At 32.6% G+C, this 72089-nt stretch overlaps 7 protein-coding genes across 9 annotated transcripts; 5 read left to right on the forward strand and 2 right to left on the reverse strand.

The window, feature by feature from the left end:
- Nucleotides 1-4151: 4151 nt before the first annotated feature.
- LOC123908371 (tRNA (adenine(58)-N(1))-methyltransferase catalytic subunit trmt61a-like) lies at nucleotides 4152-7920 on the forward strand. Of its 2 annotated transcripts, XM_045958994.1 has the most exons (5): nucleotides 4171-4260; nucleotides 4747-4845; nucleotides 5807-6288; nucleotides 7099-7343; nucleotides 7467-7920. In XM_045958994.1, the coding sequence occupies exons 3-5, from the start codon at nucleotides 5840-5842 to the stop codon at nucleotides 7694-7696; spliced, it is 924 nt and encodes a 307-aa protein (XP_045814950.1). In that variant the 5' UTR covers nucleotides 4171-4260; nucleotides 4747-4845; nucleotides 5807-5839; the 3' UTR covers nucleotides 7697-7920. The 2 variants fall into 2 exon arrangements, with proteins under 2 accessions (XP_045814949.1, XP_045814950.1); XM_045958993.1 differs by lacking the exon at nucleotides 4747-4845 and having other exon boundaries at nucleotides 4152-4260.
- Nucleotides 7921-16073: 8153 nt separating this feature from the next.
- LOC123910836 (uncharacterized membrane protein YjcL-like) lies at nucleotides 16074-21056 on the reverse strand. Its single transcript, XM_045962110.1, has 6 exons — nucleotides 20720-21056; nucleotides 19002-19228; nucleotides 18654-18764; nucleotides 18025-18180; nucleotides 17304-17545; nucleotides 16074-16522 (listed from the first exon to the last, which is right to left on the reverse strand). The coding sequence occupies exons 1-6, from the start codon at nucleotides 21013-21015 to the stop codon at nucleotides 16199-16201; spliced, it is 1356 nt and encodes a 451-aa protein (XP_045818066.1). The 5' UTR covers nucleotides 21016-21056; the 3' UTR covers nucleotides 16074-16198.
- A 2928-nt stretch (nucleotides 21057-23984) lies between these two features.
- On the reverse strand, nucleotides 23985-26907 carry LOC123908542 (probable RNA-binding protein 18). 2 transcript variants are annotated; one of them, XM_045959214.1, is made up of 5 exons: nucleotides 26716-26907; nucleotides 25612-25675; nucleotides 25063-25136; nucleotides 24468-24594; nucleotides 23985-24392 (listed from the first exon to the last, which is right to left on the reverse strand). In XM_045959214.1, the coding sequence occupies exons 2-5, from the start codon at nucleotides 25612-25614 to the stop codon at nucleotides 24123-24125; spliced, it is 474 nt and encodes a 157-aa protein (XP_045815170.1). In that variant the 5' UTR covers nucleotides 25615-25675; nucleotides 26716-26907; the 3' UTR covers nucleotides 23985-24122. The 2 variants fall into 2 exon arrangements, with proteins under 2 accessions (XP_045815170.1, XP_045815171.1); XM_045959215.1 differs by lacking the exons at nucleotides 25063-25136; nucleotides 25612-25675; nucleotides 26716-26907 and having other exon boundaries at nucleotides 23985-24403; nucleotides 24468-24513.
- Nucleotides 26908-31023: 4116 nt separating this feature from the next.
- On the forward strand, nucleotides 31024-34146 carry LOC123910405 (probable receptor-like protein kinase At5g24010). Its single transcript, XM_045961500.1, has one exon. The coding sequence runs from the start codon at nucleotides 31344-31346 to the stop codon at nucleotides 33879-33881; it is 2538 nt and encodes an 845-aa protein (XP_045817456.1). The 5' UTR covers nucleotides 31024-31343; the 3' UTR covers nucleotides 33882-34146.
- A 2899-nt stretch (nucleotides 34147-37045) lies between these two features.
- Nucleotides 37046-44340, forward strand: LOC123908849. The gene is made up of 4 exons (XM_045959576.1): nucleotides 37046-37573; nucleotides 39201-39462; nucleotides 42851-42918; nucleotides 43706-44340. The coding sequence occupies exons 1-4, from the start codon at nucleotides 37439-37441 to the stop codon at nucleotides 44033-44035; spliced, it is 795 nt and encodes a 264-aa protein (XP_045815532.1). The 5' UTR covers nucleotides 37046-37438; the 3' UTR covers nucleotides 44036-44340.
- Nucleotides 44341-45340: 1000 nt separating this feature from the next.
- LOC123910868 (putative septum site-determining protein minD homolog, chloroplastic) lies at nucleotides 45341-46770 on the forward strand. The gene has a single exon (XM_045962150.1). The coding sequence runs from the start codon at nucleotides 45432-45434 to the stop codon at nucleotides 46470-46472; it is 1041 nt and encodes a 346-aa protein (XP_045818106.1). The 5' UTR covers nucleotides 45341-45431; the 3' UTR covers nucleotides 46473-46770.
- Nucleotides 46771-54202: 7432 nt separating this feature from the next.
- LOC123910101 (beta-carotene hydroxylase 2, chloroplastic-like) lies at nucleotides 54203-57788 on the forward strand. Its single transcript, XM_045961150.1, has 7 exons — nucleotides 54203-54768; nucleotides 54908-54970; nucleotides 55366-55437; nucleotides 55892-56026; nucleotides 57108-57233; nucleotides 57369-57425; nucleotides 57575-57788. Exons 1-7 carry the CDS (start codon nucleotides 54364-54366, stop codon nucleotides 57653-57655), a joined length of 939 nt encoding a protein of 312 aa, XP_045817106.1. The 5' UTR covers nucleotides 54203-54363; the 3' UTR covers nucleotides 57656-57788.
- Nucleotides 57789-72089: the final 14301 nt, after the last annotated feature.

Genomic DNA, 72089 nt, shown 5'->3' on the forward strand with positions numbered 1-72089 from the left:
CCACAAAATTTGGAGTTACAGAGAGAGATTAATTATCATTTTAGTGAAGGTCTGTCCAAATCAATTAATGTATGGAACTACTATTGGTATTTTTGTCATGTCTCTCACCTTGTAGCTCATTTTTCAATAGTATTTACATTTCAGGAAAGCTAACTAAATTACCCTTGTTGTCATTTAAATTTCGTCAAATTTGGAGTTACGATGTTTTTGGTAGACGATGTTGAATTTAAAGGTCATAAGTAGATTTCTGCAAAATTAGTAATTGGACAGACCTTCACTAAAACTGTAATTAATCTCTCATTGTAACTCCAAATTTAGTGGAGTTTGATTCTGTGGAAAGATAACTCGATTACGGTCATTTTGATATCCGTTTGGTGAATTATTGATCCAAATTGGGTTGTGTGCGGAGCTTTGAAGTTGTGACTTGAAAGCAGAATTTTAGGGGGGGCAAAATCCAAAAAATTATAAAACAGGGGGGGGGGGGGTAAAAGTCCGCGTTTTAAAACAGGAGGGGTAAAATTCCGATTTAATCAAAACAGGGGGGGGGGGGGGGCAAAACTGCATTTAAGCCAAAAAAATATTATCATTTTTAATACATTAACTTCACATATTTTTATAAAAATTTACTGTATTATTTAAGATCCTTAAAGAGATAATTAGAGACGTATGATGATGGCTCTGCAAGTGCACAAAATTACAACCAAGTAATAAAGTGATAAGTTATCGTTCTCCATAGGGATTGTGCCAAAATTACTAGTTTCGCTTAGGAATCTAGAAAGTAAAAATGTTTTGCATTTGCTTTGTTCGTTTGAAAGAGTTTGGTTCAATAAAATTAAATAACAATAAAGTAAAAGACAAGAAAGTAAAGAGCAATTAAGATAAAAAGGTGTGCGAGTAGACACAAAGGGTGATTAAGTGTTTCAAATCCCTCACTTACTCCTGCTTGGTAACTAGCGTTATACTTTTCTTCATTACTAGTTATAGTCTACCAGATTAATTTCCATTAAAATAAGTCTAGTATTACTATTTCTATTGCAACCTGACTTAGGACTAATCAATGCTTCGATAGGTTTAACCTTCGTTATCTCATATCATTACCTTTAACGGGTACAGCCTCGTAGATTACATCCTAACCTTTAGAAGTTCAGTATTTAACAAGTTCTTTACGTCAGCTTGATTAACCTATTCATTGCAGAATTTAACTACGTTAATGTCCTATAGGTTCATTCACTAATGTGATCAATATTAAGAATGAAGAATTAAAATAAGACAATTATAGAAAATAACTCAATAACAATCGAATATAAACTTTCTCGAACCATAATTACATGTCTCAAACATTCATATGGAAGTTCATCTACTCGACCTAACCTAGGAAAAATAAATTACAAAAACAATAAAAGAAAAGAATCTTATTGGCCTTAGAGTTCTTTGGCCCTCCTTGACTCCTCTTTAGAGTTCTCATAACTTTAGAGTGAATATTGAATAACTCTAAATATTTCTAAATGAATAATTGTGAAAGGAGAGGGCTCTATTTATAATTTTAAAGCTGAATTTGAGTTTTTTCTGCGCACCCATTGTATCCATCATGGCCACGATGACGTTCAATTTATCTTCATCGTGGCTACGATGGGTCATATCGTGGCACAATGAAAGATTTAATCAGGATTTTCTATTTTTCTTCACCGCCTCCATCATACCACGCTAGATCTCATCGTGGCTACGATGGTGCGTGGATTTTTTGACGTTTTTGCCATTTTTTATGCTTTTTCTTCTTTTCTTGCTTTTGGGCCAAGTAACTTCATTTTTCCAGGTATTTGCTTGCTTTTGGTGTTCAATTGCTATTAAAACTACCCTAGATTACTACTAAAAACATCATATAATTAACTGTCATCAACGTCATTAGCATTTCCATGAAAATATATTAAAAAAATACCAGAAACATTTTATTTTAAACATTCTCTTTTATATTGACTCTCTAATTTGGCGAAAGTTATGTGATATATCCACATTAATTTCAACGAATTAAAAAGCGATGACCCCGACAATAGATGTGAAGGTAAGGAGGACTCTTGGTTCATGATTTTTCATTCTAATTTTTTTAAAGACAAATGTTAACATCTATATCTATGATTAAAAAGATAATGCTAACATGTGCTTTAAAAATATACATTATAGAATTCAATCATAATTGGCTCTTAGATGGCTACCCTAGCAAGGTAACTGGGTGACAAAAAAATGGATTCATGCAATAAGTTATTGGATATGGCCGCACAGTTGCATAGTTTGTCAATGTTCGATTAATCTTTAATTTTTACTTTACACTTATTCTAGACCGGGCCAAGGCCTATGTTGGCCACTCCCACCTGGATCCAAAAATACCAAAGACAGAGCAACATAAGGGCCATTCATGAAGCCTCCACACTCAAAGCCGCAACGATCAACCTCGAATCCTTATAGATTCATAACGCTTCTGCGACAATAAATACCTTAATGCCACAATTTTAATCATTGATGGAGCGTCATTCATATTCATCTCCTAAATCAATGACCAACACCTCCTCTCTAGGGCTTGTATAAACACCAATTCAAGAAGGACTAAGGGATGTGCGCAATTCACATTATAAAATTTTTCATTTCACATTCTCATGCATATTGACTTAAACATCAAAATATTTACAAATACTTCTCACCAATTTCAACCTCAATAGTCCTCTGCTCGACGCCAACCACCCATTCTGATCACTTCGAATCAACGCCTTTTGTCACTTTAGAAGAGACTAGAGAGTATGTCGATAAAAAAGGAGCACATGCACCTATAGATGTCCATACGTGGACCAATGAAATCGTGAGTTGAGAAGAGGTGAGTTTTTTGCAACCGGCTATTCCCAGTCAATTGTAGCAGTTACCGACACGTGAATGAACCTTAAAATGTTTGTTGTTTGCCTACGTAGGCATGCCACAATATCTATCGTGGTTCTCAAACTTAGGATACTTGTTTGTTTGTTGTGCCTAACCCAAGCCAAATAAAGAAATGAATGAGAGCCAAGAAAATCTAAAGAAAAATTTGCATTCCATTTTCTCTTTGTTTCTTTACCATATGCGTTTTGTTATTATTATTGTGCAATGACGTCAATGTAAAGAGATGACAGAAATGTCAAATGAAACAAATTAACTAGTTGTAGTACTAGTAATAAATTCATATGCTCTTCGCAGTCAATGTCTTTGTTCCTTGTACACCTACTCCTCACCTTCACAAAAATTAAAAAATCAAACCGTTTTAATCCTCGAAGTTTCATAGTTACTTTATTTTAACTTTTAAATTTTATAACTGTTTTTTTTTATAAGCAAAAATTGAATTATAAGGAGTTCAAGGGTTACTCAACCCTTACAATTCTTATAGCAACCATTACATGCTAATAATGCAATTTAATGGATCCTTACACCAATATGAAAAAACACAAGAAGACTTCCTAGCTATTTTACCTATAAACCAAAACCATGAAATATAAATAATCTTGTCTTCTAAGGCTTTCTAATTAATAGCCTCTCGTCTAAAAACCACATTGTTACGCGCACGCCATATACACCAAGTGGTGGCCAACCAAATAACGTGACGAGCTTTTTCATATTTCTTATTTTTCAATAAAGCTCCAAAAGAGGAAAAATGTTTCCACCCGTCATCCAAAATTTTATAACTGTTTGATTTTGAGCCCTTAAATTTTAATCGCTCGATTTTGGCCCCTCAAATTTATCCCATTTTTTATATTTGCCAGTCCATGTTGACTTTTTTGCTAAAAAAAAAATAAATTCGACGTTGACTTTTGTTACTAACAATTACTTTTATGACATTTTACAATTTAAAAGGAAAAAAAAAACATAATTTTTTTTTAAAATAAAAAAATTAATTTAAAAATAAATGGCAATTTTTTTTCTGAACTTCCAAAAATAATGTTTCCATTGAAAATAACGTTTTACATTAAAAAAAATTCGGAAAATATTTTCCGAACTTTTTATGCATGAGTAAAATTTGAATTTCAAGAGGATAAAAAAAAAAACGCATGGGAAGAGAAAGTTTCGTTCGAAAAAATACTAAGCCCAATCCACAATCTTTATGAAACCAATCCATTAAAGCCCATATATATATTTAACACTTTCTGTTTTATTTCAGAACCGCCTACCGCTGCTGCTTTGAAATCAACTGACCGGCCGCTAATCACAGTCGGAGTTCGTCGTCGGCCGCAAGAGAAACCTTTCAAGGTTTGTTTTTTTTTTTTGTTTTCATTTTCTTTCCCACTTGTGCATCTTGAATTAACTGTAAGTTTGAAAGAATCAATGTGCTATAATTTATTAAATGCATAGTTTTTTCCTTCCACCACAGCAGTGAATAGTAGATTATTGATATTTCTTTGTATGTGGTAATTAGTACATAACTTATAACCCATTCATGTAACGGGTAAATAGATTCCAGGGACAAGCCGGTAGAATCAAGTCTCAAGAGTAGGGATTCCAATGATGTAGAATAGAATCCGGTACCAAAGAGAAGTTATGCAAAGCATAATATTGAATGAGAGAGTTTTTAGAGGAGAAGATAATTTGTTGAATATTGATTGATTCTCAAAGTGAGGCACAATGCCTTTAAATACAACCCTAGAGGATAAAAATATAAAATGACATAGAATAAATTATTTAAAATAAACTACTTAATTCCTAATACTTATTTCCTGTTACAATTCATGTATGTAGTATAAGGTTCTCATTCTCAAAAGACTCACAAAACTGCCTCGTTCTTCTTGCACCATCTCCTCCATCTGTTCCGCCTCTGTTCGTGTTCATCAATTCTTAGTAAGTAAATTTGAGCTCTCTTTTTCTTTGCCCTACTCACAAATGTGCTCAATTTTAGATCTCTTTTATTGCCCTCTTTTTTCCCCTACTTGCCCCTCGCAAATATTTTATTATATTTTTCTTGGCCATCTGATATCTTTAGATTAGGGTTTAGCCATTGTTTTGACGGAGGGAAGTTTCTAGGTCAAGGTAGATACAATACAAACATCTATCGCCGCCAATCCTTTTTTTCCTACTGATATCGTACTCATCAGTTCCCTCCATCTCTGTTTTGCTTTGCAACTCAGGTGAGGCCTACTCTACCCCCTTGATAATTTGGGGTATTTGTCCAACAACCAATTAAAATAAGCCACATAAGTAAATTTACGTGCGCTAGCCACAACTAACTTGTAACCAACTTTTATTTCACCTGTATATTGCTTGTTCTTGTTCTTATTGGTTGATGGGTAAATATTCCCAAATTATAAGGGTAAATTAGAAAAAACCTTTTGTATTTGGTTTCCTGCAAGTCCCATTCCGCATAAGATTTATGTGTTATGATTCAGTTGCTAATCACAGTTTTTTAGTTTCAAATTGGAGTACAACATGAAAGTAGTTGTGCTGCTGCAACAAGTATTGCCATGGATAGTCATATAATTTACTTGGATATGATTTAATCGGCAAATCGATTTTACATATTTTTTGGTACAGTTTTTTGGTTTCACAATTTTTGCCATGGTTGGTTTCTCTTTTTCCCTTTAGAATTGATAATAACTTGAAGCTAGAATTTCAAGCTTTTGATTCTAGAGTTGGTTTTTATCAAATTTATTGTTCAACTCACTTTTAGTCAAAAACAAGTTATAGAATCAATTCATACAAAATTAATTTGTCATCGCGTAGATCCAAGCACACTTTGGATCTTCAAAAATCAGCTTCTAGTTATTACACATGTTTGATGGTTTTCAATGTTTTTGTATTGCAGATACTTGTTCATATTGAACTGAAAGATTTGAAAATGTTGAGTATTGATACTACAAGAAAGTTATCATTTAATCGATCAATTAGTAACGGCGATTTGGTAATTGTTTATGAAAGGCATGACAACATGAAGGCTGTAACAGTATCTGAGGGATCAGTTTTGCAGAATCGGTTCGGTGTTTTTAAGCATGCAGATTGGATAGGAAAGTCATTTGGGTCCAAAGTATTCAGCAATAAGGGTGGATTTGTTTATTTGTTAGCTCCTACGCCTGAATTATGGACTTTAGTTTTAAGCCACAGGACGCAGATTCTATATATTGCGGATATTAGTTTTGTTGTTATGTACTTGGAGATTGTTCCTGGTTGCGTTGTTCTTGAATCTGGAACTGGAAGTGGGTCTTTAAGTACTTCCCTTGCTAGGGCTGTTGCTCCTACAGGACATGTTTATACATTTGATTTCCATGAGCAAAGGGCTGAATCAGCTAGGTAATACTGCACTTTCCTTTCTCTGATGATGTTTTTTTCTTTAGCCAATACCGTATTTGCTATTTACCAGTGTTGTCAAATAGCGGCGACAGTTGTGCTATAGCATAACGGATTTTAATGAATCTGCTATGAAAACTGCGATGCTACCCTAGGTTTTAGGTTTACTATTCGGGCAATAGCCTCCTCTATTTAATGCTATCTAGCTGATGTATCGACAATAGCGGAAAAAATAGAATCTTAGGTTTTTCTTTAAAGAATAAAACTGAAGAGTCTACATGTGTGGCAAACATAACCTATTCTCATAATAGAAAAATTGAAGAGTCGATGAATATTACTCTATATCTACAATAATACGGAAGCCTTTCAATATATGTGCTATGCTCTGCCTCTGTTCCCTATCTTATTTGTATACAGTGTCCTATATTTTATATTGACTTGTTTCGACTGCTATGCGGCGTTTTCTATTTGCCTCAGTTCTGTTTGTCACGGCGGATTTTCCGCAATCTGCCTTTGATGGCACTGTTAATTCCATGGCTTCGTATTGTGTTATATTTATTTTTTTTTGAAAACTTGGTATCCGGCCTTTATTGTGTTATATTTTGTTCTCTTGTTCTAGAATTTGTTAGTAATATTTTTGGGGAACTAATACCCTATTGTTCAGAGTGGCAATGCTTAAGTGCAAGTTTATTTACTTCTACCCAACTTGGTGGATACCATCTTTTTGTTTGTATGTATATGCGTGTGGCGATAAGCTTGATGTGGCAAATGTCTAGGAATAACATATATTAATACTTGTTTTCCACCATGTAGGGATGATTTTGAGAGGATTGGTCTAAGCAGCTTAGTAACTGTGGGAGTGAGGGACATTCAAGGTGAGGGTTTTCCCGAAGAATTTGCTGGCTTGGCTGATGCAGTATTTTTGGATCTACCACAGCCTTGGCTAGCTATTCCTTCAGCTGCAAAAATGTTAAGACATGATGGCACGCTTTGCTCTTTCTCCCCTTGTATTGAACAAGTACAACGATCATGTGAAACAATGCAATCCAACTTCACCGGTATTTCCCAATCTTCTTCTATATGTTTCTTATCTTTTTGCTCTGTCGTAGTGTTTATGTAACTAGTGGTAATTTAGTTAAGCACTGACAAAATTTCTTTGTAAATGTGTTCTTATGTCAAAGATATAAGGACTTTTGAGGTACTCCTAAGGACATACGAAGTTCGAGAAGGGAAAACGGAAAGCAAGGAAATTAATGGTAATGGCTCTAATGGTTCGCTTCCTTGTAAGAGGCGACAATGTTCAGATGGAGCTAATTTGCTTAGCTATCCTAATTCTTCTGTTATGGCTAGACCTTCTGGTGAAGCTAGAGGTCACACGGGTTATTTGACATTTGCAAGATGTCTCTCATGAAGAATGTTATTGTAATTTTATGATACTCAAAATCAGTGTAGCGGAATTTGGAATATGCTATTTAGAACAAAAGTATTGTCAAATAGTTGCTATAGTGGTGCAATTGGTAACATTGATTCAATTGTAACATTATACAACAGTTTTTTTGTTCTTCATTTATAACTATGTTTTCAAAGGAAAATTTAACATGCACTTGGGGTACTACAAACATGCTCTTTTGATTAGTTCTTTGAGTTAGTCTTATGTTTTTTTTTTTTTTTTTTTTTTTTTTTTTTTATTTTTTTTATTTTTATTTCCTACAACGACCGTTTGTATGTATGCCTCTTATAATAAAGTACATAAAATTCTCTAATTTTATGCATTAGTCAGACAGTCACAAACGTTTGTCTTGTGTATGGATTATGTGTCTCACATTCCTCTTTTTAGTAATCAACCCGGTAATGTGGTACTTCATGACTTCCGATGTGGGATTAAGAGTTAGATTCATGAAACTATTGATCAGTATATAGTTTGTCAAGAGAAAGATACAACAAAATATCAGTCTTATTTATTCATACAATTAAGAAAGAACTTTCTTTTCCACATAAATGTATCTTAATTGGTAGCTACCAGAAAATCTATTGAAGGGGTTGAGATTCGAATCTCAGAATTTCCACTTTACACTTAAAGTGAGTGTATGAGTCTGTGTCTAGCTGACAACTAGAGTAATCATTTTACACAAAAAATAGCAATATATTTATTCTCTACTAAATATTGCAAATATAATATAGATTATTATATTAAGATAGATACTATAGAATCTAAGTAAAAAAAATAAAAAATATAGAATCAAAATATTTAAAATATTTTTATGATAAACAAAAATTATTGAAATGTAACTTCTATCTTTACACTTTCATAAAATATTATCTACCATACTATATGTTACAATCACTATTTTAATCTAATTGTACGTCTCTTTCTATTTTGAAGAATAAAATACTAATTTAATCTTAATTTATCTTAAAAATCTAATAATAATAATAATAATAATAATTTTGTGTAGATGACATTGAATACAGGAGAAATAAGATTAGTGATAGACTGGAAATGATGAGTATGGTCGAAAAAATAAATTGGCCTAAGGGAGTAGGGAAGGGAAGAGTGAGAAAGTGAAATGCTAGGAGAAAAAATTGATCACCAAAGAGAAGAGAAAATAGGGGGGACGAAATACGGAAGAGAAAGAAGAAAATAAAGTTGTTAGAAGATATTTCAAAAAAGAGAGAGGAAATAGGAAAATGAAAAAAAATAAATTTGTTAAAAGATATTTCAAAAAAGAGAGTGAATACAAAGATAAGTTTAAAAATAAAAAGAGATAAAAAAAATAGATAGAAATATATAAATTGACTAACTTACCTTAAATTTTAATGATGTGCCAATTTTTATCACATTTAAATATATAGTTAAAGTTGAGTATTTTTTTAGCTAATAGTTAAAAGGTGATAGAGTTCTGTCCCCGTGAGCTTAACTCAGTTGGTAGGAATATCGCATTGTATGTGCAGGAGCCCAAACTCGAATCCGGGACACTCAACTTATTCACTTTTAAGGTGGATTTTTTAGCCACTAGACCACTTGACAAAAAAAAAGGTGATAGAGGTATCTAGTTCAATTCCAAACAAAGAATGACAAAATATATATTAACTAACAAACTACAGACTAAGATTGACCCGTTTGAAAAATATACTCCCTCCGGCCTTAATTATAAGCAAATTATACTTTTTAGATTCATTGGAAAACCAATGTATTTGGCCTTAAGTAAGTCTAGATACGTTGGCATTCAAATGAATCTAAAAAGTAGAATTTGCTTATAATTAAGGCCGTAAGGAGTATATAGTTTAAATTGATAGATCGATTGACAAATATATAATGGCAACTAGAGGTGTTCAAATCTAAGGGTTCGTTGTATCCAAAAATAAAAAATTAAAAAAAATCTAAGGGTTCATTTTTTGAAACGAAAAAATATTATTAATAATAACCGGTCTCTGCACAAGACGAACAGAGGTCGAGATAAACTGAATTACAAAAACAGAGGCATCGTATATAAGCGGAACACCAATGAGAAAGCTAAAAGACGGACACTACCTAGTACACACCCCACAGTCACCAAACCACCCAAAGCACACAACACAAACACTAGACCAACAAAGAGGACCATCATCCCGACCTAAAAGGATGCACTAAGACTCTAACTCCCGATCCCAAATCAAAAGTGATCGGCCCATCAGAATAAAAAAAAGCAACTTTGGGGGGCAAAAATTAACGGGGCAACGACATAATGAAAACCTGGGCAGTTAAGTCTCCAGCGCAAGTCAACACCGATGCAAGAAACCTGCAAATCTCAGCTGATTTAGAAATCCTCAGAGACTCAAAATCGAGTCCTGCAAATCTCAGCAAATTTAGAAACCCTTAGAGACTCAAAATCGAGTCCTGCAAATCTCAACAGATTTGTAAGCGGTCAGAGAATCCCGTATCGAGGAAAACCAGTCACACACAACATCAACCTCCCACCGGCGGCTCCAAAACCAACACCTCTACTTTTACCCCTCGCCACCACACCCTTGCAACACCTCCAACTCAGGGCCGTCGCAGCCGCCGCCACACCACCCCTTCACTGATCTGACGCAGCCACCGCCATCCCAACATAGTGTTGGGAAATCGTTTCATAAAACACTTTTATAAACGCAGCGGAATTTTAAAATTAAAATTTCCCATCAATTGATTCTTGTGAATGAGCATGATCAGGTCTAGAATATTACCTTTGAAGAACAAATTTGTGGTCGCCTTTCTTGATCACAAGCACCGCACTTGCAGCACCTCCACTTAGTCCACACGAACAGGAACCTTCGATCTCACAGTGCTAGCTGTTCTTGGATGAAGGCTGAGGGAATTTTGTGCGGTTTAGGGTTTTGAGAAATTCAGAATTTTTCTAAACTCAGTTAGGGTTTCAAAAATGTGACTACTGAACTTCATAAGGCTCTATTTATAGAGTTTCTTATGAAGTCTTTAGTTTACACGAAATTGGGCTTCTCAAGCCCAATAACCGTTTTTCACTAACTGCACCCCCACAATAAGTCTTACTTATTTTTTCCCTTCTTAACTGTCCTTATGTGTGTGGCCCTGTAGGTTCTTATGACGTTGGCAATAATATTAATCGTAATATTATAAACAGTGAGCGGTATCTAGCAACACATCACTGTTACCCAAGTCACAAGAATGTCACGTGATCTGACTAACCTTTCCGTGATAAATATCTTGTGCACAATTACCCTTTTGTCCTCATGTCTATATTGAACACAAGGCATAGTATGTCATCCTTGTCTAGTTCAATATTGGGCCCATAGACATATCTCCCGTTATGTAGGAGGGACAAATTCCATCTAGGTCACTCATGTCCCTCAGCATGATTCGTGGGATACCCATCAACCAACTTTATAATTATCCAGTTACGGATAACGTTTGAATGGCAACAAGGTATTACACTCCTGCATCTAGGGTACATAGTGGTTTCAGGTCGAAGGGTGGAATACACCTTTTATCACTATGAGAAAACTTATGACATTTCATAACACTCTATGTAGTATTCTCATGGTGGGTCAATCCGATATAAAGTTACCCTTAACGTTTATATCTATGTGAAGACTTGATAACTCATTATCCATGATCAGTGAGATATGATCATCAGTCTACCAACATAATAGTCTTTATGCTTTAACGTTATCCCATTTCACAATAAAGCTTGACTATGGATATGTTTAAGAATAGTGTTCTTATATTTAATGGAATCTCACGATTAAGTCATACTTAACGTTCCATACAATGAACTTGCTATTCTAGGGACTCTATTATTATTTAACACATAAACATAATAAAGAAAAGCCTTTATTTAATAAGTAAATTATTCAATACATTTATTATGCAATTATAAATAATTGGCCTCTAGGGCTTACACCAACACATAGAACCGTCACAACCACCACACTCATAGATCCGTCGCGAGCACCTTCAAAACCGCCGGCAAAAGTTGGATCACCATAAACGCCGGCGAACAGAAAAACGCCGGCAAACCAAGAGCAACAGAAGAAAGTCGCTCGTCACAACATGCTCCAAATACCACCACACCAAAACAAAACCACCAAGCCACCACCAGACACGTTGCCACCACCACGAAAAATTTCAGCAGACCAATCGCCACCACCACGAAAAACAACAGCATACCCGTCACCACCACCACCAGCAAAACGCGAACCACCACCACAAAAGACTTCACCATCAATCAACTGGAGCAACGAAGTGACCGCCGGGTAAACAACCACCTCCACCACCAAAATCAAAAACCACCACCGGATAGTAAGAACAGCAAGACCACCACCTCAACCAAGGACCTCCAGCCACCATCTCCACTCAGACGAAACTCATCACCACCGCACTAAGACAACACAAAACCTCCGAATCCGCGCCGAACCACCACACCCGCCGGAAAACAGCTGCCAAAAACCAGACCATCGGACACCAACACCAAGATCCGAACCTACCAAGCTCAGATCCGCAACAACAACAACTCTGACGCGGAGAGGACCAGCAGGCAACGATAGCTCACCGGAAAACGAAAGAGAAGGAGGTTTAGTATAGAGGAGTGAGAGAGCTCGTCGGAAAGATGGGTAACATGGTGGTGTGAAGTGGAGAACACCACACACCACCAGCCATGGAAGTTACATCTTGAGAGAGGGAGGTAGCTTTGGATTTAGGGAGGTAGACAACGGTTGAAACTCTAGAGAGAAGGCAGAGAAAACATATTTTAGTGAGAGAAAGTGTATTTAAATCCAAATAATACTTTGATTAATTGATACAAGAGTATCAATTCAATATGGCTGCAGAGCGACTCGATGAAACAACAAGGAAAGGAAAAAAATTTCGGTGAAGAAGCAAGCAGAGAGAAAGAAAAATTTGATATTCAGAAATTTTGATAAAACTGAAGAATGATAAAACAAAACTAATCTAAGGGTTCGTTTGCTGCGCATATATGATAATGACAGGATAATATATAAAATAGGATAAGGACAATGGCGGAGATGCCAACCGGCATAGCCATCGACCACCGCTCTCAAATCCGCTCTCAAATCTCTCTGTTTCTCATTCTCTCAGGCCGCTCTCAAATCTCTCTGTTTCTCATTCTCTCAGGCCGCTCTCAAATCCACCGCCGCTCTCAGCCCCTCTCTCTCTCTCTCTCTCTCGCAGCGCAGACAGGTAAAGTAAGCAACCCTAAAACTGAGAAATTGCATAAAATACTTAGAAATTGGTATTCCAATTATTATTCTATGTCTAACTTGATGAATTCACCTGCTTACTATTATGTAATTAACCTTTCCTTTTTCATATTTGAATTTCATGCTTTTTCCTTTGATTTTTTAGAAGCATCGTATGTTTTTATCTTTTGGTTAGGTTGCTGAATATTCTAAATGAAGTTGTGTGAGGAAACAAACTGATCTTAAGAGAAATACTTGAGCTAGGAATTTCCAATTGACCATTCAGTGGTATTTATAATGCAAATGATTGAATGAGTGAATTATTTCATTAGATTTAATTGAAGGTAGCTAGGAATTCATGTCACACTGAGGGTTGATTTTGCTGCTGTATATGCCTTATTTCCCTGTTATGCTGGTTTGCTTATTGAGGTGGCAGTGGGGTTTCTTTGATTTGTATAGAAAATAGGGGTGGGCTTAAGTGTGTGATTGTCTTGAGCCTTTTGTATAGTTATCATTTCCTTTTTGTTGTAATCCTTTGTACTATGTGATGGACTAGCATTTCTTGTGCTCGTTCATTCTTCAATTCAATATATTTAGCCATTTAAAAAAAAATAATAATTTCATCTCTCTTATTCAGGGTCGGCCAACAGCAAGTGCACAATGTGCAACAGCGCTGGGCCTCCAAACTGGAGGGGCCTCAATTTTTTTTTATACTGCATTATTAAGTAATAATTTATGGCTATGTTCAAGGGGAAAAAATGGCCCAACTAAATCAACACACATTAAGCAACAACATGTGACATAAGGCTATTGGAAAGAGCACACACGCACAATAATAGGAAAGAGCACACACGCACAGTAACAACATAAAAAATTAGGATTTCAAGAACACATTCATTCCACCGACCACCGCAAACAACAAATCAACACTAACCTAAAAAGAAAAAAATCATAAAATCTTATTTTGAATTTAAGGTTAGTTTACTAATTGTTCAGTATTTCTTCTATTCTAATTGTTAATTTTTTTTATTAGTTTGTTATTTTGTGATTTTATTTGAGAAATGCTAATTATCTCTTTTCTTTTAATTGATATGCACTGACGGTGTAAAATAGTTTTACACGATCGTCCAATAAATAACCATAATTTTGTCATGTCATGTCAAGAAAGTGGGGTGAAGTGGGATGATGTGGCGGAAAACATGATTGATATTTGTTGACAATGTAAAATTATTTTACACCGTCGGTGCATATCAATTAAATCCTATTTTTTTTTTACTAAGGGTCCATTTTTAACATTTAAGCCGGGCCTCCAAATCCTCGGGACCGGCCCTGCTCTTATTTGATTATGTTTTGCTGGTTTTTTCTTATTTGACTCATGCTAGCCAAAAAAATATTGCGGTTAAAATTGTGCTCAGACTCCAATATAATCCTGGCTCAGCCACTGGATAAGGATGAGATAAAATATAAGTTATTTGGTGCATGCAGGTCGTAGGATAATAAACATAATAACTATTATATCATATTTTTTATATATATCTCATAATAATATGATAAAAAAAACAAAATAATAAATTCCAACAGTTTTTTAATCTACAAAAGAAAACAAAATAATAAATATCGTTTTTAATGGCAAGCAACTAGATATATAACCTACAATTTTTCGATGAATAGATAAGCATATCTAATATAATTAACAAACTAAACCTACAAAAACGCCAACTATAAGATTATCTGCATTTGCAAATTTTATTAACGACCCTCACCTATATATATATTATGTTCTACATTATCAATATGTAATTTAGTAGTACTAGGAGTGGAAGTAAACAACCATATATTTACACAAGATACAAACTTCATCTAGCTATAATATTCATCATGAATGAAAGGGCGTATAAGTCATTGTGGTTTACAATGAAGTTTGTAGCAATTTTGCTACTTGTAGTCAACACTGTGAGATGTTATTTTCCCATTATACATGGTGAAATACTTGAGACACATGAGTCCATTGATGTAAAGAATCTTTCATTAAAGAAGAAACCTTGTGATGACTTCTACAAAGTTAAAAAAGGAGAGACCTTCTATAGCATCACTCAAAAGTGTAATGATCCATTTATTTTGGAGAGAAATCCACACATTCAAGATCCAGATGATATATATCCAGGTGTTATCCTCCGATTAGCCGATATTGAGAAGATTATTAACGGTGGTCAACTTAATACAGAAGATTTCGTTAATGTAGAGAATCTAAATCCACATGATATATCTTTCGGTGTTGATCAACCTTGTCGTGAATTCCACGTAGTTGGAAAAGGAGAGACCTTCTATAGCATCACTGAAAAGTGTAATGATCAATTTATTTTGGAGAGGAATCCACACATTCAAGATCCGGATGATATATTTCCGGGTGTTTTCCTCATATTGCAACCTCAACTATGACTAAAAAGTAGAAAGTACAAGAAACTAACTTTCTAGATATATTGTTTAGGTTTTTTTCCTTCTTTTTCATAAGCGCCGTTGCTTAGTATTTTTATTAGATTTGTATATTGGAGCCAATTTATCTTTATAAAACCGGATTATAAGGTGTGTGGTGTCACTCTTAACCCTAGCCGTCACAACTTTTTTCTCTTCTTAATCTATCGGAGAGGGGGTGATTTAGGGACAATTTAGGCCTAGAATCACCCCTTCAAATCATTATTTTTTCTAATTTAGTCAAATAATTTAGTGTTTCTTTTGTATATTTTGAGTGATTTCTTCGTCTTAGTGCGACGTTGTTTGTTTTGATTTTCCGTTTTAGCACGGTGTATTTTGTTTTTCCCATCTTAGGGCGAAGTATTGTTGTCTCATCTCGGTGCGGTGTTCATTTGTTTTAAGTTGAGGGATTAAGTTTGATCCAGTGCAAATGGAATCAATAACTTGGTGTAATCAACGCTACAGATCCAGAGACATATATTTCGGACACTTTAATAATATAGTCAAAACTGTAGCCTTATACAATTTGCTTTTTTATGCTATTAACATAGATGTTATGAGTTTGTTCACAAATCCACTTTAATAATTTGTATTGCATTAGTTTTAAAACACATTGACTTGAATTTGCTACAAACAAAGTTACATAAAATTCATGTGAAATATGGTCAAATTGTACATTAAAACTGTGTTAACAACATAACTTCCAATTAGTTGTAAGTACATATCTAAACATTAGAAACAATAATTTCTACAAATGTTTTAGAACCATTACTCCAAAACCAATACCTAAAAAAGTTGCAATTGAAACACCAAAAATACCTGTAAGAATTCCAGGAACAACTAAAGATTCCCAGCCTTTAGCCTTAGCCATTCCACAAGCTGTTGTAGGGCCTCCAATATTAGCATTTGATGCTAAAAGTAATAGCTTCAAATCAAGCTTAAATAACTTGCCTAATCCAAGAACAATAAGAAGATGAATAGTTACTTGAACTAATGCAAATATGAATATACTGGGGGCTGTTTTGATCACATTCAATATACTTCCACTAGCTCCAACCACCACAAAAAATACCTGAAAAATGCCTCTCATGTCAAATATATATATCATAGGTCACATGATGAAATTTTTACAAAGCATCATATCAATTAGAACATGTAATATGGTTTGAATACTTTGCATATTAAAATATTGCAAGGGAAGGATTTTTATTTTTATAATATTTAAATTCAGATTAGTGGAAGCACACACATGGTGCAGTGTCAAGGAGAACCACCAACCTTATTGAAGATTTACACTGAAATTTATGTATAACTTATTAATTGCGGAATTTTAGAATTGAACTCAAATCATAGCTGGAGGTTTAATTTTCTTATCACTAAGGTTTTCTATAATAGTATCATAATAAAAGGTTTTTTATAATAATATAAATAATAAAAAGTATACTTGAAGACTATAGGTTATGAGAATAAGAATAATATTTCCAGCCTATGAACCTTGCTTAAGGGGACAATGGATAATGCCCTTCTTGAATTTCTTGATTCTAGGATCAAATTGCACATAGGCCGCCTCCTTGCCTAATCCATATACTATACTGACAGAGACACGAATACCAAACACAATATTGACACGAAGATACCAATAATAATTTAAGAAAAGGGAAGTGGTTCAATATAACCACATGTGTCAATGTCATACCGGTGTTGGACACTAACACATGTCGGACACAAGACACGCCTTCATTCTTGGGTGTCTTTGGTGTTCATAAGTTTGCCAAAGCTTTAACTGTTATTGTCAACATAAAATCTACATCTACAACATGAAACAAAATAGAACAATCAAGAAAATTTGTTACCTGCATCAAAACCAAGGCAACAGTATGACCAGCAGGTACAAGAGGACTAATCAGCTTAGGTAGAAAAGTAGCTAAAATGACTATGATTGCAGTTACTCCTGGAAGAGTTCCTCCTTGTATACCATATTGTTTTGTGAAATATGTAGCAGCTCTACATATTACAAATGATGTAGCTACTGCAGTAGCTGTCTGTAACACTGGCATGTTTCCCTCATTTTCCGACTTCATATGCATTGCATTATCTGCCAAAATTACGCGTCAAATTAACGTAAAATTTTTCCATTCAAGATGAACAGATGATTTTATAAATTAGAAAACTAGCTTAGTCAAGAAAAATGAACGACTTTATCATGATCGTAATTCTATATTGCTGTCTGCAACAGCAATTGTGGCTGCTATATTAAGGTTTTAGAGGTCTCTGCAACTGCATCTTTCCACAATATTAATGTTTGCCACATAACCGCATCTTAGAACCCCCCAAAACAAAAATTAAAATATCATAATGATCTTAAGGGTTTTAAATAAAGATCCATAATCGTGATTTAGGCTGCGACACAACAAATTTTGGTATTTCAAAAACCGCAACGCGACTACAATTGAGACTGCATCTGAGTGTGAATCTCTACCTACCATATTAAGGATCGCAACTGCAACCATTGCCGCGACTGCTATTTAAAACCCTGATCATCTTGTATCAAAGATTCAAAATAGAACATAGTACCTGTGGTTGGTGGTGCGGTCTCTGCAGGTATTTTAGAAGCCAATGCAAACAACACCATAAAATAAACAGCGCAGATAACATTATCTGCGGCCACTCCTGCAGCTAAAACTGATGCAGACAAACCAAGCGCCTCTGAAATGGCAACATAATTAACAGCTACAACAATCAACATGGAAGTGTCAAAGAAAATTCATTCAATTTTAATTTATAGTTGTAAAAAAAAAATCAACGAACGTGTTTAAAATATTATACCAAGAAACCTTACCTAGTAACTCATCATATGGCAAGAAAAGATATACTAAAGTCCAATTTTTATGGCATCAAGTATTCATTCAATGGTATACAAATGCTTCATCTCTATCTTAGTATGAGTTTGGTTAACTTATTTTACATTTACATTGAATTATGTCATTTTCTTAAATTGTTATCGGTGTCAATGTATCTGTGTCCGTATTGTGTCTGGTGCCCGTGTCTGTGTTTGTGCTTCATGCAGAAGCTAAAATGAAACAAAATATAAATCAGGACTATTTAATTAGAGTTGATTCATAAAAACTGCAATGAATTCAAACATGCAAAATGTATAGACGAAAAGCACAATTAAGCATGGAGCAACTTGTTTAAGTACTTACATCCACCAATATAACTTCCCATTAGAGCTGCTGCAATTTTCCAGTTGTCAGGACCAAGAGATCTCATAGGAACTAAAAGAAATGCCACTAGAGTTCCAATTACAGTAGCAACTGCCATTCACAACATCATAATCAGTTTCACAGGACAAATTAAAAGCTCTCATAGAGTGCTTTCATAAACTATATCTATGAAGCACCGATACATACGCTGAATACTGACACATCAACATTGTTAATAATTTTTAGAGAATGAAATAATTAAATCTAAGCACACATGTCGGTGTCTGACACTGACATGTGTTGGACACCAGACATATCTTCAATCTGAATTCCTTAAAATAAAATCACCTGACCCAAGTAGGAAAGCTATGAGAAGTGTCCCGGTTGAACGAACGACTTCGTGCAAATTTGCTCCAAACAATAGCAGTGGAATTGTTATGGGAAGCAGAAACTCCAAGACAATAGAATATGCTGGAGCATCATGTGGAAGAATTCCAAGATTACTTGCTGCAAGTCCAACTAATGTGCTCACCAATGCAGCACTTACCATGCTCCCGATTTTAGTCTTCTCCGACCTTGTATTTCACAAAAATACAAAATATTTTCTTAAAATCAAATCAATACTAACATATCATAGTTTTAATTATATTTTAAATGAAAACAATACACATTTGGTCCCTTAATTAGTTTGGAGTACGAGTGTTTTTGTTCTTCAATATGTTTTGACTTTTGATTCAATTGTAAATTCAGTATGAGCACTTTCAGTTTTAAAATTCTCAAATTCAAAAGATAATTTGCACCTATAATATGGTTAACAGAAAACACAAAATTCTCATAATCTTCTCAAATAATCAAAATAACAAATTCAAATCATCATATACACCATCAAGTGTAACGAATGATCACAACCATTAGATCATTACAAACATTTGATGTTTATCAGAACCACTTCAAGTCATACACATGATTGTTGACGAAATGCTGACAACATACCGATCGACAGTGCATGAATATTAAACTCATTTATTGATACAATTGAACTATGAAGCACTGACACAGACACAAACATGACGTTGACGCGGACATGTCACTAATAAAAATTTGAAAAAATAAATTCATTGAATATAATCAGACACCAAACACGCCTTCCATGAAAAGTGACGGGTACTTCTGAGAAGTGAGCAATTGAAGGGGTTTTTTGATAACTTATTTACTTACAATATGTATGGATTGATGGTATAGGTGTAGTAGAACAAAATGAAATAGAAAAGATAGATTTTAAAAAATATAGGTTATCTCATTCTCAATCCATTTCATTATGCTTTATTCCATCAAATACCACCGATTCAAATATAGCAAATTATGATATGAATCATGGTCCACCGTGGATCAATACTTGAAAATGTTCAAAACGCTAACGACGATACGACATACATCATCTCTAGGAAACAGTTAATTACTCCTCATTGCCACGATCGGGATAATGACATGATTGACACAAATTCGATTAAAACAACAGAAATTAATAAATATGCAACTCACATTGAACCAAAATCAATCAGGTCACTGTCTTAGAAGTAAAAATAAAAATAAAAAAAAGTCGAGTTTTTACTTCTAGAAAATATCGTCAACTATCATTAATAATATTTCTGATAATTTTTAAATATTAATTCACCGTAGACCACTTATCAAGATAGTCCAACTTAGAACTGACCTTCAAACATATACCATTAGAGTTTTCACAATATTTATTTGAGGCGTGTTATCTAAACACATTGCGGCCGACAAAAATACGACATCTTGTCATAATATGAAAGGAAAAGGCTATGCACGCAAATCGATAAGCATAATATATTATTAAAAAATGAAAATTAGTATAGTTGTCCAACTTGTGTTCAAAAAGTGTGTTTATATAACATTTTTGTATTTATTTAAACATTATTATCCTATTTCTCAGCTAACTATATAGAAATGGAATTAGAAAAATGAGTACCAAATCGCACAAAATTGAATAATCAAATTCAAATCAATAGATAAATAAAAGAGAGAAGAATGAATAAAATTACCATAAACCAAAAGCACCAATGCTGAAGATAGCAGACCAAACCCCCCAATGATCATCAGGAGATATGATAGGGTATCTCAGCTGTGACCTCACAGCAACAATACTTCGATACAAACGAGGTTCCTTCGACGGATACGAGGTTGTTATTGCTGTTTGAGACTGTAGCACGAGTTTGGGACATGAATTGAGGTTGTTGGAGAAAGTACTGCGGAGAGAATGTGGGGGTGTTACGTGGCGGGATTTTATTGGGTTTGATGGAGAGAGAACAGTGACAGGTGGTGGTTTTAGGATAGCCATTGGTGGAATGGAGATTATGAAATGATGATAGATAGGAGTTGAACTAAATCTAATCATGTATTTATATGACTGCATTTCTTTCGCAAGAAGCTAGAATGACGTACAGATTAACACGTGCATTGCACGTGTGAATGGAACATATTTTTTCCTACGCTGATCACTTTACATTTGTTGATGTAATCTCTCTTCTCAAAATATAAGCAAAAATGAGTTAAAGAAATTTGATGTATTTGGTATGAGTTAAAGAAATTTGATGTATTTGGTTAAAGATTTAGACCAAATACATTCATTTTTGTTGACAAATTTTTGCGTATATTTTGGAACGGAGGAATATAACTCTAATAATTAATATTTTCAGAATTCGAGTTTCATCTCCTGTATATAACATTTGTGTTCATACCATTATATTACATTTATATATTACTTCCCTCGGTCCTTAATATAAGAGAGATTTCGTTTCTTCAAAAAAATATAAGAGAGACTTTACTTTTTAGATTCATTGAAAATTTAATGTATCTAGCATATAATATGAACTAGATATATTCGGTTCTAAATGAATTTAAAAAGTAAAGTTTATCTTATATTAAGGACCGAAGAGAATATATAAGATATGGAAAAAGTAACATGTAATTTATATATTGGTCTCAAATACATTATAACATTTTTTTTAACTAAGAGCATAATAACATCAGAAGACATAGAAGAACTCTCAACTAGGTTGACACCTACCGTGGGCTCTTATTCTATGTCAAGTGCTCATAATAAATTTTTTTCTTACGCAATAATAATATATATAAAAAAAGATTCATTATAACATAAAACTAGTTTAAAGACCCGTGCATTCGCACATGTCCATTAACTTTAGTTCGATATTTAAGTTTTATCGTTATCAGTAGAAAATTTATTTATAATAAGATATTGTTAAATATAAGTGAAAATATTGTGTTATTTTTTGTAAAACTTATTTATCCAATTTTTTATGTTTTATTGACAAATAATGGTCTCGTATATATTTTTTAATCGAAAATTAGAAATTTTATTAGGAATATCTAGGGTAATTTAGTAAATTTGATAGTATTTAACTTTATTTTATTATTATTATTATTAATAGTTAGTAGTAAACTTGGTAGTAATATTATTTATTTTATTTTATTTTTGATGAAAAATATTGTTTTAATGAAAAATATTGTTTATGTTTGTTTTTTTTAATATAGTTATTTTTTATGTTTCTATTTCTATATTCTTATTTTTATGTATTTAGCTTATTTTTCTATATTTTTTCGATAATTTATTTTTATTGACTAAACTCTTAATGACAGTCAATTATATGATGTTTTTATTGGTATTTTAGAGTAGTTTTAGTAGCAATTGAAGACCAAAAGCAAGCAAATACCTGGAGAAATGAAGTTACTTGGCCAAGAAGCAAGAAAAATGAAAAAAAACATCAAAAAGGGCAAAAACAGAAGAAATTATGCGAGCCATCGTACCACGAAGAGATCCATCGTGGCACGATAAAGACGGTTGAAGAAAAACAGAAAATCTGGAGAAAATCTTCATCGTACCACGATACTATCCATCGTGCCCACGATGAGACGATTTTGAACAGTATCGCGGCCACGATGCGTACAATGGAGCGCAGGTAAAAGTCCAAGGAGAGTTGGGAGAACTCTAAGGAGGAGGCACAGAGGGTCAATGAGCTCCGAGGCAATAAGGTTCCATTCTTTTATTGTCTTTGTAATTTATTTTTCCTAAGTTAGGTCGAGTAGATGAACTCCCTTATGAATGTTTGAGATATGTAATTTGGTTCGAAAAAGTTTATATTCGATTGTTATTCAGTTATTTTCCATATTTGTCTTGTTTTAATTATTCGTTCTTAATATTGATCACATTATAGAATGAACCCATATGTAATTAGCTGTTCTCGTGACAACAGACTAATAGGCCCGAAAATAAAGGCAATTCAATCAGCCTATATGAGACCATTAAATTCGGTATTTGCGGAAGGGGGTAGAATTAAGAATTACACATAGTTAAATTCTGCATGTTTAGGTTAATCAATCAAGGTAGAGAGAACTTGTCAAACATTGAACTTCTAAAGGTAAGGACGCCTTTTTAAAGGTTGAACCCGTTAAAGGTGATGATATTATAAAACCAAGGGAAACCTATCAACCGTTGACTAAACTCTAATCAGATTGCAATAGAAATAAGGAATGGTAACACTGGACTTATTTTAATAGAAATTAATCGGTCGGTCTATAACTAATAATGAAGAAAAGTATAACGTTGGTTACCAAGCAGGAATAAGGAAGGAATTTGAAACACTTAAAGCACCTCGTGCGTCTACTCGCACCACCTTTTATTTTAATTGTCTTTTACTTTTCTGTCATTTACTTTATTGTCCTTTATTTTTATTAGTCAAACTCTTTTAAAACCAACAAAGCGAATGCAAAACAATTTACTTTCTAAATTCCTAACCTAAGCGAAACTAGTAACTTTGGCACAATCCTTGTTGAGACGATAATTTATCACTTTATTACAGCTTGGTAGCGATTCTTTGCACTTGCAGAAAACCCCCATCAACTCTCTATAATCTTTTTATTGTTTTTTTTTTCTTCCTATTTTTATGCATAGATTCCTGTATAATATTTTTTGGATAAATTAGTAACTTTGATTATAATCGATTTTAATATATTAGTAATAGATTTATTTGTCCACGGTGTAAAAATATCAAGGACTAGTTTTATATTATTTTTTCGTAGAAGACTAAATTAAGTTGAGAAAAGTTTGTGAAGGAGTAAATTGAGTCTTCACTCAGAAAACTATAAATTTAAATTTATGTGAGTTCAGCCAAATTTTAAAACTATCAATTCAATGGCTCTAAAAAAGGAAAGCAGAAAGAAAAAAACTAGGTAATATAAATAAATAAAAAAAAAACAGACATAATTTTAAAAACATGTGCATAAAATAAATTTATGGTATTTTCAAAGCAAAAATAAAATATATATAAATTGCAATTAAAATGATGTTACAAACAACTTCATCATATTCAATTCATAAGCCACAGAATATTCCCATGATTCTACATGTTGTAATATAACAAAATTGATTCAAGATATATTGTCACTCTGCTTCTGCTTCTTGGTCCTAGAGTTATCTTCCTCTAAGGACTTCAATTTGTTCTTTATTGCAGCTATTTTCGCACTACGACTCGTCTGTCCCGTGCCACCGCCAGTGAGATGCAACTTGTGCCCTTCACCAACTGCTTTTGTAGAGCTAGAGGGTGTTTCTAGTGCATATCTCTCACTTGCAAGGCGAACAACCAATGGCCGGCCGCAAGCTAGCTTCCCGTGCATTTTCTCCTTGGCCAATATTGCTTCCTGCATTCTCACTTTAATAATGGAAATCAGAAACTGTTTGAATGTGAAAGTAACAGAAGTATTCCATTAATATACCTCTTTTGTGCTATACTGAACAAAAGCAAAACCACGTGGTTCCCCACGTTTTGGGCCACGAGTGTGCCACAGGAAGTCCTCGGACACTATCTTTCCATATGGATTAAACATTTTGAGTAGAGCAGCTCTGGAAAACGATGGAAACATAAAAAAGGATAAGAATATGCATGAAATAGATGAGGCTTCTGCCAAGGTAGTATTTAAAGGTTCGTGACCACAATCTGGGCCACAACATCAAGGTTTTTGATGTCTTCACAACCGCGATTGAGACAGAATCAGTCGCATTTGGTTGGGATTCTTGCAATAACAAGGATTGTGACACAGCTGCAATTGTTGCCATGATTTAAAAACTTGATTCCTACTACCAATTGTAACAAAAACGGATACAGCGTGTTTGTTTGGATTTCAATTCTAAGGAACTCAAACCTATGTTTCAAACAATCTATCTATCTTGGTTGACCGACTCAAAAATAAGTCTTCGCATTTGAGCTCTTTCAACTGAAATCCAAACACATTTTAAGAAATCAAGAAATAGAAAGTGTTAGCATTTGCCAAAAAAACAATTAAGCCATGTTAGGGAGTTAGCAAGTCTCACTCTGTAATTCTAAGATCAAGATTGCCAATGTAGAGTCTATTGTCACACTTATCATCAATAGAACCATTAGGATCCTGCATTGAGCAATTACATGAAAATTAAGTTCTAGAATACAATGAGATGGCACATAACAAAACCCATTGGATCAATTTTAGATACTGTCATGTTAAGTAAATTCCAACTGTTTCAAAATATGAATTCATTCTCAAATTAATATTCATGGGATGGTATATAATACTCTTATTCTGCCAATGTATTGTTAATGACTTCTTGCAAAACATTTTTCAGTCTAATAGAAGTTTTTCCTTTACCTATACACGTACTTTTGGTGGAATTTACCAAATTACAAAAATATACACACAATGCTTAGACAAGGAAAATCATACTGACAGGTCAAAAACAGCAAAAAAAATTCCTACTCAAACAAGTTATTACCGTATTAGAGACATTATGCATGAAGAGCAGGATAACAAAATTCATAAAACTAAAAAATTAAATAAAATGGCATACAAACAAAATATAATTAAAGAGATCAAACATTGAACATACCATGTAAGCAAACACAGCTAGTGAAACTTCAACCAAAACTCTGAAGCGCCAAATGTGCACGACCCTGCAAATTAAAAATCAACCATAACTGATAACAGTCAAGACTTTACATCATACTCAAAACATGTTCACAAAATCCATTGACAAAACAAAAAGTAACTTAGATATAGTCCATTGAATGCAGTATGTCACTGTGTACAATCCAACATAATACCGACACATAGTTACATTCAATCACATAAATTTTTTAAATTATTACATATTTCTGTGTCGGTGTCTTATCTGGTGTCAAGTGTTTGTGCTTCATATATAAAATAAGGCTTAACTACACATTTGGTCTCTTACGTTTATTTTAGGTTTCGATTTGGTCCCTGACGTTTAAAACGTATCAATTTTGTCCCTTATATTTTTACCGTTTGCATTAGTTAGTCATTTCCGTCAATTTTGTCACATGTGGCAACCAGTTTGCATATGTGTACAAACACGTGCACACTTGGACACACTGACACGTGGACTAAATTGAAACCTAATGGAAACGTAAGGGACCAAATTGAAACCTAAAATAAACGTAAGGACCAAATGTGTGGTTAAGCCATAAAATAATAATCACTTATCCGACACATGGGGAGTTAGTCAATTTGTAATAACAAGAGCTCAAGATGCAAGAAGATTAACAGTTTTGTTACATCACAATTGCTTGCAGCGTTGTTAAATAGCAGCTACGGTGGCGCCACACCACTATAGCGTAGCAGAATTTGGACAAATTGCTATTGTTCCGCAATCCATTATTTAGTACAAAATGTTGTCAAACAGCAGCTTTTTTTTTTATTCATTGATAAAAAATATTAAAATTGGCATGTGATCAAATTTTCAATTTTGCAAAATGGGTTCGGTATTTCAAGAACATTATCACACCCTAAATTGAAAAATTCCCATTTCATTTAAACCAAAATGAATAACAATACGAAGAATTCACAAGCTATTATCGATTTCCCGTAATTAACAATCAAATTATTCATTTATAATTGCGTAGCTAAATGATGATTATGAAAGCGAAAATTGTTATTAAAAAACAAAACAAGTTGATAGAAGGAAGAGAATTACCGTATTGAATAATTGAAACCGTTGGTTATTATATGTAACAGATGCAAAGCCAATGAATTAGGGTTTTTACTCTCTGTCTCTGTGTGAATCTGTGTCTCGCGCAAAAGACAGGACAAAGAAACAAGCAAACAAGCTCACATGGAATTGGGCTTCATTCATCAACTTTTTTTGTTTTTTTTTTGGTATATTTTTTCTTTTCTTTTTTATATAATAATAACTTAAACTAGAGAATAAATATATTCTTTTTTACACACTTTAATCTCGATTATATTTTTATTTTTATAAATCTTTCTATTGGTCTTTGTAAGCCTTAAATTTGGTCATCTTATTAGGACATTGATTGATAAAATTCATTTGAGAAGCAAACACCAAACAATTATCCCATTGGTTTCTACTTTCTAAGGACTAAAGCACAATATTAGAATTCTTGTAAGCCAAATTAACTAGCTGGAAATCATATTCAATTCAGAGACAATGTTAATCTTTGTTATGTACAATTTAAATTCGCTTTATATTTATAGCGGTCCTCCCAATTTTTTTCTAGTTCTGCGACCGTCACTAACCACAAAGTAGTAGGACTTGCATGTATAAAAAGGGTAGCACTATAAGTGTTCCACTTGATCCAATAGGTCGTGCGAGGATACTATAAAACTTCCTTAATCTTTGGAGCATTAGTTTGACATGTTAACATTCACATGATCAAGGTTCACCATACTAACAATAACTTTTATAACAATAAGCCGCCCTAATTTTTTAGAGAGATAAACTCCTTCTTTCTAAGTTTTCTTCTCATCATTTCTTCAAAAAGGGAGTGATTTGCATCTTTTTCTATTTGCTTTAATCTAAATAAGTAGTTTTCACATAGATTAAATTTTCTTTTGTGAGTTTTTTTGTGATTTCGTCGTCCCGTCTTTGTGCGGTGTTTGCATTTCCGTCTTGTTGTAGTGTTTGCATTCCCATCTTGTTGCGGTGTTCGTTTGATTGAATTGGAAGATCAACCTCGGTACATGGTGATTAATTTCGTCGACGATGCAGATTCGGAATTTTATCACACTATTGTAAGCATGAGTATGTCATTTTATGTTATTAACTTGGATGATGTGAGTTTGTTCACAGATTCAGCCTTTTCGTTTTTAGTGGTATTGAATTTGTACTTGAATCTGATGTACTCTACCAATTTGAATGAATAAATATCATTTCTTTTAGTAAAAAAAAAGTTCACCATGCTAAATAATCTATATCTATATATATAATTTCTAAATAGTTCTTCTTACTACTTCTATAAACCCTAATCCACTTAACCAATTAAATTTCTTCATTTAGCCACGTCAGCCACTTATAATGCCACATCACTTCTCCTTACATCATTTTCATCTCTATCTACATTTCATATACTTATATTTATAACATTTATGGAATTATCCACTTGATTACCTCATAATTGTAGAGGAGAGTGAAAAGTTACGTTTAATGTGATGGTAACCACTATCATCATCATAATATTATTGCTATATTTTTGTGAAATTATTGGCTTTAGACCTTTAGTGTGTTGTTTGATCGGTTATATCTTATGTATAAATAGCAGTTAGATCTTTAAGCATGCATACATTGCTATTAAGCTTAATTTTTAATTAAAAAAATCACTATTTGAAATGGGTATATTTTGCTAAATTTTACCAAAGTGTAATGGGTATATCCAATTCATTTTTCGGGACAACGATGATACTCAATGGTATGGTGACTACAGAAACAGGTATTGTATTTGAACTCTAAAACTAGATTTTAAATTCATATGTTTTTCCTACGATAATTCTTTTTTTTTTTTTTGCATAAGTATGATAATTCATTTTAGGAGAGATCAACATATTTGGAAATGAACTCTAATGTGAGGAAGAAGTTCAAAAATTATGATATGAAAAAGGTCACTGATTGTGCAGCTATTATCTAAAACTTTATTTCCATTCACACCATTGAGGCTACATTTAGTTATAATAATAGCTGTTATGAAGAGATCAGCTGTTAGCATGAGATTTTTAATTGAAAATGGAGAAAGTTCAACTATCAAGTGATTCAAGTCATTGAAGATTGCCTCGTGTTAACCTGCTAATTGAAAGTTGAAGTTGCTTTTAGGATACTCTCTTTTTTCTGTTTAATGTTTCAATTTTCTTCCTTATAGAAAAAGGTTATGAAAATAATTTTTGTATTAATGATAATGGAGTAGTTTATTTGTGTCAATTTTTGTAAATTATATAGAATATATATGTAATAATGGAAAACAAATGTTGTCCACAAATTCAACTCAACTTTTAAAAATATCATATATGATTGGAGTTTAAATCTCGGATCCTCTATTTTATTATTATTATTTATTATTTGGATAATATTTATTTCAATTTTTCTGCATTATTATAATAAAATAAAAAAACCGTCACACCCGTGCTTCGCACAGGTAAGGGTCTAGTTTAATGAAACTTATCAAATTACTCCTTAATTTGTTATTTTTAAATAATAAACATTAATGATTTTTTGGTTCAAATAAAAAAGATGTGCATTGTCAACATTAATGAGGCATAATTTTTTTATTTTTTTTGTGCAAGAGCATTTTCTTTTTAAATAGTGGAAGGATGAATCATTTTGCTAACATTCAAAAAACATTGTGAATAGAACATTTTCTTTTTAAATGGTGAAAAGGTGAATCATTTCGCTAACATTTAAAAATATTGTGAATTTAACCAACAATAAATTGATCTAAGTAGTAAGAATTTTTAACCTTTAAAATAATTGGTTAGTGATTCAATCTTTGACCCTTTAAGCAAATGGTTGGAAGGAAATAATTCATTTTATATGCCGTACATATTTTTCAATTGAAACTAGTCATCACTTACATAAATATTTTATACCTATATCATAACAATCAACAACATTTGAATTTATGATCGGCTAGATATTGTGGAGACTAACCAAAAATTATGAAAGAGACTAACCAAAGTAGAGACTCTGGGCATTAATGATTGCTAAATAGACTCAAATGGAAATAAAGCACCACATCTCTGGTCCTCAAAGTTGAACAAAGCTAGTTGATTTTTCAATGGAAATTAGTCAAATTACAGTAGCATTGCCATTTAGTCTTTGACAATGGACTGTACCAACAATAAAAAATTTAAGTGGTAAGGTACTAATAAGGTTCCACAACACACAACAGAGACTAGTAATATATTTGTGTAGATAGAAAATTTGGTTTTTAAAGAGGAAAATATACTTTGTGTATAGGTTCCACAACACACAACAGAGACTAGTAATATATTTGTGTAGATAGAAAATTTGGTTTTTAAAGAGGAAAATATACTTTGTGTATAGGTTCCACAACACACAACAGAGACTAGTAATATATTTTTTTCAACACAATTTTTTTAATACTTTTTTTAATGATAAAAATTTAAAATGAAGGGATAGTGACTCGGTCTAAGGCAGCAAAGATCTAAATGCTCTTAGAGTATTTACAAAGGTAATTATAGTGCATCTTTTTCTATAATTTTTAATACATGTTCTAAATAAACTATGAACTCATTTTCTCTCGTGAAAAATAAAATTGTAAAAATAACACAAGTTATTAAAAAACTTAATATAACAATTAATAATCTCTTGTGATTTTTTCAAAAGAATTTTATATTTAGGAAAACAAATATTATTTATTTAAATGACTCCAACCCCATATTCCCAAGATAATACATAAGAAATTAAGGAATCTTCCAAAGGTACAAGGAAAGTAATCAAATAAATAGTTGCATTTTTCTGGACCAAAAAAATTATTTACATTTTTATTTTAAGTATCCGAGTTACTAGACCGCTTAATGTGATTCGAATGTTAGGTCTAATATTAATTAGTTTCAATCCTCTCCCGATCGCAATTATGAAGATTGAACCGTGATCATTCCTATAAAATCTAACGTCAACCACCATTAGATTAAGGAGATATTCTTCCATGGACCCAAAAATTTGGACCACATTCTTGATCACACACAAGAAAAATAAATATAAAAAAATAATAATAAAATAATATATAATTTTTTAAATGATTAAATTATTTATTGTGTTTGAGTGTGTGATCAAATTTAATTTCTTAATCTCATGACAACATAAAAATAACTCTAGATTAAGAGTAAATTACTTGCATTTTGGTTAGGCAAAAACTCACTAGGTAGGTAGGTACATTGATTTTTTCTATATTAAATAAATAAATAAATAAATTTGACATATTTTAAACCTTCCCAAAAGATCCACTAAATCTACCAAACAATCAAAGAACATTAATATTTATCACCAACCAGAATCTAGTAGAACTAATTCTAGATGCATCAAAATAGAACACACATGTCATGTTAAGCAATCAAAAACTTTGTTTTCAAACATTACCACTAAAAGTCCAAAACAATGAAATTATTGTCAATAATCTATTTGACTTGTACCATCACCAAACCAAATTCATGTTCATGTACTGTTTCTTTTCTTCTCTCTTTATTACTCTTTCACTGCAAAAAAAACTTCAGTTTCTAACTTACACTTCAGTTTCTACATATTCTTCATGTGAATTCTAAACTCCAAAAAAATCATAATTTTTTTTTTCTTCCATGGATACTAAAAATCTGATTCTACATTTCATTTTTCTCATTTTCATTCCCTTTTCATTCTCTTCTTTCATTCCTATAGATAACTATCTTCTCAACTGTGGATCAAATACCAATTCTACCCTTTTCAATAGGCTTTTCATTGGTGATGATGATAAAACCAACAAAGATTCAATTTTTCTCTCTTTAGACAAATCAATTTCCTTAACCAACCAAAACCCATCTCCAAATTTGCCTACTTTGTATCAATCTGCAAGAATTTTCACCAAAATGGGAAGTTACAGATTCATGTTGAAGCAAAATGGTACCTTCTTTGTTCGTTTTCATTTCTTTACTTTTAAGGCTCAAGGCTTTGATTTAAAAGATGCAAACTTTAGTGTCATGGTTGGTGGAAAATTGGTTATGAGTAATTTCAATGTCAATTTCAAGCATAGTAATGATAGTACTAATGATGCAATTATTAAAGAGTTTATTTTGAAAGTGGAGTCAAATTTACTTGAAATTGTGTTTAGACCTGTTAATGATTCTGGTTTTGGTTTTGGTTTTGTTAATGGTATTGAAGTGTTTTCTGCTCCTGAAGATTTTGTTGTAGATTATGGTACTAGGTTTGTTGGTCCTTTTGGTGTTAAGGAATACAAGAACCTTTCTTACAATGTTTTAGAAACTATTCATAGGATTAATGTTGGAGGTATGACATTAACTCCTTTTAATGATACCCTTTGGAGGACTTGGATTCCTGATAAGGATTTTCTGATTTTTAAGGAAGCAGCTAAGACTGTAGTGAGCACTCACACACCAGATTATCAGAAAGGAGGTGCGACTCGAGAGATCGCGCCTGATAGTGTTTATATGACAGCTCAGGAGATGAATAGGGATAATCAATCCATTTTAGCTTCACAATTTAACATAACATGGAACTTTACGGTAGCTTCTGGTGGTGTTAGAGTTCGACATTTGGTTCGGTTGCATTTCTGTGATATTGTTAGTCCTGCTCTTAATTTGCTTTACTTTGATGTGTATATCAATGGATATTCTGCATATAAGGATGTTGATTTGTCGTCTCTTACTTTCCATATGCTTGGATCTCCGCTTTATGTGGATTTTGTTGTTGATTCTGATGATTCGGGTGTTATTCAAATAAGTGTTGGACCTTCTGATCTTAGTAGTTCAATGAGGAAGAATGCGATACTTAATGGCGCAGAGATAATGAAGCTTGTGAATGTTAATGATTCAGATTCAATTGTTGCTCCTAGGAAAAAAAGGTTGGTGTTGGTGTTGGTTGGTTCGATTTTTGGAGGAATTGTTGTTTTACTTTTAGTCGTAGCTGTTTTTGTAGTTTGTTGGAGATGCAGAAAGAAGAAACCGAAACTAAGGTCAGTTGAAAGTGTAGGATGGACGCCGTTACGCGTGTTTGGAGGAAGTTCGCTTAGTAGAATGTCTTATCCGTCTCCCAGTTCTTACGGACATTTCAGTTTGAAAATCGCTTTTGCTGATATACAATTAGCAACTAACAATTTCGATGAAAGTCTAATTATAGGATCTGGTGGATTCGGTATGGTTTACAAAGGAGTTCTAAGAGACGGTGTGAAGGTTGCTGTCAAGAGAGGCATGCCAGGATCAAGACAAGGCCTTCCAGAATTCCAAAGCGAAATAACAATTTTATCCAAAATTCGACATCGCCATCTTGTTTCGCTAGTTGGATTTTGCGAAGAAAATTCAGAAATGATACTTGTCTATGAGTATGTCGAGAAAGGTCCACTCAAAGATCTTTTGTATGGTTCAGAAGGACTTCAACCTTTGTCGTGGAAGCAGCGTCTCGAGATATGCATCGGTGCAGCTCGAGGTCTACACTATCTTCACACCGGTTTTTCTCAAGGAATCATCCACCGTGACATTAAATCTACCAACATTTTGCTCGATGAAAATTATGTTGCTAAGGTTGCTGATTTCGGTCTTTCAAGATCCGGACCTTGTATCAATGAAACTCATGTGAGTACCAATGTGAAAGGTAGTTTTGGTTATCTTGATCCGGAGTATTTTCGAAGACAACAACTTACGGATAAATCAGATGTTTATTCGTTCGGCGTTGTTCTTTTTGAGGTTCTTTGTGTTAGACCAGCTGTTGATCCACGACTCGATAGGGAACAAGTAAATTTAGCAGAATGGGCTCTTCAATGGCAAAGGAAAGGTATGTTAGAGCATATTATTGATCCTTATCTTGTCGGTAAGATCAAAGTAAGCTCATTGAAGAAATTTGGTGAAACCGCGGAAAAATGTTTGGCGGAAGACAGCGTTGATAGGCCGTCTATGGGTGATGTGTTATGGAATTTGGAATATTCACTTCAGCTTCAAGAACGTGATCAAGAAGTGAATGTCACATATGATGATAGCATTGATAATGCAGAATTGAATGTTACATCTTCCATAATTCCTAGGAATCCTCCTAACAGCATGAGAATAGAGGGAGATTATGATAACAATTACTCTAATGTAAGTGCTACCAAATTTTTTTCACAACTAATGACTAGTGATGGTAGATAGAGATAGATATGAACTCTCTTAGACTCTGTTTGAATATTATAAAATGAGCGGAATAAAAGAGTTTTCAAACAATTTTTTGAGTATTTTATGATGGAAAGGAACAATAATGAGTACTAACATGTACTTATGGAATGCAGTGATAGGCAAGGACATTGTTTGGATAATCTTTTTTTTCTTTTTCTTTCTTGTTGTGTGAAATTTAAGAAATGCTATAAAATTATCAAAGTGTAACTTTATCTAATGTAGTTGCTTTTTATTTACTCAAGAGCTGAGTGAGCTTGTCAAAATTTTAATGAGCTACATTTTAGTTCAGTTTCATCTTATAATTGTTTCATTTGAAAGATCAACTTCCTCCTAATATAGTAAGAAAAATCTTAGGTAAAGTACTATAGTTATTTTTTTAAGCCGAGTATTTTTTGTGTGCAACTGCAAAGATTAATATTTCGAGTCTTGTGTGACCCAAATGGGCGGCAAGTTCTCTCCAAAACTTTTAAGGTTGTTGCATGCCTATGCCAAAGATCAAATCCAGGATCTTAGTTAAGTTAGAAGAGACTCGTGTTATCTCATCTAAGTGTTCATTTTACACTAAGAAATTGTCAAAATTGCCTAAACTACTTTTTTTTCTTCCAATTTTTAAGGGAATCAATTAGGTGAACATTCACCAATTAACAAAGCACACTTACGTATGATATTTTACTTATGTTTGATCCATATGTTGGATGATAGTAACATTTAGCTCTTTCAAACAGCATATTTCACTTGAAAAAAAAAACAAAAAAAAACTCAAGATTAGGTAAAATTGTTTTCAGGTAAAAGGTCAAAGAATATACTTTGAAAGTTTTTTAGTTTCTTGAGAAAGGCATTTTGATGCATAAGAACGATGGTGATATGAGATTTAAATAATTATCATCTTTTAATTTGATTATGCTGGGCAAGCAAAAAATTGGCTAATTTTAAACAATCTTCAAAGATTTACTTCCCGGTTGCTCAAAATCAGATACTTCTCAAATATTAATTTTTTGACGGCTAATACTGAACATAATCTTAGTTTTGTTTGGAGGAGTTTATATTCCACTAAATTTGTAATTAGAGAAAGTATTAGATAGATCGTTGGACGAAGTGATAATATATCTCTTTAGAATGACCGATAAATATGTGATGATTCTGTTAAATATTTCTCATCATTTAGCCTCTGTTGATTATTTATATTTTAGTGACACCTTAAATTCCCAAGCCCGGTAATTTTTATTGATTTGTAATATAAAGGTGGAACAAAATTACAAACATACACACCCACATCCCAACACCAAACAACCACTTGCACCCAATATAATATAAAACAACCTAAAACTCGTATAAGAAGAACAACTAAACTAACATGAGTACAAGGATGACAAAAGCATGATACGGACTACCGTGTAATAATAAATGAATGTCGACGTATATTTAACGAGTTCAGAAGAGTTGAAGCAAAATTGAAACAACGTGAAAAGAATAAAAAACACAATAGAAGAGTAGGGACAAAATTGAAAGTGCAATATTAGTCTGTTTTATTCCATTGGATACACCCGAAGAGGAATGAAAATTTAAAGAAATGAGTGGTATTGTCCATTTCATTCCATTCATTTTTTACAAAACCAAATATTGGAATCTGATTCTATCTCACTCCATTCCATTTCATTCTACCACTTTACATCAATCCAAACATAGCTTAAAGAACGCCATCGATGTTGCATTCCACCCAAAAAATTCAAAGGAGGTTGCCAAATAATTTCCTTGATCAAAAGATGGGTGAATTTTCACTTCAAAAGCTTTATGTGCTTTTATTCTTGCTAAAACTGAATGTTTTGAACTAAGATGCAAACTTCATTTTAAATAAATTCTTAATTTTCTTTTTTTTTTTTTTATATTGAAGAGGGCTGGACGTCCGAAAAATTATCTTTTTATTTTTAAATAAAAACTATAATATTGAATTTTTAATGAGACAAACAAATAAATCTATTCACACTCTTGCTACGAAAACTCCATTTTTATTTTTATTTTTATTGATTGATACTACCCCATTTTTATTTAGTGTTCAAATTCCTATTGATATCCCAAAAACAAAATAAATATTTGTTAACATGATTTTAAAATAAAAAACAAAAAATGGGTAGTTTGTGTGTAGTCACTATCCATTTTTTTTTTCTTCTTTTTCTCCTCCTCAACTAACGGAACTATTCATAAATTTTCACCGACATATGACTAAAAATTCGAAAAACGGAGGTCAATTCCGTCATTTAAAATATCAGCATTATTCAGCAGTAGCTAGTTTGTGTGACCGTTAGTTAATAATGCTATTGCTTTCCATGATCATGACTACGTGGGACCCACATTTTGCAACTCCCCGTTGATAATAATCAACCAAACACGATCCACAAGTGATTTCCAGCTGTAAAATAATGGCATACCCGTAATTTCAAGAACAATTGATTAAGGTCATAAATTAAATATCTTTTCAACATTTATTTTAATTTTTTTTATACAGTAAATATATAATTTTTTTGTCAAATAACCTAGTGACTATAAATTTCAGTGTTAAGATGAATACGTGAGGTGTCCATATCCGAAATTCGAACCGGCCACTGGATATATAATACTATGTCTCAAGAACTATTATAATCTCTATAAATATATTTTCAATCTTCTTATGTAAATATACATAAGAGAAAATATCAAATGTTTATATTATTATACCGAACATATTTTTACTTAAACGTTTATATCTTTTATGTGTCTCTATTTATCTTGTGCAAAGACTTAATTATTATTAATAATATATTTACCGTTAAAAATCTTTTATTATGCATTAATATTTTTTTTATTATGCATCAATATTATAGTATTCACTAAATAATCATTAACAAAGTCATATTTAATGTAATTCAGTTGGTAAGAACATCATATTATACTAGTTCGAACTTCACACATTTTACTTATTTATATTTAAGATGTAATTATTTGAAAAAAAAATCATATTTATTTAGTTGTAACAAATAAATAAAATTATATTTTTTACAAAGTAAAAAAAAGTTTAAGTATTTTTATTTGACAATTGTTTTTAATTTATTTTTGGACCGATTATTTGACCAAATTTAAACTTTAATTTTCTATTCATTTTCTTCAACTTTCTTACATTTCTTATCTCAATTTATTTTTCCTCAATCACACGCAAACACACACTATTTGCTTATATAAAAAAAAAACACACAGACACACTCTCTCCCTCGCTCCACCAATATAAATAAATTCCCAATCGAAACGAAAAAATCTTCGGATTCATTACAGAAAATTTCTCATAGGGTTTTGATTTTCAGAATCTCGAGGCTAAATCTCGCTTCAATTCTCCATTATATATAGACAGAGCAAAAAAAAAAAAACGGTTTTGTTTTGTTTTTGATTCTTGAAATTCGAATCATTTTTTGAGATACCCAATTAAGTAATTAGGGTTTATAGAGAAAAAGGTGAAGTGGGGTTGAATCAAGTTGAGATTTTGTTTGTGGGTTTGAAAAAGAAAGATGACGGATGTGATACTGCATATATATGATGTGACGAATAGTGGATCCGAAAAGGCTAATAATACCATTCTTCAGATCAATAAGATCTTTAAGGATGGTATTGGTCTTGGTGGCATTTTTCATAGTGCTGTTCAGGTTTAATTCTGTAATCACACTCTTTTTTTCTTTCTTCAAATTATTGATTATTATGTTGTTTTTGTTTCTGTTGTTGTTGTTGTTGTTGTTTAGGATTGTATCACTGGATCCCAGATTTTGTTTTGTTGAGTTTTTTATTTGTTGTCTGTAAATTCTGATATGTGAGTGTGAATATATCTATTTTTGGTGTTAATCCTCCCTTTCATGACGGGAGAAAGAGGCCCTGGTAATTCAGAGTTCCGTGTTAACCCTCCGGCCTTGGTAATCCAGAGTTTGGTGGTGAGGTAAGCAAAGTCTAACCAATAATTGTGAGTCGAACTCGATTCTCAAGAACGATTTGTCCTTGGGGTGTTTACTAACCACTTGCGCCTAATTATTTGGTTGAGTGTAAATATTGTTGAATGTGTGACTTCTTTGCTTTTTTGTGGTGTAATTATTTTTTTTTGCTTTACTTTTGTAAGAGGTTTAGATTCAAATTTATTCTCCATTTTGTAATTCCTATTCAATTATTTTTGCTTTTGTTTGTGGTGTTGTTTGTGTTAACTGTTAAGTAGGTTAATTGAGAAACAGAAAATGACTAGGTATATAATAAAAGTGAATGTTATTTATGGGAATTATGAGTTATGATGTGAGTGTATATTTTGCATGTATCTATGGTGTAGATACATGGTCCATTCGTGCTGCAGTTGGTGTGAATAATGAGCATGCTGTTAATTAGTGAAAATTTGATAACTTATTTTACATATAAATACTAAATGGTTCTTGTGCACATTTTTTTCTTTGTTGTAACAAATTGGAGCAGCGTTAAATAAGTATGGCAGAGATGTGTTGAAGGTGGTGTTAAACAGAAGATGGATGTGTAATTGTGTTAATGTGTTATTTTCTGTTTTGCTTGGAAAAATGAATTACTTAACTTACAATATTTTTGAGAAAATTAAGAGCAATTATCAATAAATTATTAAGTATGAATATGTATTTGTGTGTGTTTATTGTAGCATCAGCTCGTGTTTTAATGTTTTCAAAGCTAAAACTACTTGACATGGGTGAAACATGCAAATAGAGGTGTGTCATTGTTTAAACAAAAACACACTAATGCTCGATTTGGATATTGTGGCCAATAATATCCTTTCCTGCTAGGAGAGACACGTGGCCGATAAAAACCTTTATAACCAATGCATTCTTCTCATACTTTTTTTTGTCTTTTATATTATGAGGAAAATGATAACCATAATAAAATAAGTCCATAAGAGTGGTTTTGACCTTTGTTTCTGAAATCAGTACTCTATTCCTCGATATGGGATATTGTATGGGGAAGTTACCTTATTATTGTTGTCACTATTGATCTGGCTATATGTGTATATATGTATATTATTGTTATGTTATGAGTTCTATAAGGGTACATTCTACTTTGACAGTCTCAGTCCCCACATAGAAAATGTGAATCTTTTTGTTTGGTTTATTGGTCATTTATTTACAGAATCTTTTTGTTTGGTATCTTATTATGCATTGAGTTTTTCAGCCGAAAACTTTGTTTTTTCCTACCTTCTACAGCTTCCTTGGTACTATGATAATCCTATTGTCTTGTCACATGCCTGACATTTTAGGATTGTTTGTTATTCTGTCACAGATTTATGGAGATGACGAATGGTCATTTGGATACTGTGAGCAAGGTACTGGAGTTTTTAGTTGCCCTTCTGGACAGAATCCAATGTATACCTTTCGTGAATCCATTGTTCTAGGGAAAACAGACTTTTCCATTTTCAAGGTAAATCAAATAATAAGAGAACTCAGTAGAGAATGGCCTGGAAATTCATATGATCTGTTGGCCAAAAACTGCAACCACTTCTGTGATGAATTCTGTGAAAGGCTCGCTGTACCGAAACTTCCAGGTAAACATGATTGAACTATGATGTTGCTTTTATGTGCATTATCATTTTTTTTATGTTAAAAGATGGCCCCTGTAATATTTGAGATCCCCTAATGTGCACTTTCAACAAAAGCGTTGAACAGTGGACTCTCCTGTTATCACACGTTACAAAAGGTTGCCCCAATATAGGGCTGGGCATCGGGTGGGTTCGGTCGGATTCGGCCTGAAAACTGCTCAACGATAGAAAACCGATCAGGCTAAAATTACACCCACTTCCGACCACTTGTGTCAACGGTTTGAACGGGTGACGGACTTGGCGGGTGTCGGTTTGAGCGGCTGGTTTTCTTCGGTTAACAACTATGTTGCCTGAAGCTTTTTTTTTTTCTCCCAATTCATCAAACCAACTTTGATTTCATAGTTTCTGCGCTTATCTGATCTATAGATGGCTATTTTTATTGTAAAGAAGAAGTATGAGTAGAAGTCAAAAATATAAAAAAGAACATTTTTTTTCTATATTTAATAATAATAATGGAAGAGTGAGAATGTGTGGTGGAAATTTCTGCAGGCGCGTACTTTTGCTTTAGCTAGTTTCGTAAATGTGTGGTGGAGTACTAATAGTTTACTGAGTGATGTTTATAGTTGTGAGTTTCTAGACAAGTTATAGGTGCTAGGTGTCTATGGAGTTGTGAGTTTCTAGACAAGTCTGTTTCTCTCCTCTCTAAACACGTTAGCTTTTTATGTATACAATACAATAACAACAATTATTATACTTTTCTTTCTTTCGGTTGGTTATGATTACCGTTGGGTTATAATTTCTGGAACCGAAACTGACCATTAGAAACCACGCTTACTCTGTTTACTTCATTTTTTGGACCCGACAATCAACCCGGCCCGCCCGCGTCAACGAATTACACATCGGTTTAAGCGGGTCTCGGGCGGGTCAATAATGTTTGCACACCCCTACCCCAATAGTTTGAAATAAATAGTCTGTTTTTTGTTGAACTGTGAACTGAGTTACCTATTCACAGGGTCTGTACTGTGTAGCATGCTATAGTTGAGTGTCTTTTTCAGAATTCATATACACACTCAGCCACTGATGCAGGGCAGAACCTGGAGTTTTAGAGTGTTGTGTTTTTCCACCCATACAAACATAAGTTCTAGATCTTATTTGTGTGTTATAGCACCATTTTTTCTTGGTAAGAAAGATTTCCCTGTGACGAGAATTTTAGTAATCTGAAAGGGGGTAGTGTGAGCGTTCACCGTTTAAATCAAAGTAGGGCTCCCTTTTGTAGAAAATGAAGAGGTTGAGAAACCTATTTTGATTTGTGTGCCATGCTTCCTCCCTGGTAGATACTTGGCATTCTGAGGGATCTTTCTCTAATTTCTTAGCCTCTCAATTCCCTGTTTTCCCTCTTCTAAATCAGTATAATTACCCAAGTGCCACTTTCCTTGTGATATTTGATAGTTTTCCCTTTAAATAACTTTATTTTTACTTCTTATTTATATATTAAAAGAAATATTTAATAATTTTACATTTTTAATGTTGTGAATGCTTGAAGATTCTAGAAAATTCTCCATTATTCTGTTTTAAAATGGATGTGTGCCGATTCCTTCTGCCTCCATCGTCGCCTTCTAAATAATTGCAACATGGTGGACAATTTAGCATGGAGGAGAGTGTTTCACTTTCATTTTTTCTTTCAACACCTATTGGAACACTTCATCTTGACCCCATTTGTCACGTTTCTTCCCCAAATGACACGCTTGCTTGTTATGATTACCGAGAACTTGCAAGTACTTGAACTTTTACTTACCCTGTTGTAGGGCTGGGCATTGGTTCGGGTTCAGGCCCAAACCCTTGAACCGTTCGGACCGACGGTTGGAATATACAGGCCCAAACTCGAACCTAAACCAACATCAGTTTTTTCGGTTTTCGGGTTCACGGTTTGGGCCGGTTCCGGTTCGGTATAAACGGTTTCGGCTAAACATTAGGCTACTTTGATTTTTTGGCCCAATACAATTTTAGGTTTACTTTTTGTCCAATTTTTTTTTTCAGTTCTTGGGCAATGAAAACTAATCACATTGTTGGGCCATTATTTTCTATTTTTTGTCCATGTATTTTTTTTGGTCAAGTTTGTCCATGTATTTTTTATCTATGTTTTTAATGGCTACTTATTTAAATTTTTTGGTCCAGATTTTGGGCTATTGGCCGTTATTTTCTAAATTTTTTGTCGAGTTTTGGCTACGTATTTTAGTCATATTATTACAATATACACACAAATAAAATTAAATACAATAAAATATTAAAAAATGATCCTAATCAACTTTTAAGAAAATAAAAATTACAACATATCGTTGATTTTTTCCATTAAAATTCAAATACAATCAGCTATGATGGAGATCCTGATAACTTCAATTTTAAACATCAGCAATCTTCTTGTTGAGTAACCTAGCCAACTCCATCAGCAACAATACTTCAAAAAAGTGCAAAAAGGAAAAATAACGAAGTTAGAAGGTAAAAATAGATATTCTAAAAAACACTAAAGAATAGATCTAGAAGGAAACACAATACAAAGAAAATCAACAAAGAAAACTTTAAAGCAAAGGAGAAAACTTGAAAAAGAGAGATAGTGAGAGATGGTTGATGCTAGCAGATTTGTGAGAGATGGATCATGAAATCAACAACAGTAAATAAAACAGAACAACAACAACAAGCAACAGAAAGAAATGACAGAGAGATAGAACTCACCGAGAGGGATGGAAATTTTATGCAGCCACCGCTGCTTTTAGGGTTAGGAATGGAAGGAGAAATGGTTAAGATGTAGTGAACTTCCCCTTTTATAGAAAATAAAGCTAGGGTTTGAATTGGACCATTTTTAAATTGGGCCAACATTGGGCTTCTTCTTATAACATGATAATATTACAAATTTACAATACATATTAACGGTTCGGGTTTCGGGTTCAAACGGGTTGGATGCAAACACCTGTGACTCATTAATATACTCTAAGTAGAGTTGTATTCAATGGACTTGCATACTAAATTTATATGATAGAAATAGAAATATCAAATATCTACCAAACTTGGCTATTGTTTTGCATTAATATGCATTTTACTTCGAAATAGAAATCATAAGCGCTGTTGGCTTGAATATATAGAGTGAAGTTGGGAAATGATCAAATTGAGTTTATTAGGGTTATAGTGAAGAGTGAGAAATGCTTGGATGTGGAGAGTAAATTTAGCCAGTTTCAAAAGTACTCGTGCATAGAAAATGACACGTATTAAGATAATGCGCCAGTACCCATTTTATGTCAAGTGACTGCAGTTTTTAAAGCGATCCATCTTTGAGTTATTGCTTCTGTACATTACTTTTTAGCTTCCACTGTGTTTTCATACAGCTTTCATTTCATGACAGGTTGGGTTAATAGGTTTGCGAATGCTGGTGATACTGCCATGGAAGTTGCTGGGAATACAGCATTACGGGTGAGTTATGATTTCAAAATCCTCTTCCTAAGTGTCGTGTTACATTATTTCCTTCAATTTTCTCATTGGAACCTAGATTTTCTTGTGCTTTTTGCTTTGAATACTTAAAATTACATAGCTATTATATGGAGCCTAGATACTCCAAAATTGCTAAAGCATCAGTGGTATACCTGTATCTGATACCAATATGCCTACCACCTTCGTCAAAATATGTTTCGGTGATACTTCATTGATACTTCAATAGCGATAACATCTCCAAAATCTTGTCTTAAAACATTTTGCACAACGTTATTCTTTATCATGCTGTGAACAGAAAATTAGAGTACATACTCTTTTTGTTCCTTTTTCGAGGAAATATAAAAAATATTAAGAGGCATGGTTGACAGAGTGGATAGGTACACTATCTATTCAATATAGTGGCGACCACTGACTTATTTAATTTGTAGAGTTGTCCGTTGCTGAATTAGACTTTGGAAGCTATGGTTTTTGGACAACGAGAATGTATGAAAATGATAAAATTAGCATTAGGCAGTAAAAAATTAGTAGTTGAATAGAGTCAAGCCTTAAATTTAAAAAGGACTTGTGATATTTTTCATAAGCTTTTGACGTATCTAGTTCATATATCATATCTTTACTGGTTAAGAATTTTCCATATTCTTGTATCCATATCATATTGTACCTGTGTTGGATTAAGTGTATCTATCTGCATTGTAGGTTATAGTAGTATTGGCATTGTGACATATTTTGAGAAAACCGATGCACTAATAATATGTCCTGGTTATTACAGTTCCGGCAAGCGAAAACAGAGATTGTAACAGCGAGCAAAGTAGCATACAGGTTCTTATTGGGTGTTACAAACAATGTTACTAACAACATTACTAACAACGCTACAAACAGTGTTAAACCAGGACCTGATTCCCCCAACATATCAAACAATGAAGTGTCCTCCCCTAGATTTCAAGCTTCTTGGTTGAAAAATTTGATTACTAATGGGGCAAAACCATCCACTAGTTCAGAAGCTGAGAATCAAAATGGAGCTGTTCCTGTACAACCAACAAGAGAAGAAGATGATAAGACTCTGCTACAGCATAATTCATCTTCACATTATGATAGTTGATTGAAATAGAATCCATGTCAAAATTGCTTAGTTACTTTCTGCAATGGATTGTAGTATTTTGTAAGTTGCAAAAAGGAAACATATTTTTCATAGTATTCATTGTGGATTACCTTTGTTATATAGTTCCGATGAACCCCACGAATGTCGTTTATAGGGGCTACTACCTGAAGCTATTCTCCGATCGGTACTTATATCAAATGTATAATTTTCATTTGTTGCTCAACTTCAAATCTTATTATTGGTGGTTCCTAGTGAAACTATGTTAAGTGAAAGGTAATTGGGTTGTTTTGTGTTTCTTCTTTGAATATCTGAATTGATCAAATAGTTAAATTCATCACATGATTTTTTTCATGTATTCAACTGCATAGTGTACAATGGATGTAGACCTTTTTTCCATTAATTCATTGTCTTTATATCCATGTGCTTGGTCTATGTTGTTTCTTATGATTGATGCAAGTTTTAGTAGTAACATAATGGGAATGTGTATGTGTCGTTATCTTGTTTTTGTTTCCACCTATCAAATAAACATTATAGAAAATAATATAAAACTATGAAAATGCATATTAGAATTAGATTTAATGATTTTAGAAATTTTTCAAATTTCAATATATTATGGATTTGTTTATTTTGTGAAAACATTTTCTATTTTTTAAATTTATGTTAATCTTACTTGCTAATATTGAGATATCCAGCAAGAAAAAGTTTACATAGTTACAAAAAACATAACATTGTTATTTAATATTTATGCATGTATCCTTACCAACAACGGTATTCCATTACTGTAAAAAAAAAACAGTTATTCATGTATTAAAAAATAATACTATTACCGATCGTTAGGTAGTTGGTTTAATGGTGATTGACATGAAACTTAGTAGGGAGGATCACAGTTTGATTCTCTACAATTGCGATTGAGACGAGATTGAAACCACTTGATACTAAACAAGATTAAATTGGTAATGAAAGCAGAAAAAGAAAAACACTATTTGGCTATCCTCCTCATTTCAATTTAGGGGACACTAATTTCAAGATGTACGTTTATAATTTGCTTATTTTTTCTAGTAGTCTTGTACTCTTGTTGCCTAGAGTTGTAGGAAATTTGAAATTCGAACTCCAATTCCTCTATTAATATTAATGTTAAGAATTGAGCTACATTTACGGATTAGTATTTATAATTTGTTATTAAATGGAATAACTCTGAGCTCAATTGATAGGTCATTGTATTATATATGTATGAGTCGGGGTATCTAGCGCAGCTAAGACACCCTAGATAAGTTTGGTCTATAAAAAATAAACAAATAAAACCAAAAAGAGCCTAATCATCACGAGTTTCTTCTCTTTTGTTGTTTCTCCTCACTCACACTCTCTACTCTGTACCATTTCCATCCCACCCTCACCAATGCTATCTCTCTACAACCTCCCGGGCACCACCAATCTCAAACTCCAATTCCCCTCAACAACCCATCTCCGCCACTCCACCACCTTCCCCAATAAAAACCTAACCCAAACCCCCTCAAAATCCCACATTACAAAATCCCTCCTTCAATGGAACCGCAAACCCCAACTCGCCGGAGAAACACCACGTGTAGTCGTAGTAACATCCGGAAAAGGCGGAGTTGGTAAAACAACAACAACCGCAAACATCGGCCTTTCATTAGCCCGTTTAGGGTTTTCAGTTGTTGCAATTGACGCTGACGTTGGATTACGTAATCTAGATCTTTTATTAGGTCTTGAGAATCGAGTCAATTATACCGTCGTTGAAGTTCTCAACGGCGATTGTCGACTCGATCAAGCTTTGGTTAGAGATAAACGTTGGTCTAATTTTGAATTACTTTGTATTTCTAAACCTAGATCTAAATTACCTATTGGATTTGGTGGAAAAGCTTTAACTTGGTTAGTTGAAGCTTTAAAAGCCCGAGGAGACGGAACTGGTGGAACCGGAAATGGAAATGGTTCTGGCTCTGGTTCCAACAGTTCTGTCTGCCCGGACTTTATCCTGATCGATTGCCCTGCGGGAATTGATGCGGGGTTTATAACGGCTATAACACCGGCTAATGAAGCTGTTTTAATTACTACGCCGGATATAACTGCTCTTAGGGATGCTGATAGAGTAACTGGGTTATTGGAATGTGATGGGATTAGGGATATTAAGATGATAGTGAATAGGGTTAGGACTGATATGATTAAAGGCGAAGATATGATGTCAGTTTTGGATGTTCAAGAAATGTTGGGTTTGCCATTACTTGGTGTTATACCTGAGGATAGTGAGGTTATAAGGAGTACTAATAGAGGGTATCCTCTTGTTTTGAATAAGCCCCCTACTTTGGCTGGTTTGGCTTTTGAACAAGCTGCTTGGAGACTTGTGGAACAGGATAGTATGCAAGCTGTTATGGTTGAGGAAGAGCCTAAAAGAGGTTTTTTCTCATTTTTTGGAGGATAAAGTTCAATTGGGTCATTTTTGTTCTTTCATTATTAGGTGCAAGTTTGTAATGAACGGTTTTATGGAGTTTGAGAAATGGTTTTTTGAGGTGAAGTTTGTTTTGGTCTGTGTATAGTTGCAGTTAGTAAAGCTTGTTTTCATGCGTTAAATATGTTCATTCATGATTTATTGCTTTTAATTGATTAGTATTATTATTTTGGTAATGTAAGGATTATTAATTGTATATGTAAACACCTCAGGTGCTGGTTTTGTTGGTATTAGTAATACAATGTTGTAGATGGCTTACCCTGGTATTTTATATTACGGTTGCAATTTTGTAGTTTGCAATATGACGTGATGTGGAAGCAGGGTTCATGGTTACATAAAGTGATGCAGTTCATGGTTATCGGTATGTTATGATACATGCTAGTCCTGTCACGATTCAATGCCACATTTAAAACCAATAGATAGTAATAATTCATGAATTGCAGCATGGATATTGATTTATTTTGAAATGCCATGTTTTTATTTGATGATGATGTATCTTACATTCTTACTAGGATTTGATTCACTATTCAGAAAATAGGATTCTATGATTCACGGTTTGAATCTCAATTCAGTAAGCATGATGCATTTTGTAATTTAAAACCCTAGTTATATCGATGATCAAGTTTTAGTGTGGTATCGGGCGCTCAAATGCATGTTCAACAAAAAATTACACAATGGGGTGTTTGGTTTGATGTGCATTTAAGTATGTACGCTGCTACAACTTTGTCAAGTGTGCTGAGTTTATGAGTAATATCTGTTACCATAATAATATTTTGTTGTAGATGGTTCAACTTAGGATTTTAAATTTGGGCTGCAACTGTTTTATAGCAGTTAGATACAGTCAGTCTGCAATCATAATTTAAATCCATAATTAAATCGGTGATGAAGTTTTGCTTTTAGTGCTGGCATGTCGATTGTGTTTTAGCTGTTAGATACAGTCCACAATCATAATTTAAATCCATAGTTAAATCAGTGAAGTTTTGCTTCTAGTGCTATCATGTCGATTGTTTGGTACAATGATAAAATATTTTGTTGGTTTTTTGTTAGTTTGTAATGATTTTCTCTTAGTTTGTAATGGATTTATGGTGTTTAAGGTTGTTCAAATGTACATGTACTAGTGTTTTCTGAAGTGCAGTTAATTTTTTTCTAGATGGAAGCTGTGTACAATTGAGATTAGTTAGGCTTGGTTCAACTTCATGTTCATTCAAGATTTCTTTCCTCCAATTGATTTGGATTTATTGTGTCGATTCTTCTTTATATTGATATTTGTTGCCACAATCTTCCCTTCTGCTGTTCTGGTATTTGACCACTGAATGATGAGCTTCCATATGGGTAGGTGGGTTAACAAGATGATCATAAATGGGACGAGAAATTTGTATATTAGTGTCTTTTTTTTTTTCTTCATCTTTTATTGTTAGGATCAAACTCGGTACCTGTAGTTTATAACACTCTTGACTCTTATACTCTGCGCACGAACTGTTTGTGCTAGATTCCAGTGGTTGCATGTTAGTGTCTAAGGTTGTAGAACTGTTTCGGCTGCAAACACTTGTTTTAGTGTTTTTAGATGAAAGAGCTAACTGTATGCTGTGATTCTTTAGCCCTATCTCTATTCTTTATTTCTGTTGAACATATTTCATTAGTAGGCGGCTGCTAGTCCATTTTCACTCCCGATTGCAGTATTAACATTATCGATAATATTGCAGATAGCATACAATCAATATGCAGACATAAAAATTAGCAGTTTGTTTTGCTGCTAAGTTCTTTGAAATGGTAAAATTTAGCGGTTTATTTTGCTGCTCGTTTTTATTACAGTACAACAGTAGTTACTTAATATATCACTAGATTTTGATTATCTCTTACAGTAATATGCATCGAACAGTGAATAGTACCTCTTGCAAAACTGGAGTACATTACCACTCTACTCATGATTCGTTGATGGAGAGGAGTTACTACCAGTAGTAGAAATCTGAATGCACAGAATAATTTCTTTATATTTACTCCTTATTGTCCAGCTTGGGCTAATGGCCATCCGCATGCTCGACTGGGTCACCCGACCCCATGAAGTAATAACGTAGATCATATAACGGACACGTTATGATTATAAACAATTACTGCTCAATAGGGACACATGCACCATTTGACACTGCTGTTATGATTATGTCTAAATGTGTTTGATTTGTCTAAAAATGAAGAATTAGACGTAATAACTTTTTGTTGTACTGTGTTTGAGTTTAAAATTGTTTATGGGACCGAACAAATTGGAGGGCCCTCTAGACAAAATTAAAATTTTATACCTCACTAAATCATATCATGACTTTTTATGTCAAGTATAAATTGTTTAAAATACCAAAATAATCCTTTATCTACATAATGTCAAACAAGACAAATGAAATTGTTTGATATATCTTAAAATTTGTCCCGTAAACTTATATTCATACTTATCATATGCAGATTAAACGGATTCTTAAAGATTAAAAGAAAATATTGAAATTGAACACATTACAATGATCAATTCTAACCTAACAAATATTTCAAGGACTAAAACAAAATAACAATGTTCAAAAGAAATAAGTGATATATTTGCAAGTAAAAGAAATAAGAAAAATTTTACAACGACTAAACTGAAAAATAATATATTAATATATTTACATGTACAAAGAAATATATATAAATTAACCATACATAAAGTATATATTGATATGGTTTTTTGTGTTTTTGTATTGCGGAATTTGGTGAGATATAAATTTAGGGAGAAAACTCTCCTCAAATATAGGGTTATATGAAGAATACTAAAGTTCTTGTTTTATTCATTATGCTTATGGCTCTATATATAGAGCTACATAAAAACAAATCATATATTTTTAAAACAAAACTAATCCTATAATAAATTCTAAACAAATCTTAAATATTCTAAATAGAAATATAAATCATAAAACCTAATATTATCATATTTTAAATATAAATCTAAATAATATTTAAATCTAAGATCTTCCAAAAAAGATATTTAGGCATTATTCCCAACACTCCTCCTTGACTGAATATCTTTTTGTTGTATCCAATCTGAGATTTGCACTGAAATTTTATTGTATTTTTTGTTTATCAAGCCTCTCCTCTTTGACCGAATATCTTTGTGTTGTATCCGACCTGAGATTTGAGTTGAAAAAACTTTTTTTTTTGAACACTCCTCCTCGACTGAATATCTTTGTGTTGTATCCAGCATGAGATTCATGTTGATTTTTGTTGTTGTTGTTGTTCATCCACATTCTTTGTTGCTGTTTTTGTTTAACACTCCTCCCTGACTGAATATTTTTATGTTGTATCCAGCCCGAGATTCATGTTGATTTTTGTTTTTGTTGTCTACATCTTCATATGAGACTTGAGCTTTTTTCATGTATTTGTTATGGTTATACATGAAACTATCTCGCATATAACATATGAAAGATGCAGGTTATGGTTATGGTTTTTCTACAACTTCATATGAGACTTGAGCTTTTTTCATGTATTTGTTATGGTTATGGGTTATATAATACATGAAACCATCTCGCATATAACGTATGAAAGGTGTAGGTTATGGTTATGGTTTTTGGCTATGGGTTGTTTTTCTCTTCTTTTTCACATCTTCATAATAAAGATGCAATCAAGGTTATGGGTTGTTGATTTCATGGTTTCTTCTTTTTCTTCGTCTTCATCATCTTCTTCCATCTTCACAGATCTGAACCTTAGCGCTCTGATGCCACTGATATGGTTTTTTGTGTTTTTGTATTGCGGAATTTGGTGAGATATAAATTTAGGGAGAAAACTCTCCTCAAATATAGGGTTATATGAAGAATACTAAAGTTCTTGTTTTATTCATTATGCTTATGGCTCTATATATAGAGCTACATAAAAACAAATCATATATTTTTAAAACAAAACTAATCCTATAATAAATTCTAAACAAATCTTAAATATTCTAAATAGAAATATAAATCATAAAACCTAATATTATCATATTTTAAATATAAATCTAAATAATATTTAAATATAAGATCTTCCAAAAAAGATATTTAGGCATTATTCCCAACATATATAACTCAAAATATTAGACATCAAATTTTAACATTTCATCCTCACATGTGAAAAGAAAGGGTAGTCAAAATCCATTGAATATAGACCATTGAGAAAGGTGAGTGCATTCAACACTAAGACTACGCTTTCCCTATGGAAAGAAAACATTTGGAATCCATAATTGTCGTAAACAATAATATATATTTGGAGCAAGACGTCAGTGTTTTGATTGTGAAAATATGATATAGCACACATGCATTTTAGATAGATTTTGATGCATCTTAAAAGTTAGGTCGAGTTTAATTCAATTTTTATAAAATTCACATGTTAGACAAACATAATTTCCAATTATAAATAGTATATTTTTAGATTATATCTTGTGCAGTTTTAGCGACTTTTAACAATCCATATTTATGGGTGAACGATGTACTATCAAAGGCAAGTATTTTTGGTTGGAGTTTATTATTAGCTAGATAACCGACACGTATGGCCTTGGCAAGCAAGGGTATCATTGTTAATCCGCGCGAAACATTGTTAAGCAAGGGAGGACGAAGACATTCAACATTTATTTTTTAATTGCTCTTTTTCGACTCTAGTTTGGATGAATATTTATAAATAGTTGAAGGTGAAATTTATTTCTTTTGAGGAAGTTTGGATTCATTTCAATTCATTTGGTGATTTGGTGAGGAACAAGAAAGGAATGAAGGCTCGTCATTTGATTTGGTTAACTACTACTTGGAGTATTTGGAGACTACGTAATAGTATTTTGTTCCGAGGAGGAGCTGCAAATTTGTCTTCAATAGTTAATCAGATTGTCAATATTTCCTGGTTTTGGTTTATCAGTAGGATAGGGAATGCTTCTTCTCTTGTTTTTTTTTTATTGGTGTAATGATCCATTATGGTGTTTTCAAAACATCTAATAGTGTTTCTCGAATTGTAATGGTTGAATACACCTTGTACTTCTTATAATTCAATTTTTGCTTATAAAAAAAATCCATATTAACTCGGGTGAAGAAAATCTGTAATAAGTCCGTAATATAATACTAGTATATAACATGATTAAATATGTTTTAGTTTTATAAAATTATGAAATTTTAAGTTTAGTCTCTCAATAATTTATTCACTTTTAATCCTAATTTGTATTTTATAGGAACTATTTTCAGGATTAAAAGTATATTTTTTCTATAAAATATTTTCAAAATGGAGACTATTTTTTCAAACTAGCATGGAGGACTGAAATTTTAAAATTTAATATGGAATAAACCTAAAAGCTTATAATTTTATTAATCACTAAAAATATATTTAACATTTCAACACACACTGTTTTTTCTGGTCAAAACACACACTCTGTTCTACTAGGTAACATTCATATTAGTTCCATTAAATCAAATTTATACAAATTTGGTATGAATTTTAAACAATAAATAAGTTTATCTTAGAAAGTGTTTGTTAGTGAATACTAACTGAATATGTATCTTGCACGTTATTGGAAAAACAAGACAAGGAAATGGTTAGGTTCACGTCATGTGAATTGTGAGATAAATCTTAAATTCTTAATGGTCATGCATGTGGAGTGAATTGACAACCTTACCATAATTTATATTGTTTAATTTATAGTTTATACGCGTCAATTTATGATGTATAAGTAACATAAATTTTACATTAAATCGTCTCATAAGTCTTAGCTCAACTGACAAAAATATTGAAATTGTTAGGTCATGCATCGTGACCCGGGTTTGAACCTGGGATCTCACAATTATGTGAGTTTAATTTCTTTGGATTACCACTTCATCTAAGATAAAAAAAAAAAATTACATTAAATCAAAGGATTGATCTGGTGGTAAAAAGACACGTCTTAAATTCGAGAAGTTCCAGGTTCGACCGTTATATGAATTTTAAGGTCTTCCCTATCTTGAACTGAGCCACCATCCTCTCCCACTAAATTTTTTCTTATAAAAAAAAAAAGAAAGATTAATTTTACTTTATTATACACAATTTAATTTTTATTAATGGATTAAAATCAGATACAATATGATTTATTGATTTTTTTAAGTAATTTAGTGACTTTGAATTTCATACTCAAGGTGAATAAGTGGCTAAAATAGTGGGTGTAGCAATGAATGGGAATTGGAGTCTCAAATTTGCTTTGATACTTGATACTTGGAGTCCATGGGAAAGAGGACTTCCGGAAGATTAGAGTGTATTCATATTCCTTGATAGCCATAAGATGAATGCCCTCTTACTCATCCTCTACGTACCCCCGTGGAAAATGTGCTTCATATTCATCACAGTGACTGAGAACTCTATCGAAGCAAATCATGTGGCTAACCATGTGGCGAAATATGGATTATCCTTGATTCCTAATGCACATGCCAACTTCAAATTTCTGTTGATCATTGAAAACACCAAAAATTCTTAAAACAAAAATGAAAGTTAAAAGGACAAAAGATTATGATAACAGAGATTTTTATTCCTTTTTAATAAATCTAGTAGTTAAAATTTTATCTTTAAGATGAATAAATAGAGCATACGAAGTTTGAACCACAATCCTTATATATATATATATATATATATATATATATATATATATATATAATATAATCTCTCTACCATCTTAACTAGAGCTGTCAAAACGGGCGGTCCGGCCATTTTCGGGCCGGCCCAGTCGGGCTTCGTCAGGCCGGACTAAAAAGCCCGGATAAAAAACGGGCTACCAAAATTAGTGTTCGAGCTCAGCCCGGCCCGGTACGGGTAGTCAGGCTTTCGAGCCGGCCCGTTTTTTTTTTTTACTTCTAGTGCTCAAACTCAACCATGTAAATAACATTAATAATTCTCGCGCGTCCTATTTTTTACTCATCAGCTATATATATATATATATAATAATTCTTGCGCGCCGTATTTTTACTCATCCCCTCTCTACGAGTTTCTCGCGCGCCCTATTTTTACTCATCCACTACCTACGAGTTTCTCGCGCGTCATATTTTTACTCATCCGCTACCTACGACTTTCTCGCGCGCCCTATTTTTACTCATCCTCTACGTACGAGTTTCTCGCGCGCCCTATTTTTATTCATCTACTACGTACGAGTTTCTCGCGCATCCTATTTTTACTCATTTGCTACCTACGAGTTTCTTGGGTGCCCTATTTTTACTCATCTGCTATACTTAAGTAGCGGATAGTGTTTTATAATTTATATTACAAACTAATTTCAAATTATCAAAAACAAATTATTTATATTTATATTTTATTTTTTAATTTTTAATTTTTACATCCTATTTTTTTAATTTTTAACTGGCCTTTATCGAGCCGGACTAAAAAATCTGGAAATAATTCAGGTTAGAATTTTCAAAGTCCGAGCCCAAAAAAAAATCGGGCTTGGCGGACCAGCCTATTCGAGCTAGCCCATTTTGACAGCTCTAATCTTAACTTACTTGGGGGAAGGACAAAAAGATTAGTAAATATAGAAATAAAAATAAAATGGTAGGTTTTATAAAGAAAATAAAACATACTATAGGATTGTAATGTTCCACGAGGTTATTTTATAATGGTCCCCACTCCCCACATTCACACAAAAAACACCTTCATCTTTTTTTTTTGACGCAAAAAAAAAAAGCACCTCCATCTTAATAAATGTCCTAAACACATCCCAAAAGTTGTGGTCTCTGTTCTTCCTCCCTTTTTAAAAACCTTCATTCCAACACCAATTTCATCTTCACAATCACATTCATATACAATCTCTCTCTCTCTCTCAACACTTTTCACAACTACAAAACCAAGCATCAATTTTTCAAGCTAAAAAAAAAACCATACTTAACCTATGGCGGCAGGACTAACCGCCACAATAACCTTACAACCCTTAAACCGTCACTATAAACCTTTGTTTCCTCATCTTCAAAAACAAACACCAACACTTATTTTTTCCCCTTTAAGATGTTTTTTACATCAAAAAACAACCTTAAAAACCCAAAGATTGAAAAACTTCACTCTTTGTGTTCTCATGGAAGACCCAAAACAAGATACCCAAATGGAAATTGAAGATGAAAAATCACCCCTTTTAGAGAATAATTATGTTCCTCAAATTGTGTCACAAAAAATGGAAGAGAAAATGAAAAGAAAAAAGTCAGAAAGGTTGACTTATCTTGTTGCAGCTGTTATGTCTAGTCTTGGTATAACATCTATGGCTGTTTTGGCTGTTTATTATAGATTTTCATGGCAAATGGAGGTAAGTGTTGAAATATTGTTTCTTAATTTTTTTTATTTTTTTTTAAAATATTTTCTTTCTATTTTATTTATTTTTTGTTTATGTACATTGTTTTTTATTTGAAAGGATCTGAATCTGAAATTGTGTTTTGTTTATTTAGGGTAGTGGAGAAATTCCTTGGTCAGAAATGTTTGGTACATTTGCTCTATCAGTTGGTGCTGCTGTAAGTTCAAATTTTTATTTTATTTATGTTTTTAATGAAAAAGTTCTAATTTTGTTTTAGTACTATTGTGGTGACTAATTTGCAACTGTTTAGTACTAAATTAAGCCTTTTTTATTCCTCAAAGGTTTCCAATTTCGATGACTAATTAAATTATATTATTTTTCTTAGAGTTTAATTGACATTTTAATAAGAAATAACTTCATCCTATCTCAATACAACATAACTTGATGTATTTGGACATAATACATCAACTTTGAACTAGATACATTTTATTGACAAAACTTTATCTTATATTTAAAATTGAAGGGACTATAATTAATGATGAACTCAAAGAATTGGGTGTGTTCATTATTAATTTTGGATAATAAATTCAAATGGGCATGTTTAATTTTCAGGTGGGTATGGAGTTTTGGGCTAGATGGGCTCACAAGGCTCTTTGGCATGCTTCCTTATGGCACATGCATGAGGTATGTATACTTCCAATTCTTTTCTTTTTAAATTTCGGATCTTGTTAATGAGTGTCTCCGAAATACTGTTTAATTATCTTAAATAATAGTTTTTATAAAATTTTATGAAAATGTATAAAGACAGTGCATTGAAAATTAAAATATTTAATTTTTTAAACAAATAATTTCTTTAAATGGATTGTAGATAATCCCTTTAAATTTCTTAAGAATGCAAGAAACAAAAGTAGACATCAAAATTCAAACCTTCTTGGTATTTAATTTATTTTTTATGCTAAGATTAATACCAAAAGCAAGGTTCAAGACCCATATGAAAATGTGTATAATTTTGATTTTACACTTCATACAAGTTTTATACAATACTCCAACCAATAGCTATGGACTATCTGATACGTGCAAGCAAGCAAGCAAAGAGAAAAAAACAAAAAATGAAATTGAATTGAATTGAATTTTGCAGTCCCATCATAGAGCAAGAGAAGGAGCTTTTGAGTTGAATGATGTTTTTGCAATAATCAATGCTGTCCCTGCTATCGCTCTCCTTAACTTTGGTTTCTTCCACAAAGGTCTCATCCCTGGTCTTTGCTTTGGTGCGGTAAGTTTCTCTCTTCTTCTTCTTCTTAATTGCCAACTCTTGCGGTGAAGGGTTGGTTACCAATAACGTTTTTTGAAGTTAACAATTATAATTTGTTCTTATTATGTGTCATCTAAAAAGATATGTTATCCCTCCGTCCCAAAATATAAGCAAAAATTGTTCAATGAAAGTTGATGTATTTGGTTTAAAATTTAGTCCAGATACATTCACTTTTATTGACCTCCTTTTACTTATATTTTGGGACGGAGTAGTACTCCGTAACTCCCAAAATATAAATAAAAATGAGTCAAAAGAATTTGATGTACTCATTCTTGTCCTGTATATAAAAAAAATTTAGTTTCTAGATTTATTGTACTCCCCCGGTCCTAAATATAAGAGAAAGTCAAATTAGATTCATTTACAGTCTAATGTATTTGGTATATATTATAGGCTATATATATTAGATTATCAATAAATCTAAAAATTAGATTATCTCTTATATTTAGGACTAGATGGAGTATCTAGACAATATTAAAGTCTAGATACATCATTTATATAATGAATCTAAAATGTAAAATTTTTCTTATATATATGACTGGAGGGAAGGGAGTATTTGGTTAAAGATTTGGACTAAATACGTTTACTTTTGTTGATAAACTTTTGCTTATATTTGGCCAACATAGAGAGGTTGAGCTCTCCCTAAGACGTATTGTTCTGGATTATCGGTGTCTTTTCATCTGATAATCAGAAGGTTAATAAAAAAATTACTTTCTTTTAGTAATAAATTAAATAAAGAAATTTTTAAACAAATTGGTTTAAAAATAAAGGTACTTGGTTTGAAAATTGGCATTAGCAAAAAAAAAAAAAAAAGTATGTTTATAGAATTTTGAATATACAAATAATTATTTGTAAAAAGTCTTATAATTAAAAACGAAGGAAACCTGTTTTATCCAAAGCTTTCTAAAATGATAGATACTGAAACGTCTTAAAAAAAAAAAATACTGAAATATATATTTATTTCAAAATATATTCCATTTTCAATTATGACTAAATGACATTCTAAAGAGTTCCCTTAATTTAGACCATCCTTATTTTTGTGCAGGGTCTTGGGATTACGGTGTTTGGGATGGCCTACATGTTTGTACACGACGGATTGGTTCATAAGAGATTCTCAGTAGGACCCATTGCCAATGTGCCCTATTTCAGAAGGGTAGCTGCTGCCCACAAAGTAATTATCCTTAGCATCATAACATTATTATTTATTTTTTTTAAACAAATTTAGGTAAAAAAAAAAAAGAAAGGCATTTGTTTATGTTTTGTGGTATAAGGTTTGATATCATGATTTTCTTGTCTTTTATTTCAGCTTCACCATTCAGACAAATTCGATGGGGTGCCATATGGGCTGTTTTTGGGACCAAAGGTAAGAGCTGTATTCTTGTACTATCATAGTTTAATTTTTTTTTATTTAAAAAAAAAAATCAAATTGATGAACTAAAACTTGTTAAATGTTAATATTTGTATGTTTTTTGTTATATTAACTGATGGGCCATAAACAAATATGGTGTGCAGGAACTTGAAGAGGTGGGAGGGTTAGAAGAGCTAGAGAAAGAGATAAGTAGGAGGACAAAATCATACAATAATAGTTCATGACAAAAGCAAACACTAATCTAGATATGTTTTAAAAAGTTATCATTGTAAAGGAAAATATTGAATGAAATGATAAAGAAAAAATAATTTTGCTTCCATTTGTACAGCAATTAATTAATAATTTGTTCCAAAATAAGAAGGAAGAAGTCGTCAACAAATCTTAGTTCAATTATCAAATATCGAAATTATTAGGTCAGATGTCGTGGTCAAAATTCAAACCAATTCTTTCACTTATATGTGTGAATTTTTTATTGTCGGCTTTTATTATTTGAGAAATATTAAAGAGCACTAATAAACAGAAGTAGTGTGACAAATAATTTACTTCTTTTTTTACCAAAGTGTGACAAATAATTTGTTTTGACACAAGTGTGACAAATAATTGAGGGCTTCATTTATGTCCTTTTGCTTTCACAAAAAGAGGTCAGCAAATACTTGTACCTATTGGAATGGGGTCAGTCAGCTACATTACATTTGCTCAAAGTTGGTTGCTACCTTCAGTGGGGCTTTAATCTTTAAATGCCACATAAGAAGGGAAGGGCCATAGTGCCACCAACAATGCATCAGCACTATAAACCTCCTAAAAGGTAGGGAATGATTTACTTGGATTCAAATGAAATGTAAAAGAAAATGTAATATCAATAATGCAAGTGTTATTAGTCAAAAAAATAATGCAAGTGTTAAACTATTATGTTTGGTCTAGTGGTGAGGGGTTTGAATAATATACTAGAGATTTTAGGTTTGATCTTTGGCTCAATTGTAAAAAACATAAAATAATGCAAGTGTTTTCTTGTACTTTTTTTAGTGTCATACATTCTTGCCATTAATTAATTGTTTACTATTATTATCCTATACTTTCAGTGTAGTTCAAACCCTTACCATTCTTATCACCTATGAAGTCCCGATACGTCACACGATACCGATACGACACCGATATGACACCAATACGGTGATACGAGAAATTTTTGAAAATTCTCGATACGATACGGCCACGATACGTTATTTTAAAATTAAATTTAAAATTAAATATATACATATAAATGCACAATATACAAACATAACTAAAATCGATAATGATAAAAAAAGATTACATTCAAATTACTCAAATTGAGCAAACAAGTAACAACTGCTGGTGGTGCGAGGAGTGGCGGTGGCCCTCCGCACCACCTCTGTCCAAATCTGTAACGGTGGAACACGTTTCGGTGGATATTCTCGGGTTCGATTCGGTTCGTCTGGGTTTGTGTCTCTCTGGTTCAGGTTAGGTTCGATCAACATCATCTTCGTCGTGGTGGTGATGATCAGTTTGGTTAATCTGGCTTACACTACTCGTTGGTTGTGTGGGTTTCTTGTTCTGGAGTTTCGTGGGTTTTTGTTTCGTGCCTTCCTTGTCTTGGACAGTTCAACAGTTCTGGTTATTCGGTTTTGTTGTTGATAGTTTTGGCATTTCTGGCGCTATGTTTATTAGTTTCATTTGGATTTCTCAGAACTCAAGTCGTCGCAGCTTGGGTTTGTAAGACTCGAAAGGGCTGTTTCTACTTGTTGTGCCTTGTCAAAGGGGGTTGGTACTTGAATCGGTTCGTGTTGGCGGACGATTCATTCTCCTTTTGGAGATGCAAAAGCTCACACGTCACTCTTTTTTTTTTTTTTTTGCTATTTGGTTTCGTGCTTGTACGCGAGTTTGCTGGATAGTTCTGGTGGTGTGTGCGCATTATGTCTGTTTTTTAGACCACCTTTGTCTGATACCCATCTGAGTTGATTATGTGTATGCAGGGGCGGACTAAAAAATTTAGGCATTACAATTTTTTTTCATCTCGATAATATTTCAGTTAAACAACAAACAATATGTAAAATTACTACTAATACAACATGTATATCAAAAAAAAAAAAAAAAACCAACAAACCAAAAAATATTTATTCAAAAAAATAAACCAACAAACTATATCTAAAAAATCACAAAATTTCTATTCGAAAAAAAAAGAACTACTAATTTATTGAATATATGTTAAATCATGCATATCACTTGTTTAATTCAATCAGCTTATATCTTATTAATTTTTGTTCCAATTTTACCCGTGTTTAATATTTATTCTAATTTTACTGTATTATCTTAGTTGAAAAAATTAAATATTAATTAAACTTTTTTTTATGTCCTGTCATATTTATATGGTAGTTCAATTGCTAATTTTACCCAATTCTATAAATTCAATTAGTGGTCCACTATATTTTGACAAAAAAGTCAAAGTTGATGATTATAAAATTAAGTTATATAACTAAAAATAATAAAAAAAAATTTAGAAGTCTTAATTTTTATAGAGATAAAAAAATAATATGCAATCTTATTAATTATTAAAATTAACAGTCACACAAAAAGATCTCATCAACTCCTAATATGTCTTGTCCACATAATTCAATCTTGTTGGAATCTTCCACTTGCATTTCATGCAGTCAAGGCCAAACCTTGTCCAGCTCATGAAGCTCCAAAAGTGAACAAAGATCTAAAAGAAAACGATTGGGTATGTATATAATTTGGCCTTTCCAATTTTTTTTTCTGGTTATTAATTCCTTCAGAAAGGGTGATTTATTTTATTTTTTAAAATCGAAAATTTAAGCTATTTGAGTCTCCAAAGTGAACAAAGATCTAAACGAAAATGATTGGGTACGTTTGTTCCGACTTTTTTTCAACATTAAAACTACTTTAAGAGTAAAGTTAAAATTATGAGCTTTTAAAATAAAGCGAAAGTTGTTTGGTGAATCCAATTTTTTTAGCTTAACTTTTTTTTTTTCTTTTATAGATGGATTTTAGATGTAAAGAATCCACCCCTCATGCAAAGCAATATCAGGTAGAACTACCAGTCTAATATAAAATTTCAGGTTGAATTGTCAATATCTGGTAGAAGTATTGTTTTTATTAAAAAGGTTAAATACATTTAGAGGTATTTTAAGTTTAATATTTATAACATGTTATTCTCTTAAATTTTTTAAATCAAATTGATTCTTTAAATTTTTATATATCACACGTTTATTTATTTGTTACAAACTAAAAAAAGAAAAAGAAACAGTGTGTATGCAAATAAAATTTTTTTGGACAAAATGTATGTAAATAAAATTGATAACTTCATTATATGCATGAAAATGTAAATGTATCAATCAATTTATTATTTATTATGTAAAGCAAGCATAGTGCACAAATAAAAAATTGTTAGATTTTGGGGGAAAAATAGAGTCACGACTCATGAGTCAATTTTTTAATATACTAAAAAATCAGAAAGAAAAAAAAACAAAAAAGAGAAAGAAATGGCAGTAGCAGGGATCGAAGAGAGTTCTAGAAGAAATTAAAGCTCGGCGTGTTTTTTTAAAGTGGCTAATATTTACTTCTATACAAGTACTTTTTGTTCAATAAAAATAAGTTATTTTTTTAAAGTACTTCTCTGATCTCTCAAATCTTGTTTGGCATGACTTATATTTTTATGGACTAAAAAGTCAAAAATAAATTTGGCCATGTGAGTTTGTGTTGTGCTTTTTTGTTTCAGAGAAGAGGAAGATATTAACTATGTGTTTTTCCATTGTTCTTTTTCGCAATAAATTTGGAAGAGAATTTTCATCTGGCTTAATGTGGATTTTATCCCCTTTGAAATTTGTTGGAAGCACTTTATCTCCTTTGGTGCTTTGGTGAAGAATAAGTCATATGCAAAAGCTTGACATGTAATTTGGTTGGCAACCACATGGAGCTTGTGGCGAGCCCGTAATAATATAATGTTTAGAGGAGATGTCATTAACTTGCAATTCTTAGTGGATCAAATTATTTATATCTCCTGGTTTTGGTTTGTTGGTAGAATAGCTTCTATGTCTTCTGTTGTATTTTCAGATTGGTGTAAAGATTCATTATCTTGCATTTTTAGCATCTAGTAGCTTATTTTAGAATTGTAAGGGTTGAGTACCCCTTGTACTCCTTATAATTCATTCTTTGCATAGAAAAAAAAAAAAAATTGGCCAAACGGTACTTAAAAATAAATTTTAAAACTTAAGCAGCGTATATAAAAATATTTAAAAATTTAGGCAAAATTACACTGGAGATCATTTATCTTACATTTTGTTACAAATAACATCATTTATCTTACATTTTAAAAGGACTGAAGTGTTACAAATATATACAAGATAAATGACCTATATCTATATGTTACAAATAAAAGATAAAAAATTAAAGTGTTACAAATAACTAAAATAAAGGACCTCTGATGTAATTTTGCCAAAAATTTACCAACAAAATCTTAATATTATTTATGGAAGTTGAACTCACACCTAGATTGATTTTTTATCAATAAGAAAAAAAGAGGTGGATTTAATTTGTGAATATAAGGTTTGAGAAGTATGACGTGGTTGCACTATGACCATAATTGCATTAATTATGACGAAGGATACTACTCCCTTCGGTCTAAAATGAGGGAGCGATTTTGACTATATACATTATTCATATATCTTCCTTTGATCCTATTTTTCTATTAATAAATAAAAACAAATATTAACATATAAGATGTTGGATTCATCTCGATGAGTATTTTCAAAATATCAAATTTTTATAATTTTTACTATTATACGATTAAAAATATTAATCGTCAAAGTTATGTATTGACATGCGTGGCGTGGTCAACTGACTCACTCATTACGTGACCGAGGAAGTATACAATTAAGACATTGTATTGAGCAAATAAGACATCGTATTGAATCAAGTGGTTCACTGTAATCTTGCTGAATTGTGCGAATTATATCTCATTCATGAATATAGCATGACCCCACTGTATCTATACAATACAAGCATGTAGTACACTTTTTATAACATTTATTAGCTGCAAAACGAGTTTCTACATGCGATGTGCATTGATGAATAATTTAAGACCACAAATGAAGCTGATTACAAGGAATATTTTCATTTTTACACTATTTTTTTTTATTACAAAACTATGTTTCGTAAAATTAAGCAAGTTATTCATAAATTGTGATATAAGTGATAGATATTTTGACTTCTTAACCATTTGGTCCTAGGTTCGATCATCAACCGGTGTATATAAAAAAGTATTTGTTAGGAGAGATCAATCCCTTAAATGAATCTCAATTACTTTGAGAGAATTAGTTTCCGTAGTTGTGTGCGGAAGATACATTTGATTTACAAAAAAAAAAATAAGTTATAAGTTAGTTGATAGCTGATAAGCTAGCTTTTAATTGGTGTATGTTTGGTAATTAAGTTCAATAAACTAGCTTATAGTTTATTGGACTAGCTTATAAGCTTTGCTCGATAAAAATAAGACATGTTTGGTAGTAAGGTTCTCTTGTTTTTTGAGATGCTATTTTAAGTAGCGTTTGAGCTTATAGTTTAAAAGCTATAAGCTTGTGAAAAAAAGTTTGTTACCAAACACCTTTAATTTTATGAAACAAGCTTATTAATAAGCTAATATAATTATAAGCTATTTTATTTGTGTTACCAAATAGACACAAAATATTGTATTTTTTACACTAATTGCTTTTTGTACTAATTTTTATGTTTTTATTTAATGTTTTATAATTTTGGAATAAATACAATTTTAAATTTTAATCTCTCCAATTTTATAAAATCCACAAATTTAGTTCGTCAATTTATTTGCAATTTTGGTTCTACCATTTTCAAAAGATTGGTCACTGGGTACTCTTATTTAACTTATTTTTTATTTTGATGATGTGACATTTTTATTAAATGACGTAGAACTGCGAACCATGTTTATATGGCCAGGTGTCACATTAGATTTAATATTTTATTGTTATTTAAATTTTATATTAATTCTTTCTATTTCTAAAATAAAAACATAAAAAAAACTCAACAAATAAAATTAAAAAAATCAAATTAGCTTTCACCTTCATGAACCCTAATCTAAATCACGCGCATACATCTTCACTTGCCTTCTTCGAACCCAAATCAGTAATAGTACGTTGCCCCAAAGCACCAGGTCTAGCCTCTTGCATAGTGCACCAATAATTAATCAAGGCAACAACTGATGAAAAGATAGTATATATTGAGCGTCGATCTCAATGTTCCTAATACGGGTATCCTTTGCTTTCAAATACTCCAAATAACACATGTCATGAGTGAAACATCCTCATTAGAGAGATGTTGCAACAAATCAAAGATCAAATATGAATCTGCATAATTATTATGCAATGCTGCTGTAATTTTATTTCCGAAATTGCACATGCTCCAAATTTTTTTACTACTTGAACAATCAAAGAAAACATGACGGTTGTCTTCATCATGATCATTGCAAAGAGAACATATTGCAATTCACCCATCTACTTCGAAGGTTTACACGAGTTGGCACACACCGACGACAAATACGCCATAACAAATTTCTAACTCGTGGCAGAGTTTTTAACTTCCAAATCAAATTCCAAGTATCATATTTCATCCTAAGATGAGACGTGTCTAACAGTTTTTGTACACACAAACAGTATGCACTTCTAACCGAGTATGCGTCATTTTTTTCCATGTGCCAAATACGTTTGTCCTCCACCATAGAATCGAACTAAGGAGTGTTTAAAACTTTATTTATACCGCTAGACTCAAGCAAAGTAGTAAGAAGAGGCAGATTCCAACACTTTGTATCAGGAAGAATCACATCTGCCACCACTAAATAACCTGCTAAAGATACTTTAGTTTGTTGGAGCTGCAAAGAGAATGCATTAAATAACCAATTTTCATTAAGTAATGGAATATTATTTCCACTTCCAATCCTCCATTGACTCCCTTATTTAAGTTAAAATTTGGAATTACAAATACTCCTCTAGACAAAATTAGGATTGTGTCCCATCTTTGAATCAAAGAACTCACAATTAGGAAAATCTTTTTACTTTATAGAGTTTAGAAATAAAAATATCTGAATTTGAAAACTTACTTTCCCGACACTGCTAGATTAAAAGCAATGAGGTTTTTGAAATCCATCCCACCATCCTTTTTATGCACATAAAGCTTATCGCATTACATCTAATTGATACCTTTGCACATTTTTTCCTTGACCTTGATTTTATCCCATTAGATTTTTTATGTAAATTTTTTAATGAGACAGATGTATGTATTAACACATTAAACAAAATTATAAATGTTTTTAATAATATACAACTTTTTAATCTAATTGGGTTGGTCTGGTGGTTTGGCTTGAGACTTGAGAGTGTGCTTTTACTTGAAGTCTCAGGTTCAATTCTCTCTTATGCCAATTTAGGTGAACTAATTTAGGTTCTTCAAAAAAATAATATACTTCTTTTTTTCTTATTTTAATAATTTTATTTAGAGTGTTTCAGATGATAAATATTAAATGATAATATTGCCGTGGCAACTTAATTTTTTTGTATTATGTGATGTATTTGTATTATAACTTAAAAAGAAGACTACGTGTATATGCTTTATACTTTTGAAATAATATATTTTATTTTATAATAACGACATCCGACTCAAGTGATTAATTTTCTCTAAAAGTGAATTGTTCAAAAAAATTTGAGTTTAATTTTTGATAAATATAATCGTTGATTATATTTTATTTATTTTGCGGTCGAACTCTAGGTTATCGAAAGTCTTTTCTCCTAAAAATAAGAAAGTTAATACTAAAAAATAAATATACTTTACTTATTTATTTTAATTTTTAACGTGTATGCATTAAATTTAAACAATACTTATTTTAAAATGGAGCTGTGATATTATTTTGAAGCAATGGAAGTAGCAATGTTATTTATTACTTGGGTATCACAATTTTGACGGTAATTGTATAACTTTTTTTTTCTTCTTAAAAGGTAGACGACGAATTTTAAAATAAAAAAAAAAATTATTGGTAGGGATGGCTGTGATTGAACATGGATTGGACTCCAACATGCGAAGTTAACAATGATGTCTTATGCGTCCACGAAGCTCAACTCAACAAATATCATGGTTCACTTTTCTAGGATGTTGTTTTTGTCTCAAAAAGGATTGGCCCAATCCCTTTTGTACCTACAAAATGACACGTATGCAATGTTGGTGCTTTACATTTGACACATGTCTTCTTCTTAGGGTTTGACTCTATTCCATTAACAAAGTGGTAGTGATGATTTTTCTATCCAAAAATCTAATCCCAATCTTTCCAACTTTTGTATTTTAGTGTTTTCTTTTATTGTTATTGGGTTAGCACTTAGCACCAAGAAATAGGTCTTCTTCATTAGTGTTTGATATGGCCAGATGTCAAACTCCAAAGTTAGTTTAAATTGTCATTACCACTAATCATTCTTTTATAAAGGTGAACAAATGAGTTGTCCCAACATCATTCATCACTCCTTCGACATTTTTTTAGAAGGCTAACTAGTGTTTTAATTAGGCATGTTTTAAAAAATAAGTGTTTGCTGACAATAGAAGTTGTACTCATTTATTAACTATGAATTGATTTTAGTGTTAGAGATTTTGGTTCTCTTAATGATACGGTTATTTCTGACTGTTGTATATGGAGAAATTTCAGTTGAAAAATGATAATTCACTTTATGTGTTCCACATGATCCTCAATGAAGATTAGTCATCGCGGCGGTAGAAACTTCATACTAATATCATGATAATCGAATAAAAAAAGAAGGCTAAATTGCACTTTTAGCCCCCTAAGTTTCACAAACTTGCAATTTTGGCCTCTAATTTTTTAAATAGAACTTTTGACCCCCTATGTTTACACCCTTTTGCAAAAGGTCAATTTTAACCAAGTCAATGCTGATGTGACAGTCACTTAAGTGACTCGGCTGTCATGTCAGCTTCTTTTTTAATCTAATAATTAAAAAAAATAAAATAAAAAAGGAATGGAAGGAAAATAATACTAACTAGAGTTTATCTTAAATCTCTTGAGTTAAAATTGTGGATTTCCTGCACCACTATCAGTAAGCACTACCACCGCCTGTTATGAGTGTCGCCCTATACAATACTTCATCTATGCACATTGTATCACTGATAAGTGACAAATATTGATAAAATTACTTGTGAAAAATAAGCACTTATTAACTTATTTTGAAAAGAAATCCATGAAAACTCATCCCCTTGATTTTTAAATATTGGTTTTGCTAGAATATGTCAAGTACAATCAAATCCCAATCATTTTGATAGGTTTTGCTGAACAAAGATAAGAAAATTAAGGTTTTGAAGCCTTCGTTCAGCGAGCAGCAGCGAGCTGCAGCGAACCAAGTCAGTGCACAAAGATTCCATAGCGAGCAGTAGCGAGCAAAATCAAGCAATGGTCGCTCAGCGAGCTTCAGCGAGAGGTAGCGAGCAAAGTCAGTGAGTTCTAGTGTGATGGCGAGCTTCAGCGAGCCTCAGCGAGAAAGTGTTGAGTAAGGCAATTAAAAGGCACGTGTCAGCAAACCCCTCCCGTGAAGTAACTTGGTCGCTCAACGAACATGTGATTGCATAAAGTCTATAAATAGCCATCAGATTGTGTTTTTTTAGAAATCAACCAGTTTTTTAAAAAACTTACACGAGATTTACATTAGTTCTAAGGTTTCATAGAGGTTTTGAAGGTGGATCCATCACAACTTGAGAAATCAAGTGCTATGTTCTTTCCTCTTTCATTTCTTCACTCTTGTAAGTTGATCATGGCTATGTGTAGCTAAATCTTTCTTTGTTGGGATTAGATGTAGTTAATTTATGATCATGTACTTCTTTTAACTTTGCTATATATGTTTTATTTATCAATCAATACGAGTGGTATCCTTGTTTACTTATTTATTTCAAAGATTTGAATGATATAGACATATGTTGTTTGAATCAAAGATCTAGGATAATCACTTATTGAACTTCAAAGTTTAGACATAGATTTTGGGTTTAATATTCACTTAAAATATCAAAGCTGTTGGACATAAATTTGGTATTTATCAATTAAATATAATTGGTGGGTCCAACATTTATTTTTGGAGGTTATATTGTCAAAATAAAACTTTCAAAGGTGGTGTCGAGATATAACCATGTCGAAGCAAAAGAGTGTTTCGAAGGCTGCGAAGGACACATCTAGTTTTGGCTTTGTCAGGAGGCTGTCGAAAGCGCGAAATCGAATCGAAAGATAGTTGGGTTGTAACACCCAAACCCATTATTTATATATTTCTACCTTAGTAAAAATCTTTTTCAAAATACGCAACGGAAATCACATTTAATTTATTGAATATCGGTTCGAGTATTACACTCCTCTACCAAAATAATACTAATGTAATTAATTAGTAAAAATAGTGTTTATACAAATCTTTGAATCAAATAATGTATTTATTGATTATACAAAACAACCTAGACAATAGACTTTATATACAATATAAAACCCTTTCCCGTGTCACAATCAGAGCAGAGCTTCACCGACGACTCGACATCGAATACCACAAAACCTGTAAATCTGGACCCCCAACGATCCAGCACATAACACATAAAAGAGAGTTAGACAACATACTCAAAATATACAAGTGTAAGTAAAGGGTACTTAAACACTTCTTCATAAAACATGCATAATCATGCATTATACATATACATCACTATCATTCATGCATATTCATATATCATGCATATACTTCATTTATCGCATAATCAATCATTCACAAAATACACCAAACATATAGTTTCACGTCGTCTCGGACAATACCAAAACATCAACAAATACATTGTTCAGATTATGGTCATGACGGACCCTGCGTTGTTCATTTTATAGTCATGACGGACTCTGTGTTGTTCATTTTATAGTCATGCGGACTCTGCGTTGTTCATTTTATAGTCATGACGGACTCTGCGTTGTTCATTTTATAGTCATGACGGACTCTGCTCCTCACATACGGATTAACAATCAACATTTACCAAGTATGTGTCAAACATCATTTATTATAAAATGCACACATAATCCCTAATGCAATCTAATGCTTCACATTCATGTTATGTCCTCTAGACACCTCTAATGCATGTGGTACCATCGTCTTTATCAGAGTATTTCACCTCCGATATCCGTCTTTATCAAACAATTATAGTTCGATATCCTTCTTTATTGGACAAGCCAATATCCCTAAATATTCATGATGCATGCACTCAAAACTCATGAATATATTCATCAACAATTATGGCATATAGCCCATCAACAATAACGTGGAACACTATCCAACGTTCGTCTTTATTAAGATAATCAATACCTTAATATCCGTCTTTATCGAATAACATAATTCGATATACTTCTTTATTAGGATAACATACTCTAATATCCTTCTTTATTAAGTTGATTAACACCTTAATATACTTCTTTGATATTTAAACAAACATCATCATAATCATCAACACATACAATGCATTTACTCACATTTTTAACACAATACTAATAATATAAGTAAAGTGTATTAAGCATGCATTTTATCATAAAACAAACTCCGGAATCGGAATCTACGCGAAAAACTGGGTAAAATACATAATATAACATGTTAGAACCCTCAAAGTCATTCAAATTCCAAAACAGCAAAGTGCTGTGCTGTCACGGTGGCTAAGCGAGCCTTAGCGAGCTGTAGCGAGCTGTTCGCTGAGCGAAGGCTCAGCGAGCTTCAGCGAACCACACCAGTGACTCACCTGCTCGTGGCGAGCTGCAGCGAGCTGTAGCGAACAGCTCCTGCCAGAACTGCTCAAAACATGCGATTTCCACCCAAATTCACCCAAAAATCCCATTTTTCATGTTATAAACCCCAAATGAGTTTGTATTCAAGTGCAACAAACATATCTAAACACAAAAGGACGGTTCATTTCACCGATCTACCATTTTTACTACGAAAAAGTAGAGATTTAACACTTTTACTCAAAACTCTCAAGAACACAAAGTTCTTGAGTTTAATCATCTATAAACTTCGTTTTTAACCATTAAATTCGTTCATACATCATGTTAAAAGCATATTAAGCATGTTATGAACCTTAGAATCGATTTCCATTAAGAAAATTCATCCAAAACTAAAACGAAAATGGGGTGGAGGAAGTTCGGGTGAGGAGAAATCGACATTCTCCCCTTCCTCGAGTCACCCACGAATATGAAATCTACTCTCTTACCTGGATTCGAAGAAAACACGACGAAGATCTCGAATCCCTAGCTCTCCCCTTGCCCTAGCTCCCAAGCTCTCCTCTTCTCTTCTCTCAAGAACATAAGAACATGAGAAAAAATGAATTTCTCTTCTCCCTCTCATGGCCATATGGCGCCACACACACACACAAGGCCCATTGGGCCTCAAGCCCAATTGGCTTGGCCCAATAACACGTTAACTCACTCTACTCGCTTAATAACTAAAGTACTCGATAAATAACTCAAGTTATTAACTTAAGTAAAATGTCACGTTAAATAAAATATTTAACACATAAAAATAATAATATAAAAATTGGGTCGTTACAACTCTCCCCCACTTAGAAGATTTTCGCCCTCGAAAATTACGCGACTAAAACAACTCCCGATAACTCCTGTATCCGACCCTCCAACGAAACGCTCAAAACGCTACACATTACCAAGTATGACAAAATTAGTTTATCCCATCCAACACAATTTTTGTCCATTTATCAACAAGAGATCAAGGACGGCCAGTTCCTCAATTTGTCGATAGATAGTCAACAATCATGATATCGGCATAAACCATTCTTATCAAACCGCTAAAACGTCAACTTCGCACGAAACATCCACAGACTCACATTCTACGGTACTCACAACTCTACCCCAAAACAGGTACAAACAATCGAACTCTCCGAAAGATACTTCCGTGGAATACTTCCACAACTCCATAATTCTCATAAATCTTTGATTCCCTCATGAATCACTTAACCGTATTACATCACTTATTCATATTCGAATCTCATTCCAACTTATCACTCGATAGTGCCATCTCAACATTCACTAGATGACCACCATTCCAAATCTTCCTCGACACATTCTAGAAATTATCGTTCTAATCGTCCAATTCCCTGTCTCACGTATCTCCAATCATTGAGTCGAATCCAAATATGACTATTATGTTCCCAAGTAATCTTTTAACCAACATTTGCATTCCTTAACGCAAACATTTTCCAATACCACTTCTCCTTAATCCCTTAGCAATTCGCTACTTCCAAATTAGACCACTGCCTAAAATTGGTTCTCCAAACAATCATAACTTCTATCTCGTTGATTCCAAAACGACATCTTCAATTTGCTCACACTCCACCTATCCATGTTCCCCATCATCTAGCATTGCAACAAGCATACTCTTCTCCGTTTATTCACTCATCGAATTCTTATTCACCTCCGACTTCTACCAATCATCATCTCTCTATGGATAGCTATCTTTAAACTCCTCCTTAGTACATTTGATCCCAAAATCAAACTCTTGAATTAAATCCGCAAAGATCCAAATACTCGTCATACGATCTAATCCCATCCATTAAATTCTAATCAACCTTTGTCTTAGGATTCTTACTCATGACCCCTTGTCTAATCCCAATATGACATCTCTAGAAAATTTCTAAAATCCTCGTCCAAAATACATCGAAAGTTTATTCACCAAATCACTACCGTCCCATCATCCATGATGAAACAATTTAAAATCCTTTACTTCATTGTCACCGATTGTGACCATACCACATCAACATCCACGATGCATCTAACAAAACTAGTCTCTACCGACTCTTCCATTCCATGAATCCAAATTCCTTAGCAAATACTTACTCACTCTTATCTTGTGGGCACTACAAAATGCTCTCCGACACTTACCTCAGGCATTACTTTCTTATTTCTAATCATTCTAAAATGTTACTACTCACTTAGCTTCATCTCAACTTCCAAGACTCTACGTTCTCGTTCAACATGTGACACCAATTGTCCGGTCATTATCTAAATCCAATTATTTCTCTTCGACAAGCCTCTCACAAAATCCTTTGAATCGTTATCCTACTTCCATCTTCGAATAAACTCGATTATTCATACAATCCTTTCTTCCAACGATTCAACAAGCATACCAATCCTATTATGATATTTCTCAATTCCATTCTCATCTACTTTAAAACCTACTTCCCTTCATCGATTAATTAACACCAACGGTTCACTAATCTTCACATCTCTTTCTCTAAGCTCCTCAAATCTCTTCTAAAAATCACTTCACACACTAGGCTTAGAACTCCAAATTGTTCAACAAATTCAACCTACTACCATATGCACGACTCACATAAAACTTCTTACTCAAGCATCCGCTACAACATCCGATCCACTTGGATGACAACTTACTTCAAAATCATCACCTCTCAAGAATCATAATCACTTCCTCTTCCTCATATTCGACTCACACTAATCGAATAGGTACTTCAACTTGGTCCACAAAACACGCCTCCATACTTTTAGTGCAACACACGATCTCCAACCGTTCCGAATACCCTTCATCTCACTTAACCAATCTCACTAACTCCCCA

This window comes from Trifolium pratense, linkage group LG2 (assembly GCF_020283565.1).
Source record: "Trifolium pratense cultivar HEN17-A07 linkage group LG2, ARS_RC_1.1, whole genome shotgun sequence".
Classification (NCBI taxonomy): Eukaryota; Viridiplantae; Streptophyta; class Magnoliopsida; order Fabales; family Fabaceae; genus Trifolium; species Trifolium pratense.

Coding starts and splice junctions, on each gene's coding strand:
- LOC123908849 (XM_045959576.1), top strand. CDS start 37,439: ATGACGGATGTGATACTGCATATATATGATGTGACGAATAGTGGATCC. Junction 39,463..42,850: donor CGCTGTACCGAAACTTCCAG/GTAAACATGATT, acceptor ATTTCATGACAG/GTTGGGTTAATAGGTTTGCG. Junction 42,919..43,705: donor CTGGGAATACAGCATTACGG/GTGAGTTATGAT, acceptor TGGTTATTACAG/TTCCGGCAAGCGAAAACAGA.
- LOC123908542 (XM_045959214.1), bottom strand. Junction 24,595..25,062: donor CTTGATCTTAGAATTACAGA/GTGAGACTTGCT, acceptor ATCGTTTTCCAG/AGCTGCTCTACTCAAAATGT. Junction 24,393..24,467: donor TTCAGTATAGCACAAAAGAG/GTATATTAATGG, acceptor GTGAGAATGCAG/GAAGCAATATTGGCCAAGGA.
- LOC123910868 (XM_045962150.1), top strand. CDS start 45,432: ATGCTATCTCTCTACAACCTCCCGGGCACCACCAATCTCAAACTCCAA.
- LOC123910405 (XM_045961500.1), top strand. CDS start 31,344: ATGGATACTAAAAATCTGATTCTACATTTCATTTTTCTCATTTTCATT.
- LOC123908371 (XM_045958993.1), top strand. CDS start 5,840: ATGTTGAGTATTGATACTACAAGAAAGTTATCATTTAATCGATCAATT. Junction 6,289..7,098: donor CAAAGGGCTGAATCAGCTAG/GTAATACTGCAC, acceptor TCCACCATGTAG/GGATGATTTTGAGAGGATTG. Junction 7,344..7,466: donor AATGCAATCCAACTTCACCG/GTATTTCCCAAT, acceptor CTTATGTCAAAG/ATATAAGGACTTTTGAGGTA.
- LOC123910836 (XM_045962110.1), bottom strand. CDS start 21,015: ATGGCTATCCTAAAACCACCACCTGTCACTGTTCTCTCTCCATCAAAC. Junction 17,546..18,024: donor GACCGCACCACCAACCACAG/GTACTATGTTCT, acceptor TAATTTTGGCAG/ATAATGCAATGCATATGAAG. Junction 16,523..17,303: donor TTGCCTTGGTTTTGATGCAG/GTAACAAATTTT, acceptor GGCATTTTTCAG/GTATTTTTTGTGGTGGTTGG.
- LOC123910101 (XM_045961150.1), top strand. CDS start 54,364: ATGGCGGCAGGACTAACCGCCACAATAACCTTACAACCCTTAAACCGT. Junction 57,234..57,368: donor GGGTAGCTGCTGCCCACAAA/GTAATTATCCTT, acceptor CTTTTATTTCAG/CTTCACCATTCAGACAAATT. Junction 57,426..57,574: donor GGCTGTTTTTGGGACCAAAG/GTAAGAGCTGTA, acceptor TATGGTGTGCAG/GAACTTGAAGAGGTGGGAGG.